The sequence below is a fragment of the Rosa rugosa genome, chromosome 4, assembly GCF_958449725.1.
Source record: "Rosa rugosa chromosome 4, drRosRugo1.1, whole genome shotgun sequence".
In the NCBI taxonomy this organism is placed as follows: domain Eukaryota; kingdom Viridiplantae; phylum Streptophyta; class Magnoliopsida; order Rosales; family Rosaceae; genus Rosa; species Rosa rugosa.
Genome location: NC_084823.1, coordinates 41,719,794 through 41,789,106, shown reverse-complemented (window position 1 = coordinate 41,789,106; position 69,313 = coordinate 41,719,794). Strand labels below are relative to the sequence as shown.

The window sequence follows — 69,313 nt, the reverse complement described above, 5'->3', positions numbered from 1 at the left end:
TCTATTTAACATGCAGAAAGCTATGTTATGGAGGCATCTTGGCAAGGGCGGGAAGGTAGCTTCCCGGTGGCGGATTTGCGACTTCCGGATACCGCCGCGTAGCCTGAACATAGGGCTACACGATGCATGTCTCGGTTGGGCCTTGCCATGTCTTGTGGATGTCCCAAAGTAGGTGTTACTTATGCTTGGTGATGTAGTAAATACTCCATATTATTGGAGGTATGTACAAGTCCCCGAAGTCCCCAAGTAAGAGGAGCTTCTTGGTTGGGGAGTTCAAATCATGAAGTCATCAAGCATAAGTAACCGGGCGGTACGGAGCCCCTACAAGTCCCCGAACTCCGTAAGCAAGAAGGGACTCGTTAACCTGCACAACAAAAACAAAAAGCAGGCATACGTAGAATGCTCGTTGCATGGAGCAACAAATGTGAATTGTATGGATATGCGTTGGCATATATAAACGTATGGGGTGCGTGATATATGTAGATGTATACACGCGAATGGCGCCGAGTACGATCGAGTATGACGGACAAAACTCGAGAGCGTGTATGGCCGTGTGAGCATATGGATTGCATATGATAAACGTAAGTTGTATGAGCGCTGCGAAGGTAAGCGTTTGGTTGTCGCTCGTCTTAATGGAACGCGAAAAGAATTCAATTTGTCGGGAGCGACAAATGGTAGAAGAATTCCATGTTCCATTAACGTGTGGTGTGTCGAGTAGAATGCCGGGAAGGCATGAGCGGGAAGCTCAAGGGGGATGAGCGGAAGCTCAATGGGATGCCGGGAAGGCATGAGCGGGAAGCTCGTGAGCGGAAGCTCAAGGGTTGCCGGGAAGGCTTGAGCGGGAAGCTCGTGAGCGGAAGCAAAAGGGTTGCCGGGAAGGCATGAGCGGGAAGCTCAAGGGGGATGAGCGGAAGCTCAATGGGATGCCGGGAAGGCATGAGCGGGAAGCTCGTGAGCGGAAGCTCAAGGGTTGGGCCCCTGCTAGGCCCGCTAGAGAGTCCCCGACTCCCCAGCCATGTTTGTTGAGGGGGAGCTGCACGGAGCAGAGGGTGTTGGGAAGCGATCCCAATCTTTGGTACCCAAGCGTCGGGGTTAACTGCCGGATCAATGGCTGCCGTAGGCTGTGTTAACTAGTCCCTTGCTGCCGGATCAATGGCTATTATGAGGCGTTGCCTGACCGCTTGGCGGTTTTGGTCGTAGACCGTGGACTCGTAAAGTTTGTATGTGCACGAAAAAATGACACACACATAGAGCAAGCATGTACGATGTAGTAAAGTGGCCAAGAACATGTCGTAGGCATGCTTAAGGGTCATGGAGATATGTATAGACATGGCAATAGCTCTTAGTGCAAGAGCGCAAGAGATAAGATGTAGTTACTTATCTTATGCCGATTTGGAGGCTAGCGGAGTTGGCCGAGCGTGACGCTCCATTGCATTGTGGCAGATAAAGTACTCCGATAATGTCCGTCAACTAGTAGTTGCGGTTGAATGATCCATAGAAATAATTGAATTTCCCTAGAACAAAATAGGTGATTAGTACATGAGTATGTAAAATCAACACTAGTATTTTGCATATGTACTTTAATAAGATATTAAGCAAAAGTATATATGCGAAGTAGTAGTTGACGGCAAAATGCCATATTTAATTATGTGCTCTAATATGCATTTCAATTTTGACCATGAAATTATGAATTTCAAGGTAACAATGGAAATAAGTTATCGTGTGTAGTAGGCGCTGGAGCCTATACATGTAGAGTTATGTATATCTAATGATCTTGCATAGATGAGCATGCTATATATGTATTGTAGTTCGCAATTTTGGACTGGCCAAATATGTAGGCATGTTCTGTTTAATCAAAGTGGATCACAACATATATATAACTATATAAATACATGGCCCATATTAGCACATGAGATAGCGGTGCCCATATTCTTGTAACTATATAAATACAAGAATAATCATAAGACATGGACTTATGACACATGGAAGCATATATGAACAGTGCACATTTGTGTAGGAGATAACTGACAAAGAGGTTTAAACATATAATTGTTCAATTGACCATTAGCCTAATAGGAAGTGTACGTGTCCATAAGTGATGGGAACTGCACAAGTGGCCCGTACAGAAAGATATATGAATATATGCATGATATATAAATATATGCATGTGTGAAGTGTACGTGCAGGCAGGTGTCTCCCAACTTATCCAAAAAGCAGAAGCACGTGGTGCTTGTGGGTGTGTGCAGCAGAAAACTTAACTTTTTATTTGCCATTTGCTCGCTGCCATGGGTGATCACTCTTTTATGGCTGCTTAGCGGAGAGCAAAGAAATTTCGTGGAGGAGTTTGAGGGAAGATGCTTTAGAAATCAGGTTCTCTGCATCAGTAACTTGAGTGCAGAAAGCATCGCTGGGTGGCCAACGAAAATTTGGGTGGTTGAGCAGATATTGGTCAGCTGGGGTTCAGCGGAGGAATTGGTGGTCAGCGGTGTCCCGGAGATCAACACTGAGTTCGGCGGAGAGGATGGCCAGCGGAGCGCTTAACTGAGCTGGGCGGAGCGTAGTTGCTGACTGGGCCTCCGGTTGACAGCGGCACAGAGGAGCTGGAGTTCGGCGGACCTGGAGCTCGGCGGAGGCTCCGAGTTCGGCGGTGCCTGGAGCTCGGCGGAGGCTCCGAGTTCGGCGGAGCCTGGAGTGCAGCGAAGGTTTTGAGTTCGGCGGAGAGGAGGTCCTGGCCGGCGGTTGCTGCCATGGGAGAATGCTAGAGTGATGTTACCCAGTGGCGGTGTTGTCTAGATGAGGTTGCCCAGCTGTCATTGTAGTTGGGCGGTGCTGCTGACGGAAGTCCGGCGGTGCCGTTGACGTTGCTGCATAGCAGTTGACGGTCGTTAACGACCTTGGCGGAACGATGCATGATTGAATGATGCTTGCTGGAGGATTCTTGGCAGAATGATGAGCCATGGGCAAAGCAAAGCTCTCATCTGAAGTTCACGGTGGAAGCCTTTAGCGAAGCATCATATATGGTAGAAGCAGTCAGCGGTGGTTGTCGGCGCTAGAGCATCAACGGAGACTTGCCATGGAAGGTACCCCGCGGTGAAGCCCCGTGGTGAAGTCCGGCGGAAGTGGCTTAGCGAGCTTGCAGCGGAGACACCTGGCGGAGGAAGAGTTCGGCGGAGGTTTTGCCGCTGACGGATATGGGCGGAGGGATGTGCCGCTGATGGATATGGGCGGAAGAATGGAGATTGGCGGGGGAGCTCTGGAGCTGCAGTGAGCGGAGGAGTTGGGCGGAGGTGGCTTTGCTGTTTGGAGCTGGTGGAGAGGAGAGGGAGAGCTGAGCGGAGGTGAAGCGCTGTAGGTCGTGGGTGTGAAGAACAGATCTCTGGGTGTCCAGAGTAAATAGCCGCCCAAGATTTTTTTTTTTTTTTTTTTTTTGTAGTTGGCGTTGACCAAGTGAATAGTTCAGCGTTGACCAAGCATTGACCGGCCCATATGTTGGTGTTTGGAGCAGTTTCTGCAAGTTTTGACCAATTCTTGGGCGTTGACCACCTGTTGACCGGTGTTGACCGGCCCTCAAAGTGCAAATTTCTGCACATTTCTGCTCTAGTTGTACCACTGGAGTGATGTTTGATCATGCTTTGGCAAAAGTTGCCGCCAAGAAACACAAATTCAAACATGAACTCACTGGGAACCAATGAGTTTGAACTTGCTCAAAGAAGGGAGGGAAGAGTTTCTTTGAGTTCCGCTAAGCAGACTTAGCTCACGGTAGGTGACGAAGCCATTGTGTTGGGTTCCCACAGACGGCGCCAATGTTAACGTTAGTGATCCGTGGGGATCCTAGTTAGCTATAAATAAAGAGAGAGAGAGAGACACAAGAAGTATAGTGGTTCGCCTCCGCATGAGCGGGAGACTACGTCCACTTGAAAGCTATACTAGTGTGTCGAGCCTTGCGGCCTAACAAGATTACAAGAGATGTAATGAATGTGTTGAGTTGTGGGAGGAGGCATTCCTTTTATAGATGAAGGAATGCCCTTCCTCTACTTATTCTTCGATGTGGGACAAGTTTCCACATATTTCTAGTCTATTTAACATGCAGAAAGCTATGTTATGGAGGCATCTTGGCAAGGGCGGGAAGGTAGCTTCCCGGTGGCGGATTTGCGACTTCCGGATACCGCCGCGTAGCCTGAACATAGGGCTACACGATGCATGTCTCGGTTGGGCCTTGTCATGTCTTGTGGATGTCCCAAAGTAGGTGTTACTTATGCTTGGTGATGTAGTAAATACTCCATATTATTGGAGGTATGTACAATCGCAGAGGGAGAGTCACCATTGGATTCCTGGGCTTGTGTGCCAGACACACCCTCTCCGGCAGCAGAAGATCCTTCCCCAGTTTGCCTTGAAAACCTACGACGAACCTGAAACGGATAAAGGTTATAAAGCCATACATAGCAAAATAAAAGATCAATGCTCACTTTAGAGGAGTATTACCAGTTGATCAGCGACTGGTTCGTTTTCTGCCCATGGATCAGTCCGGAGGTCAGCGCGACTGCGTTTGCGAGCTAGAGCAGCAGCAATCTGTCAGCATTTAAACAGAGTCAAATTAGAATTTGAGAAGGCTGCTAAAATATAGGTTCCAAGAATAGACTCCTTACAGTTTGAGGGTCATCATCATCAGAGGAAGAGTCCTCTACCTCAGGCCTGGTCAGTTTTGCTTTCTGTTTAGCGGCCGGACCAGTGGCCGGAGAGACACCCACGGCGCGATTGCTTGGAGGCGGTGCGCGTCCCTGCTGTAAACTTCAAGTTAAAGGAAAGAGTTGGGGGTGAAAATAGTCAAGAGAACAAAGAACATGCTAAGGTAATTACCTCTGGAGGATGCTCGCGAATTACAATTCCAGCTTGAACCAAGCGCGGGGCTCGCGCGGGTCGCGGAGCCGGTTCGGGTGGTGGAGATCTTTCTTCATCTTCATGAAAGCGAGCAAGCTCTTCGGTATCAGCGTCATAAGGATATCTCAGTTCTTCGAAGATGGCCGCGAAGAGTTCGTCATCCCTTTGCCTCCAGCAGTTAACAGAGACCTCCTTCCACCATTGATCATAATCTTCAGCGGTCCCATCCACGGGGACAATATGATTAGCCCAGTCAGGGAGATCGACCAGTATAAGCATGCTTTGTTCTGGCGGAGGTCTATTTAAGGGACCAATTCCGCGCCAAGAGGTATTGTAATTCCAGGCATCATAGAGGGGAAATGGCACCAATTGGATAAGACCAAACTGGCGAGCAAAGTGGTTGGGAGCATAAAGCTCATAACTAAGTTCGTCGGCAGCAAGCCTAATGTCTGAACAAGAGATCGCGCGGCGAAAAACCAAGCGCGTGCGATCACTATAATTAAGAGCCCCAGGAGGGAACCCATTTTCAAGAGGAGCGGGGAATCTCATATTAAGTATTAGATCGCAGTAGGGCATCTCGTGCAGGAGGTACAAATATGAGAAACACTCAGAATAGGGTGGGGATATGTACCTCGCGTCGCGACAAAACCATTGACCAAGAAGGGCATTAGCCGGTGGTAGCAGGGATATGTCGTCGCGGCGGAAGAATGGAAAGTAAGTTTGAATCCAGAAATCAAGGATCCAAAAAGGGCCAGAAATGCTAGTCTCAAAAGGATGCATTGTGGCTTGGTACAGAGTACGGTAGAGGGCACCTAATACTGGTTGTCCTAACCCTACGCGGCGGCCGTTGCCAGAAGAGTCCAGGCGCCAGTGGGCTTACAGGCAGAAGTACAAAATATGAATTTGCAGAGCCAATACTCCAGAAAAGCAATGCCACCAGTCGCATTGCGCTCTTTGCGGTAATAAGCCAGCCACCACGGATATGAGCCGCTATGAGCACTGCGACCAGTTTGGTCCATGGTTGATGTGAAGGTGTCAGAGTCGAATTGGCCATGCAGGTAGGGCTCGCCATCGATGGGCAATCCAGTAATGGTGAGGATATCCAACAATGTTATACTCATTTGGCCAAATCGAAAATCAAAAGTATTGGTAGAAGTATGCCAAAAGCAAAGGAAGGCAGCGAGTGGTGAGCGATTCCCACCGCGAGGAAGGCGAAAGCATAAATCAATAGTGTGGGCAATACCTGCCACGTTCCAGCGAGCCAGATCTCGTGCTCTTACTTCACTATACCAGGAAATCTCATCTGCGCTAATTTTGGACGGCCAATGCCCTATTTTTGCTCGATGATTCTGCGCTCCCCAACTATTGAAATCTGCAGGGGTCCTCCGGAAGACTTGAATGGGTCGACGGATGGGCAGGCTATAGAGGACGAGAGCGTCAGCAGGAATGGAATCTCGCGGTGCTGGACCCAGTCCGGCGTGATGGTTTGGAAGCCTGAGAAGCAGAGGTCTTTGGACGGAATTATGGATGCGACAGCGGGCACCGATGTTGGTTCCCCAGGTGCAAGCGATGTTATCAGTAAGCTCTTCTTCCTGATCGATGATCACCTTCTTTGGGGGAGCCATTTCTGGGTTTCTGTAAAGTGGGTATGGAGCGAGAGGTTTTCTGGGTTTAGGAGACTGGAAGGATTTCTGATGTGACAGGTCTGTTGTGGCTGCGGTGTTTAAATAAAAGATTTTGTGAGGGAAACGATGCGACGAAAGGACGTTTTGCCAAACGAATAGACGCAACCTTCATTAATTACATCGTTTCGATCACCAGACGTGTCGTTTTAGTCCCCTTCAATCAGTTACATTTTCGTGGGCCTGATATCGGGGCCTGGGGGGCAATGTTTGAGCCCAAAATTAATTTTGGCAAGATCCTTTAGTGGGTTTAGCGTAGCGAGCCGATATCTGCAGCCCAAAAATAAGTCTACTCGGGTTTGGGTTACAGCTTCGCCCATTCCGTGATCCATAAGGAAAACGAAACCTTATTGGAGTCGGGTAGCGGAGATTGAATAGGAAACTTCAATCAATATTCCTTCTATGACAAGGAGCAGTCGAAACCCTAGGTATATATACCAGGTTTCAAAGACGAATCGACGACTCTCAAATCAATCAATCCCAGCGATTACAAAGCCTCCCCGGAGCAAACTTTCAACCTCGTTGAAACCCGGTGACTGCGCGCCAGTCCCAGTCTCTCCAAGAGCCGACTGTCAGCATCACCAGATCAACCCGGCGACCGTACTTCCAGTCCTAGTCTCCCCAGGAGCCGACTGCGAGCGCAACCGCCACCGTTACTTCCAGCGAAGCAAGGGTAACGCCCTCGCAACCCAGCGAAGCTAAAGTCACGCTTTAGCGCAACCCGTGCTTTCTCCAAACTTCCCAGTGATTGCTCTGCTTAGTCTACAACACTAAGTATCGATTCGGTGACGCGAAGAGATCACACCCAAAGTCCTTATCCGTAAGGCAGAAAGTCCTTTCTCGGAAGGCTAGAGAAGAACCTTGTGGCGAGGTTGGTGCTCTCCTCGTCCACAAACGCTTGAAAAAGAAGTCAGGTCAAGGGACTCCCCCGACGACTGCACCCCACGGTGCTGGCACGCCTGCGCACACGCTCAAAAGAGACAGTTTGTACCAGACTGGTTTTTGTGTCAAACACCTCCTTTGGTACTACTCCAGAGGCGCTAGAGAGACATAGAGTGCACATTGGTGCTTAACTTCCTAAAACAAGGAAATTATTGTAATTAGAAAAACTAAAAACATAAGAATGGGTCTAGGGCAAAGCACCCCAGTCCAATTAACCGAGCCCAAAATGGCAGTCCCAAAAGAAAGACCCAACGCATGGCCAGCTGGAATGGCTGAGACAAGCCCAGCCGCCCTCTCCACCGTGAACAGTTTTCTGGGCAACTCTGCTAGATCCTGTCGCCACGATCCATGCCTCCAGTCAGTCGCGCCCTGCCACACAGTCTCCATGCCATAACAGGCGGCTTCGGCACCGAACCCAGTATCCCACTAAGCACGCCAAACTCCCACCACCCGCCAGATCTTCCACCCCTCGCCGTCGCGAGTTCAGGAAAACCCCAAGCCGATGAGCCCGTCTCTGCACAGAGCACCAAACACCTAGAGATCTCACCTAGAACTTGCCATCGATCCGAAACCTCGAGTCAAAACCTCTCTCTAGAACTCCCCAAGCACATAGCATTCAATCACCCGTCCGGTAGCAGCCCATTAGCAGCGAGGCGAACCAGTACCGACCTTGAGCGCCGCCGAATGAGAAGAAATTCTCAAACCCTAGACACAAAGTCGTCCAAAAAAAATTTAAAAAAAAAAATCAGTCAAGGATGAACCATAATTTTTCAGAGAATCAGCTACCTGATTTTCCTTGCAAGTAATATGTGATAAACGAACTCCATTTGAGATATATGAAAAAGAAAATTGTCATAGCTTTAAGCTGCCAAGGAATCATGTGGATAGTGAAAGAAAGTAAAAACAAGTGCTAGATCAACTTCTAACCAAATATGCTTCCAGTCTCCCAAACAAACTCTGACCCCACTTATAGTAGAAGTCTTTTTTTTTTTGGAGAATGTAGTAGAAGTCTTGGAAGCACAACCGAAAATGAAAAAGCGTCTGATCCCGACCCTTACGCAACCTGATTGAGAAAATTATCCAACATTTCAACTCTCTAAAACCACCGTCGGCATTCTCCTTCATGAGTCATCCGTTAGGAAAGGTGATTGCTATTGCGTGTCACTTAGGCCAGGAACAAAGAATAAGATTGGAAATGCATGCAATCCTGATGGCTGTGAAAGAAACTGACACAGTTCTTAATTTTTCCCGATTACAGCAGTAATTTGTGTTGGGTTTCCAGCCCATGAGTCTTTCCTAAGACAATTGTCTTAGAGTATGAGAATTGTTTACCCAGTAGGTTTTGGATTCCTACTGATAAATGGAGTTCCAATGAGGAATAAAAATCCTTATTGATGTAGGATTACTTGTAATCCTTGTTGATTAAAGAGAAGGAGAAGGCATAATTCCCTACCACCAATAGGAATAGGTTTCCTAATCGGTGAAGAAAGTTGATATCCTTATGGCTATATAAGGAGGGGTTCTGCTATTAGTTTTCACTACACCAAATATAGGCTTTAGAGACAGCCACAAAACGTCTCTAGAAATATATTAGTGACTAAAATACACTTAAATTTGTCTCTAATAGAAGGAGTGACAAATTAGACTTTCGTCCCTATAGGTTGCGTCTCTAAAACCTATTAGAGACACTTAGATAAAAAGTTCCGTCTCTATTACTTATTCACTGCCACATGGACAATAACTGCCAATGACAATTTAAGGTGTCTCTATTACTTTTAGAGACAGAAGAAATATTTTATTTAATATATTTTTTATTAGAATATTTGATATTATTAATAATAGAATCCATCTATTATTAACCACCAGTACACCAGTTCGATTGGCATTGGAAAGAAACAGTGAATCCATCTATAACTAACGACGTATATAAATTATATATATAAATTTTTTCTGGACAACAAAATATAATATAAATTTATTTCCTGTTCAACAAATCTTTACTGATGCAACTTAAAATCAAGTCTATAAAATACTTGTTACTAAAAAAGTCACAAATTCATCTAGTCAAATGCCTATCAATTAGCATCTAATGATCAATAAGGGAAATAATAAAAGTCTATTGCTCAGATCCACGAGAGCTTTGATTTGATGAAGCTCTAAGCTGGTTCAACAAATCAGTTTCTTGGACACTTGTATCTCCCATAAGCAATCCAGTTAGTCCAGTGGTAGGATAAGCATGTTGAGGCTGATAAGGCATTTGAGGATAGATCTGCGGTTGAGGCCAGTACATTTGACGAGGATAAGAAGGCATCTGGAAGGATGGTTGCTGCAAAGGCTGAGAAGATTGTTGTGAAGGTGGAGTAGATTGCTGGGATTGCATCATTTGCTTTAACATTGCCAATTCTTGTTGGGTTTGCAAGAGTCGTTCCTGAGTTTGAACTTGCTGCACCTGTGCTTGCTCTTGTTGTTGTTGGTACTTGGACTCTAACTCCATAAATTAATTGTGACTGCAAGTGAGCATAATGTCTTCCATGTGATCTGTGTGATGATGAGCTACCATCAATTTGAAGATAAGGCACCATATCAGGTATTACACCTAGTCCATAACCGCAAACTCTGTGACGTTTCTCAGGTCCCATCACTGCAACATATGCTCTTTCTCGCATCTCTGTAGTCTCATTACCTTCAACTGCTACAATTTCTGCCAACTTCTCTTGCATACCAGCCTATGAGAGAAAATACTTAACTTATTATGGGCTGGTTATATTTAGTGTGCAGCAGATTATGAAATATATAAACAAAGCTCACATGTGTCCGCTCAGCAACTTCATAAATCCAGGTTTTTTCTTTGTCATTCCGTGTATGCTTATCATAAAAAAAACTGAATAGGATCGGGCTCATGACCATGCTTCTTGAGCTAAACACGCAAAGCAGAAGGGAAATAATATCTAATCAAGTCTGATGCCATCATTTCAAACAATAAAGCAATATAATAGCATGTAAATAATATATTTCAGAAAATATTCAAACATATCATAACAAAAAATGCTCATTCCAAGGACACCACATCAATTTTGACCACAGTAACACACTAGAAAATGGGGTTCTAAACGTAAAAAAGTGCAAGAAAGACTAGCTTTAAAATACACAAGTCAATGTTCTCTATAAAGTTCTAAAGGCAGTTAATGTGATACAATCTATAAAAGTTGATCGTCAGGTCAAAGTTTATATTAATGTTTTAGCTATTGTTAAGATTTTATTGCTACTCTATCATATCTATTTCCTGTTTGGCAATGAACATTACATTTGATGCTTATAAATTTTGGAAGCTCATGGTAAAGTTGTAGAAAAGACAGAACCATTGGTTCTTTAATCCCTACAATGTCCTTCCACTTGATCCTAATAGTGCAAATTAAGCAATTATGAGATAAGCAAAGGTAAAGTATTAATAATTATATATATAAAATTACCTCCAGGTTCAGTTATGACAGAAGGTTATCTATGCTTCAATGTTACTCAAACTGTCTATTGTTCTCCAGATTCAAGCTGCAGTTTTTGCTCTTTGTAACAGCAGGGATCTTCCTTGGCCTGAGGAGAACAAAAAGATAAAAGAAGAGGATGTTGGTTGTAGTCAATGTTAGGTTTCAGGTGATGTAATTGGACAATAGAGTGAATTAATAGACATATATAATTAACTTTGAAAGTTCACTTGAGCAATATTTTCACTGTATTTATTAAACTATTCTTCTTGGATCAGAGTACAATGTATTTTTTTTTCCTCTTTATGTAGAAGGCATAGCACAAACATAGCCCCAAATATAGCATACTTAGAGTAATATAAGAACAATTTTGATAGCTACACTATGGGGTTTGTGATCAGAGTAATCCAGCCATGCATAAGCCATAAACGGAAAAATGAACTAACCGCGGTGAGCTTTCCAGCACCAAAGTTTTCTTAATGACGGCTCTCGGCAGCACAGAACAGTTGAAGGAAGAGTCGGTGAAGCGAACCGAGGGCTAATCAAAGTCGCTGGAAACAGCTCCAACTCTCTACTGTACACTCTACACATGATATTATCACTTGCAAATGGTAAGCCAATGACTCAAATGGAGCACCAAGTCAAAACTATTACAAAAGAATAAAGAATAAACGAACCAGAACCTTGAATTTGACATATATATACACTTATTATGTGTGTATAATATATGTATATATCAATCCAACAAGTAACATTCATCCATATATATATAAAAGAGGACAGAGTGTGTGTCTTCAGTAACCATCCCAAAACATAAGACTGAGAATTGAAGATTAAGTAAAACAAGCGGTCAATAGTAGACTAAGGGCAATTGACATCATCTTAGAGAACTAGAATCTTCATGTAATGCAAATTGCATTGTAAACTCTAGTTTGTTATCTGACCCTCGATGGCGTTGGTGGCTCTCGCTCAAGCAGTGACATTTGAAGCTGTTCTCATCGCGGCATTGCTTCTCGCACGTATAGCAGTCCCACCGGAGCTTCTGAAGTCCCATGTCTTTGGGCGTGAGGAAATCGTTCTTCCCCTTGGTGATGGTTCACGGAGATTGTGGTTGGATTTTGGTTTGGGAGAAATTGGGAATGGAAATCTTAACCCTAAGATTGGATTTTTAGGGGAAGGTGAAAGGCGCAATCTTTGCTAGAGAAAACGTTGGGAACAGAGCAGGGCATAAAATTTGGAGTCGGAAGAAGTTGCCGGGTATGAAAGATTGACCGGAAGATAAGTATCGGAGAGAGAGGAAGATTAAGTGCACTTATAAGGTAGAGACTAACTTGGTTCGGTGACAGCCACAAGGGTAATCTCCATGTAAACTCAATCAACCATAAAATATATATTTACATACAAGAAGACAAAGACAAAATGTATATATTAAACACACCACATACAAACAGCCAAAGCCCACAAACTGGACAAAGGCATGAAACCTTTGAAGTACGTCCTAAACCCTAAAAACACAATATTCCAAACATAATTCAAGCCTAAGAATCAAAATTCAAGCATAAAAGTCTAGGTCATTGTAAAATTTACGATTCAATGCAAAAGCAAAAACACGATAACCCAACCCAATCAAAATTCATTCAACAAAGCAATAAAAAAGCATAGATTCACTCATCGTAATAACAAGTCTAAGATGAAAATAGACATACACTGTATTCGTTTATAGTGGTTGAGTTCGTCTAAATTGCCTCCTTCAGCTCCAATCGCACGAATGATGCCAGAGGTGAAGAGTTTAGCAGTTTTTGGAGTTTATCAAATAGGACGTGAAGCAGAAAAGAAGTGATTGAGGAGGTGAAGAGAGAAAAAATAGGTGTATTATTTATTTTATTCTCTTTTATTTATTAAAAATATATAGTGAGAGACTTATCCGTCTCTATTAGTAAAAATTTGATAAACTAGCGCTAAATATATTTTAGGCTACAAAAATTTTAGATCCAAAATTTTTAATTTGGCGCCAAATCAATTAGAGAGGATCCATTCCGTCTCTATTACTATTAGAAACAAATTTCTATTTGTCTCTATTAATATTAGAGACACACAATAAAAATTTGTCTCTAATAAAAACAGTAGAGACAATTTTATTAATTTGTCTCTGGCATTCGTCTCTAAAGCCTATATTTGGTGTAGTGTTTGCATCACAGAGACAGAGAGCAAAGTGTATTCCATTCTCGGAGTTAGAGAGTGAGAGAGGGCAAAGAAGAGAGAGATAGGAAGAGAAGAGAGAGTCCTTGTTTTCTTATTCTTTCTGGTTGTACCCATTATAAATATAGTGGAAGATCATTTTTTCTACCCGGTGGACGTCGGCAAAAGTTTTGCTGAACCACCTTAAATCTGTGTTCTTGTGCTCGTACCTCTGTGGTTGTTTCTCTTGGTGTGCTGTGCCTATTTGTGTTTTTCGACTTCACATATTGACCGATTCTCAACAATTTGCAAGTCAAGCTTGGTGACGAAGAGTTCTATTTGTACTGAGAAGAGGACATCTTGGGCACTCTCCATGACTGAGTTATTAGGTATTATATTTTGAAGGAATATGCTGTTTAGCAGTAATGTTCAGAGACCAAGGATTTGTTGTCACCCACCCTTATATTTATTGAGTTCTCAAGTTTCGAATATAATCTTGTAAGTGCATGATAGGCAAGTTGTTTTGTAAGAACAACATAACTCATCGGATGTATGGCAAAAGTATACTATTTAAGAACAATACTTGAGCTTGAATTAGACATAGCAAACTCCGAGCAACGGAGGAAGCGGTTTACATTCATAGACAAAAAAAGTCTTATCTTTTGATCTTATTCACAATCTTTATATATAATGGATCTCTACTCCCAAAAGAAGATTACAATGCAACATAAATTATGATTAATTTGACTATGTTCTCAAGGATAAATACGAGTATCTCATCGAACCTTTGTGTGCCTAACAGAAGTTGATATCAGAGAGCATTAGTTCATGATATTTTCACCTAATGATTATCAACAACGCACCTTGTCGGCTACTCATAGAGTGCTGGATCTGACAACCTTGGAGTTGGGATGGCAACCAAAGGTATCTTCTTCTTCAATACAATACCAAACTTCTCCGAAAGATCCAACTTCTCTCCCTGTGGCAGTTTCCAATCAAAAGAATGCAGCAGTGTAGCAAGAGAATGCATCACCATCCTCTCAGCCATTGCTATCCCTGCACATATTCTTCTTCCAGACCCAAAAGGAAAATACTTGAAGTCACTCCCACTGTAATCCCATTTACTATCCAAGAATCTAGTTGGATCAAACTCCAATGGGTTTTCCCAACTAGAAGGGTCTCTATGTATAGCCCAAACATTAACAAAAATCCTAGACCCCTTTGGAATGGTATAGCCTCCCACAGTGCATGTCTCACTTGGGCAATGTGGGACTAATAGAGGCAGGACTGGGTGCAAGCGCAGTGTTTCTTTCATCACTGCATATAAGTACGGTAGCTTGTGAATGTGAGACTCTTCTACAATGCTGTTTTTGCCAACTACAGCTTCTAATTCTTGCTGGACTTTTTGCAACACTTCTGGTTTGTTCATAACTTCCGACATTGCAAATTCAATTGTGTTGGAGGATGTGTCCGTCCCGCCCACAACCATATCCTGTACACAACAAGATTGAAACAACAATGTTAAAGTGCTGATCGATTCATATGAAATCAGATGCCAAAATTAAGAAAAAGATGGATGCTTGAGGCCACTGAAACAAAGGGCAGCCATGGTTAGGTTAATTTGTTGTCAGGTACTTAGGTTATCAGTTACAAGCATGAGCATTAACAATTAGCTTTTTCAGCTCACTCCCAAAATGCAACCTACTATATGCAAATTTTAGAGAAAACGATCAGAAAAGTTGTATGTTCATGTATATTACGAACCATTCTTCCAAACCACAAATACATAATTACTTCTACTTATTCTTTTTTTATTAAGAAGCTTAAAGAGGAGTAACATCATATTGAAGATTAGACTGCAACCATGCCATGAAGAAACATCAGAACAATATGTGCCGCCATATTGCTCTCGAAATATAATTGCATACTTATTCTTGTACAATAGTTACTTATTCTAGTCCCATCACTTGTTTTCGATTCTTCACTTTCTTAATTTTTTGAGATATTATGAGGATAATTATAATCTAGGGTCGGAGAATTTACATGAATAGAAATTAAATTTATTAATTTTCTTAAACAAATAACATTTAGCTTTGTGTTTCGTGATAATTTGAAAATTGAATAAAAAAATCTAAATCATGTACCATGTGCTATCAAATCTCTAAAATAAAGATAATACATCTAATGCTATCAAATCTCCAACAAAAAAACCAAATTTTGGAGAATCTTGAACCACATGCTCCCTATCTTATGTCCCTCTCATGTCCAGAATATGTTGAAACTTGAAGCACGTACTTGAGTTAAGTACAAAACTACGTTATCACAATCCCCCACAAATAGAATAAACAAAAAGGCATAATCTTCAGGTGGAAGTTAAACACGACGTACCATAAGCAAGGCTTTGAGGTGAGTCATAGTAAACGGCGTCTTGGAATCTCCCTCCTCTTTTAACCGCAGTAAAAAAGTCAAAAAATCTTTACTCCCCTCCTCCTTCGCGCCTTCCTTCTCCATCCTCAGCCGTTGATCTATCACTCTCTCGAATATCGCGTCGAACCTCTTCCCTAAGCCCTCCATCTGCTTGAACACGCCTTGCAAGTCAAACCGGGCCAAACCCGGATAGAAGTCCGACACGTTCGGCTTCACCAGCAGCTCCGTCATCTCCCCCACCACTTGCCGGAACTCCGCCCCGAGCCCCGCGCCCTCGTCCTGCACCGTCCGGCCCCACAGCATGTTCGTGATCACGTTCATCACCGTCAGGAACATCTGCTCGCCCACGTCCACCGGCGACCCGGCCCGACCGTAGAAGAACCCGACCGTTCGCCGGACCTGCTTCCGCCGCAGCTCGTGGACCGAGTCGAGCGTGGTGTTGCTGAGCATCTTGAGCACGCAGACCTTCCGCAGCATCCGCCACTCCGGGCCGTACGGGGTCCACACGATGTCGGATCCTCCGTACGAGGCGGCCCGGCCGGCGGCGGGGACGTCGCGGTTGGCGAAGGTGACGTCATGGTCCTTGAGGACCTCGCGGGCGACGGAGGGGGAGGTGACGACGATGCAGAGCTTGGTGCCGAGGCGGAGCTTGTAGATTGGGCCGTAGGTGTGGGCCAGGCCCGCGAAGTAAGAGTGGAGCTCCGGGTCCAGAGAGAGAAGGTTCCCGACCAATGGGAGAGGGCGTGGACCCGGCGGCAGCGGCGAGTTAGAGTCTGAACTCTTGAAGTAGAGCCACGCGTACCAAAGGACAACGAGGGAGAGCGTGATCACCACGCTCCAAGGTCCGCTGCTTCCGGAATCGGATTCCGACCAGAATTCCATGACTAAAAAGTGAACTAGGGAGGGGGATGTCTGGAGTAGACAAATTAACGTGATGTGAGAGAGGGTGAGAGTGAGAGGGCCTCACATTATATTTATTAGAATTAACGTGAGAGTGGTCGATAGGTGGTTGATTCGTTGTGTGGCTATGGGATCTATCTAGTTGTGTTAAAGTTTGGCGCTTAGCTTCTTGCGGCGTTGGTTAGTTTGGCCGGCAGGGCAGAAGAAAACGATAGTGAATCGCATACTATTGTTTCTTATGGGATGAAATAGATACCGGACGTCGAGGTTGTTACTGGGAGCTAGTTAAGTTGAGGGTAAGACTGCTCACTCAGGAATCAGGATAGCATTGCAGATTTGCAGGCTTGTTTATGTACTCATTCTGTAGCATTTAGTGGCAACCAGTAATGCATAGGTCCTATTTTTTCTTACGAGCTTTCTTTGTAGGATAGGTAAATTGTGATTTTGTTGGTTATTTAAATCTCACTAATATCATGATGAGATAAGCGAGATGAGAAAAAAATTATTATTTCTATCAAAAACAATTAGGTTTGAAATTTAAGAAGCAAGGACAGCCGTTTGAATTTTTATTATTTTTAGCCAAAAGTTTAATATTGTGACACTAGCTTTTTCGTTACGATGCCGACGAGCATTTAAAATATTGGATCATACTTTTAACTTTCCAGTTTGGCCTTCTTTAATTATTCATCAGTTTACCAGAGAATATTTTGAAGCAAATAAGATTACACATGCTAAACCTTCACAACAGGTGGCTCAACTGTGTTGGCATTTTCCGCCTCAGGATTGGCTCAAGTTAAATGTTGATGGCAGTTTGCATAAAACTACTGGGATTATATGTGCTGGAGGAGCCCTTCAGAATGATAAGGGTGAATGGATGAATGGGTTTTCTGCTAAGTTGGGCAGTGGTCAAGTTGTTGAAGCTGAACTTTGGGGGCTTCTGAAAGGAATGGAAATGGCTTGGCAGAATGGTTGTCGACAGTTGAAAATAGAAATGGATTCACTTGTTGCGGTCAAGTTGGTTCTCTCTCCTATTGATCATCTCCACCCTCTTTATAGTATTGTGGCAAGTTGTCAAGAGTTTTTGAGTAGGGATTGGAATGTGTCCCTTACCCATGTTTACGGAGAGTGTAATTCAGTGGCTGATTTGTTAGTAAATATTGGGCATGGTTATGAGCCTGGCTGCGAATTCTTTAGCTCCCCTCCTGCTGCTGTCGTGCCTCTTTTGGAAGCTGATCTATTGGGCTTGTCTAAGCCAAGATTAATTGTGATTTAGGTTTTGTCATTAGCCTTCGGGCATCCTTGTAATCAAAAAAAAAATAAGCTCAAGTCAAAAGGCATCTTAGAGTGTCGCCGATCGAATCATTGCTTTAGGCCTTAGGTATTGATGGATGATGGAGTTTCAAATTAGGAATGGTTACTACTCTTTTCTCGCCTAGCTTTGTTTCATAGGGTCTGAAAGGTCAAGGTGGGCTTCTTGTTTAATTTGTAATCAGAAGGCCTTGTTAAGCTTGTTAAGCTGTCTGCGAGTCTCTATCATCCCTAACATACAGTAATTCTATATTGCATGCTCGCTTCACTTCTAGCATCGTCATTGAGTGTGACATAAACCTTTCACTAAGGCCACGTTCGGTGTGCTTTGTGCCTTCAACTGTATTAAATAAGTCGATAGGATTGGATTTGAATTGATTGTATCGGATTACAATCAATATTGTCAGTGTTTTTTTTTTAAAGGATCTCGTCAGTGTTTGGTGTAGAAGGATTTCTAAAAGAATAATTGGAAGTATAAAAATTTAAAAGAAAAATTAAAAATTCCATCGGCCCCGTTTGTTTGAAGCCGACAACGGAGCTTATGGCAAAAATGGCAAACAATCTAGATAATCTCATCATATCCTTCACGCTATACAATTCCATATCAGTCTCATTAGATCATTTACTGTTACAATTCCAGATGAATCAATAGAGATTAGCCAACTTTATACATCAAGTCAACCCCTAATTACAACTCTATACAATTTTACTTTCTTGTTTTACAATTCAGAGAGTACCTCTACATTCAAGGGTAAGCTATCCAATAATGAATCATCCAAAATTGGGGCAGGAGATTCCAACTCAGTAGGCCATTCAGAGCTGACATCTATTTCATCGAATACGATGGGTTTACATTTCCCATCTCTATTTTGAGAAATGGACTGCAACCAAAGATTGCAATGAACAAAAACCAAGTCATTGAATTTTTCCGGCTCTGTTCTGCTGTGCTTCTTGGCATGTATGCTCTCAAAGGTGCTCCAGTTCCAACAGCACCAGTGGGAACTGCAAGGCTGGCTTAATATCCTTAGTGCATATCTCTGGAGTGTCGGGACCTCGTAACCATATCCTGCCCACCAGTCGCCTACAAATGAAATGATATCATCTTAGACAAAAACACAAGGTTTTAATGCTCATACATACCAACATAATAAAACTGGAGATGCTGTCCTAAGGTAAATGATTATGAAAGAAAGACCATCAATCACTCTTCCGGGGCCAGCACATATGTTTGATATAAGTGGCCAGAACTGTTTTATTTTCTAACTTCTATATCTTGTTAACACTTGAATTTTCTTCTGGCCAAACACGTTATCTAGTGTTAAGTGATGAAACTGCATTATCTTGATAATTTTGTTAAATTGATGCATGCAACTGTAATCGTGTATTTCTTTTCCCTCCGTTTTTATAATAGCTACAACTTTACGTACCTGGGGCATTCAATGTCCTTCCCATGATTGCGAAATCAGTGCCAAGAGCGCCTTGTGCAGTAACATACACAGGATGCTCTTTAGTTATTTCCATTCTATCTTCATGAGTGGTAGCCATCTTTAACATAGTTTCTTGAAACCCATTTCTCATCCTTGAATCAATCTTGAAATTTGGATTATAGAAAAGAGAAGGATTAAGAGATGCTGCCGCTGCATGCAAGGACGATTGTAGCTGCATACTCCATCTCCGATCAATTATATCCCAAAGTGGCATATATTTCTCTTCAATACCCTTGTAATGTGTCTTTATTGCAATCTTTGCCCTCTCTATTCCTTCGTATATGTAGCCCATAGCTGGCATGTCCCCATCGACAATTCTAAGGATTTTAAGCAGTGGTTCAGCAATGGTCACAGCTTCTTGTGCATGCTTCCAAAACCTCTCTACATACAACAAGGACTTAACAGCTTGGGCTTCAGGGTGTCTACTTGACGCTGAAGATAACCATTCTGTATGAGAAAACATGTGCTTTAAATTGTCCTCCTGAATCACGATCGACCTCAAGTTGAGGAAATTTGTCACAAATCTAGTAATTTTTGGCCTGATCAACTCCCTTCCACCAGCAAATTTTCTCATCATATTCAAAGTCCATCCATGACTGCATATGAAGTTTGTGATGGTCCTTGCCTCTTCCAGAACCGTGCACACCCACTCTTGTTTACCAATATCCTCCAACATTTTATTAAAGCAATAAGAAGCACAAGGAGACCAAAACAAGGAATTGTACTTGGCCATAAGAAGACTTCCTGCATAAACATAACTGGAAGAAGTGTCCGTTATAACTTGGACAACATTTTCAACACCAACTTCCAAGACAACAGACTCGAGCAGCTCAAACAAGTACGGAGCATCATCTTCATGACCTGATAAATCAACAGACTTCAGAAACAGGGTCCCCTTGGGGTATGTAACTGAGAATATGACAAGTGACTTGTTCCTACCATCAGACCAGCTCTCACATAAGATAGTGCAACCTGTTTCTTTCCATTCATTTCTATATTTCTTGTAGCAATCATGTATATCACTTTTCACTTTTTCCAACAGAGTGGATCTCAGTACTTCATAGCTCGGGGCTTTGTAATTCCTCCCACAGTCTGCTACAGCATCCACCATTTCCCGATAATATACGGACCTAGCAGCGCTAAATGGAATAGAATTGTGGAAGAAAAACACAGCAACTCTTTTATCAGCAAGATCCTGCTTTTGCTTTTGAACATCGTCCACTGGTTGCTGTGAAGTTGGTGAAGGACATAGGAATAACAAAGATGGGCAGGTGCTTCCATTCTGTCCATTAGAGGCATAGTTAGGATGGAAGTCACCACTAGCAGAAGAGCTATTTTGTTGACCATTGGCTAGAGCTGCTTTATCCACTTTCAGTTTCTTGGGAGTTTTCTGTTTCTTGGGAGTTTCTAATATACTTAAAATGCGATCTCGCACATCAGTTGGGACTTCTGTGCAGGGGACTATATCTTTGTTTTTTATTTGAGCTAAATGAAACTTCATCCTGTATACCCCTCCACTAAACTCCCGTTGACAATAATTACACCTAACCTTCTGCTTTGTTGCATCGACAAGGACACAGTGCTCCCAACAGGCATCTCTTCCTCGAACCATAATCTTTGACCAGTTAAAAAAATCAATGATTATTATTTGCCATTTAAATCAAACAAATGGTACAAGAAAGTGTGGTAACTGTCAAAAAGCACTAGTTAGATGTAAGACTAGAAGACAACAATTGGTTTGAACTTGCATGGAAATCTAATAGAGTATTCGAGCTGTTGGCTAGTTATGCATTTCTGGCTCCAGTTATAATCTAATATGTAACGAGAGTCTTAGTTCCTGGTATCTAAACCTCCGATCTTCATTCCACACATCGTTTATGTTTGCTAGGTCAAGTGTGGGGGATGCACCTATCTGCCTCTCCACATTCCGCATAAGGCTCAACAAAGGGATTGGCTTGACAAAATAATGTTTGTTCTTTAGCAGCTGAAGTTTTAGGGTCATTCTACAACAATAGCATCCACTTCCGACACTTACTTAGCCTTCAAACTGCGTTTCACTTGTGAAAAAGTGCACCTAAACATGCTTAATCAATCAGACTACACATTTTAACCAAAGGTCTCACTAACTTTACAATTTCATACCTCCTTCCCACTATCAGAGTATTAACTAAATCAAAAAAGATATACCTTCATAGAAACAATACACTAATTGAAAATCGCGGAAAGAAAGTATATCTTTGCAACTTGATAAGCAACTAAGAGACGAATTCCCCATGGAAAACTCCCCATTTCTAAGCTGTACTCGGTCAAGCAACACAAAACAATGCCCGTTACACCTGCATGGTCTAATAAACCCTTCTTGTATCACTATGATTACTAATGTCTAACTACTTAAGATCTCTCCCAAAATATGACCCCTGTACTTCACTACAAGCATTACCAGATATCATAGGCAACATACAACCTCTAGTTTCCGACTTCAAATCCTATGGCACATACTTAACTTTGAAGGGTGTCCAATCACAAATGACCAATCCAAAGGTAAAAAGACAGAGCCTACAAGTGTTTTCACTCTTCCACTGCAAATGGGTTCTACTATTTTAGCTTTTTCTTCTCCATTTTAGTTATCTTCCTCTTTGTGTTAATTTCCCAGTAGCCCACAAAACTATCACCTCTAAATAACCAGCTCATGCATTTGTAGCAATGAAAAATTGCATCACTAAGTGAAAATTACAGAGCTTAAGAAACTACTGCTTAATTGGGTACTGAGTTGTGCTATTACTACGAATGTGGTCGAGGAGTTTGAGCTTAGAAAGAGAGAAAGAGAAAGGGTACCTGGTTTACTTGCTTTTTCGGGAGCTCGGAGACAAATCAAAGGCGTCAGAATCTGCAAAGTGGATCGGCGATTTTGGAGGGAAGGACGGAGGCAAGTGGCGAGGAAATGGAAAAGCACGGTGATATTTTTGTGCTCCTCGCTGGGGATAGTACCGAGGAAAAGGCAACATCCTTTGCACGTGATTTGCTCGTGACTTACTTAGATTACCCTAACCAATTTGAGGAAGACATATACGTGTCATGACTGTGGCATTGCTATCAACTATTTGATTTAGTGACACAAATTATTTTTTATTTGTAAGTAAAAGATTTAGAGAATTCACCATATGAATTAATAATAAAAATCATATCGATAGTTGCTATAGAATAATAAAAATCATATTGAGTCATCCTTGATCATTGTTTGCAAAATTCGAATTCTCATTGAAAAATTGACTTGGGTGTAACTGGAACTCATTTATATGTTTGAAAAGATGAGCAGTTTCTTTTCTCATAGTAAGGAAGAATCATCTGTATCTATAATGCCATACAAGAACCTAGTTGGTTCAGTACATTTTCTTTCTCATTTCCATCATCACTTCACCTACTTATTTAAAACAAATATTCACCCTTGTCATGATGATGGAGAGAGTGGAAGGAAGCACAACAAAGCTCAAGTGGCCAGCATCTAAGTGCGTTTTGGAAAAATCACGGAGTGAATCTGAATAATCGGTTTCAGCTTGTATTGCAAGTCCAAAGGATTGGTTTAAGGCAAAGGTTTCACACATCAATTGGACAATAGGACTGCATCTGTGGTTCCTCACATCACAAATGTGCCTCTTCCAACCCAGTTCACCAATGAAAATCAGTTGACGTTAGGATACAAAAGATTAGCAATAACGAGTCCGGCAGATTGCATCAGACAGTGAGTGCTAACAGGATAACTTCCAACTTTTGATAGTGTGAACAATTCCACTTGCACTCGTGAATTTAAAAAACAGTTCAGCCACGTAAAGTTCAAGACTTTGACAGTGCAATTCTAGCGACAGTATGAGAACACTGCAAGCAATCCAAAAATGGGGATACCAATTAATTGGTTTATTTTCCGCTACAAAAATCTTGGAAATCAGCTTGCACTCGCGTATATGACCAGAAAAATCCCTCTAAAGCATTTACTTGTTTCCCGAACTGACCTGCTGCCTAACTTTTCGAGCACAATCTGCATAACTGTTAACAAGACCAGCACACTTGAGAGGATCCTCCTTCCCATGCTCCTTGTAGCAATCCACGCAAGCATCTTTCTCAGCTAAGCAAGGCATAGGCTTCTGGTATGGGAGCTTGAACTCCTTGTCACGAAGCTCCTTTGCTCTTTGTGTCACCTCCTGTGCCAAGTTCTCCTCCTGCTTCTTCAAACGCTCCACGACTTTCTCACTCTGTTGGAGAACAGATCTGATTGCGTCCAAGTCTGCATTGGTAGACTGTGAAGGAGGGGGTACGGGCATGTATAGAGGAGGCTGGAGAGGCCATCCTTTAGCACCTGACCCTTTGAATGGTTCAGAATCAACAGAAACCGTCTTCTGGCTTATTTTCGGTTGGGGCTGCTGAGGCTCTCGGGGTACCTTAGGTTTAGTTCTTCTGGTTTTCTTCTTTGATTTCTCAGTGTCATCAGCAAGCTTATTAACCAAATTGGCGCTAATCTGAATACTAAAATCACCCATGGTAGAACCGCTCTAGGCTTTCTGATAAGATACCTGGAAAATTCATGGAGCAGGCTTAGAGCATAAAAAAAATAACAATAAATAAAAGTATCATTGGTTCAAAGTTTGGATACTAATGATCACTTTTTAGGAGAACAAGAAATGAAAAGCTGCAAGCCTGTCTTAAGAGAATAATCGTAAAGCAAAATATCCATGTTGCTACAAACTGCAAATTTGAGAGTTGATTTGCGCGAGAAATCGGAAAGGAAATCAACAATCAAAATTACAAACAACAAGCAATTACACTTCAGCCTGTGAAGATAGCAAGAAATTTGGTTGAATGAGGGGAATCAAGGAACCATAATAGGATAGGGTATTCGTTCTTGAACTTTACAAATCTGAAAACATTAAATCTAATATAGCAAATTACTGATAGACTGGTTATCGGATTTTACATATTTAGGTTGGGTCAGGCAGCTCACTGATCTCATTACTCCAAAACTTTCAATAGTCAATAGAGTCACAAATCATATAATCTTTTATGGCACTGTATCTATCTTTACTTCATGCATTCTAAAGGAAGTGGCAGCTGACAAAATAAGCACCCCCATCTCTTGGACAAACTCCAAAAGTCAAGTGTGTGCGCGCAAAAATTATGAAGGAACATCATTGTGAATGATTTTTACTTTTGAACTTGCATGTACAACTCTATCACTGTAATTTAACGAAGCACTCAACCTTCACGAAATATGCAGGATGAATTCTGATATTCAAATTCACCATAAACTAAAGCAGAAAGCATTCAACAGATTTCAATTGTTTATAGCTTCACTGGAATGGCAGATCTATTACAGTATAAACCATGGAGCTAAATATTAGGAGTTCCTCTAAAGTTTTGTAAAAATAACATCTTTCCAAGCTCTTGCAACCCTAAGTTGAAAGGTTCTACATCTATCCTGCTTGTTACACAGATTACATTGCTTGCTAAAGTTTGAAAAACTCTGTGTTCAAATGATCTGATAAGAGGTATTAAAGATATCAATGTCAAGTTAAAGTAACATTAAACTCATTGAGAGTGTAAATAAGCATAGTTCTGCAGTGAAAAAGAAAAGAGCATAAGAGTGCCAAACATTAGAAATAAAGACATATGAGAACTCAGACCAAAAAAGAAAGCAGAAAAAAAAAAGATATATAAAACAGAACTTAAATTATGGAATCAAGAAAGACGATAAATGTAAAAGACACTCATTTGAGCGGACAATTTCGTTTTTCCTTTCCAGAATTGAAAGAGAAAGGCATGTATATACATGTATAAAAGATGTAAGAGTTACAGTTTGATGAGTACCATCATGTAAGCATGGAGAATAATAATGCAGTTGAGATACAAAGGGGGAAAAAATCAACTTAGTATTGCAACTTTTGTGGACTACTACTAACCAATCCCTCTTCTCATGTATTTTCTCGAAAATAGAAAACATCTCTTTTGTGGTGTAAATTTGCACCGATAACTTGCAACCTTATGAAGAAAACCGTGGACCGAAATGACTTTTTCCAATCTAATGGATTGCGTAAGTATGTCAACTCTTGCTGCCAGCCTCCCTCAGCATTGCCTCAAACAAGGAAACTAATGTACTACATTCTCATGGTGCCAATAAGCCTATCAGGATTATGACCACAGTAGCACCTAAATTATCAACACGGTTTTCATGAATGCTAAAATCTAATTTCTTCTGGCAGCCGAAACCAACAAACCACAATTTTGGTGAACCAGGAAGAACCCTAAGAAGACATTATTTCCAAAACCCCAAACCAAACTAACTAAATTCACAGCTATAAACAAATCTCACAGCATCTAATTCATGATTATACGAATTGCAGTTAGTTATAGAGAGATACATATATATTTCATACAACCCTAATAGAACAATCCCATAGTGGAATTGAGACGAAACCCTAATCGATCGATCTGTAAGAAGAATCGCGAACCAGATGGCTAACCTGGCTCTCTGCGCCGGGAAGGAATAGAACGAAGGATGCTCTCTATAGGCTTTTTGGGCCGAACTCTGTTCTGCTCGGTATGGGCATCGGCGAAAGAGACTTGCAGAGAGAGAGAGAGAGAGAGAGAGAGTAAAAGAGTGTAGGTGGAGGTGTAAATAGAGGTTAAATTCGGGGAGGAACTGTAAATACCTTTAACTTTTGAGCGGGCAGCATGGCATAGATTTGGGCCTTCAATTTGCAGCCCAACAACTCCACTCTTGATTTGGTGTTTGATTCTGTTATTTGAGCCTTAGAAACACAAAACAAAAAAAAAAAAAAAAAAAAACTTCAGTCAATTAGTCCAATATTAACTTTATAATTAAGAGAAAAATGCAAAAATAAATGCAGTAACGACCATCGGCAACCCATTGCACCTCCATCACCGACGATTTACGCCCCCAATTGCCGTCCTGCCTTTCGCACATCCGGCCACAGTTCTGTCAGACGGAAGAGTGGTTGTACAGTGGGAGTCTTTGCAGCACTACTAATATAGAGAAAACATAATTCTCTATAGATTTGGAGTATTGCATAAGGTCTTTGTTTCTATTTGAAATATAAGATTTTTTTTTTTTTTATGTTATGAAGTATATATTTAAATATAGAAATTTTGTCTCTTACAAATTATATTTAGATTTATTTCGCAAGTAAGCACTCACATTAGTGAGCATCTCTAAAAGTAGCTAATACTAAAATATAACTAGTACTGCTCCAGCAAAATACCTAAATTCCAAGTTTTTTTTTTATACCTAAATTCCAAGTTTTTTTTTTTTTTTTTTTTGTTAAAAGATGATCAAAAGATTTCACTCCTACTCCTATGGTGACTCGTACCCAGGACCTGGATCCTAGGTAGTGGGTGCTCTAACCACTGAACTAACACCATTGGACCTGGATTCATGTGTTTACTATCATATATAGTTATTGGAATAGATGTAGGTCCTACCTCATTATCAGAAATCGATTCCTAAATAACCCTGTGGGAGTAGTCAACCATTTTCACATGCAATTATGACAAATAACCAGCTATGAATGAGGATATAAATGCGGTCTTGACTGCGGCTATGAATACGATAATCATTGCAGCTTTAAATACAGAGGCGATTACAGCAATAAGTGCACAATGATTACAATCATAAGTGTTGTAATGATGATAGCCATAAGTGCGGTATATGACGACCATAAGTGCGGCAACGATGACGACTTGCCGACCAAGTAAGCGTTCACCTATAAATAGAGGGCTCGACGGCCAGGTAATGCATCTCATTCTTATTCCTTCTACTACACTCGACTTAGACAGTTACAAACTTAAGCATAGGAGGCTTTTATGCAAATACCCCCATTTCCTCTTCTAGCCGACAGTCAAACTCCAAGTCAACTCTCAAATGAAGCTTCTCGATCATTAATGGTCAGTTCCCGCTCCGGTCCGCATTCATTGGTGAGCCAAAATTCTCTACAGAATGTTTTGTCACCAACAAACCTTTAATTTGATAACCAAGGGGGGGATGGATATGATTTAGGAATGATTCTCATACCGATTATTTCCTTCTCTCATTCCAGTTGTCTCTGATTAATTTATGATTTTTTTCATTTTAAGTAAGTAAACGTGTTATTTTGTAACAAAACATTCGTATTATGAAAAGGAAATACTACTTAATCAACAGCTAATAAATGAAAACCAGTATTAAACACTTGGATTGGTTTGGAAAACAATCGGGAGATAAAGGGAAACAATTAACTCACATTAGGTGAGTAATAAAATTAGAACCCAATTCAGGTATTTCCCATCAATTGTTAGACTCACAGTTTTGCATCTATATATCTATAGCATCATTACTCGAAATTACAATCCTTCTCTCTGCAAACTATCACTGAGAAAACAATTACTTACTGTTTTTACTTTGGATAAGAACATCTAACTCTATCACAACTGAAAAGAAATAGGTATAAACTCTTACACTTTGTTGTGAAGGATTTGCTATGGAAGTTGAAACCTACAGACTGTCACATTTTGTTGAACTCGATTGCTTTCAACTCTGGATGGTATACAAACATCAAAAGAGTTCACTACTAGCAAAATAACAACACACACGGATTTACTGTATTTAAAAGCCACAGATATCAGTGTGAAATAGAAATACTAACAGATAACCGTGTGCAATGAGCATAATTGGGCCCACAATAATTTATACAACAACAATATCAACGGAAATCCGTGTGAATAAACAACAGTAACAGATGTCTGTGTAAAAACTAAAACATTTTCACACAGTTATCTGTGTGATATCAAGAGAAATTTTAAATACACACCCCTAATCACTTAATACACATCCCTATTATTTTATATTTCAAATTAGATTTTATAGGTAGGTTAAATGACCAAAACAGACATCTATGCATTAGAAGAAGAAAAAAATAGTCATATTTTCCTTATATTATTCTATTTATGTATAAATAGTTAGATAAACACAACAAATTTCTATACATGGCCTCCCAATTTAATGAGAGTTTCTATTGGGACCTCCAAATCTGCTCACTTGACCTCACTCTATTATGAATTATTAAATTACATATATAACCTACTATAAAATGACTATTAAGGACAATAATTATACCAAAAAAATTGTTATATTTATTTTCTCTAGACTTTCCAATTCAATAATATTAGATTGCATTCTTTATTATTTTCTCTATCTATTTTCATTTTTCAATTTCACTACATACTCATTAAAGCATTCATATATATTTAATAAGAAATAAAACTATGATTAAGATAAAAATGTATGATATGCATATTGAACGCATATTGGTCAGGGAGAACAAAATAAATTGTATTATGACCTAAATCTAAATCTATCCATTATATTTGCAAAAAGAAGAAGAAGAAAAAACAGAGCTAGCAAATAAAATTAAATAAAAAAATATTTAAATAATTAATCATGAGGTATAGAAAATAGAGAAACATTCAGAAAAAATGATTAATTTTTTTTTTTTGCACAGCTAACAAAGAAAAAGTAAATAAAAAAATCACATAATAGTTCATGTTATTTTATTTTTATTAATTTTTAAAACTCAATACCTTGTGTTTGATTTTTTTTTTGTTGGATAAGAGATTTATGTTGTCTGATTAAGGAATGGAGATGTAATTAAGATTTATAGAGTAATTAAATCATTGAAATGACTAAGTTTTTTACTATAAAGATCTTAGTTTGTTTGTAAATTATATGAGTGAGGTTATTCGAGGAACTTTAGTGAGGTTTAATGAGTAAATTTAGTATTTGAAAATTTGATAGGAGGTGTAAAAAACATAGAGGTCAAGTGAGTAAATTTGGAGGTTCCAATAGAAAAACTCCAATTTAATACAAGAATAAAGTTAGAAACTATCTAATTTTATTTTTCCTTAAATAAATTGTAATTAAATGAGGTTAGAAACCATAATATTTAGAATTTCAAAATCAATGGCATTAAATATTTTTAAAACATATCGCTTTACTCCCATTTTTTAGTTAATTTCCTTTTTTTTTTCTAAGAGTTATGATTAATCAATTTATTTTCTAATATAAAACATCACAGGTGAAAAAAACTTGTAATTGTTAATTTATTTGGCCCCTCTAATGACAACTTTTTAGTTCCGCCACTATGGAGAAACTACTGGTATAGTTTTGGTTGAATGTTCAACTCATAATTTTATACTTGATTAACATGGTGTTTAGTGGATGAGAGTCAAATAACACAAAACCTATTTATATGCATCTATTTAAAAGGAATAATAATAAATCTTTATGGATTTCTCAATAACTAACACAAGTAATCAATATGGTCATTTACAAAACGTCAATATACTAGCATATACTAATCATATTAAATAGTAACCTTAATGTAGTCAAAAAGTAGGATATTTCATGATTTTTGAGATTAAGGGTATTTTAGGTACTTTGGGTTGTGTATTTAGTAAAATATTAGAACGAAAAATTAAATGGGTGGTGTATTAAGTATGGAGTGTGTATTAAGTAATTAGGGGTGTGTATTTAAAACTTCTCGAATATCAATTCACACTGATTTCTGTACGTATTATAAATTAATTTTGATTTCTGTACGTATTATAAATTAATTTAGGGCTAAATACTGATTACTACCCTATGGTTTAGGTCCAAAATCAATTCAGTCCCTGGACTTCTAATTTTATCAAAAACACCCCTACAGTTTCAATTTTGATCTAATAGGTCCAATCTGTTAGTCTTCCGATAATTGCGTCATTTAACTTGTTGACGTGGCTCATATATGACCTATGTTTTATGATGCGGTGTTAAGGCGGCATGCATAGTCAATTTAGGAGTGGGTCTCACTATTAGAAATCTATCAAATAAAAAGTTTTTCATCAAATAATCCAACTATAAGTTGAACTCATAGCAGAATATTAACGAATTGGACCTATTAGATCAAAATTGAAAGTACAGGGTGTTTTTGATGAAATTAGAAGTCCAGGGACTGAATTGATTTTGGACCTAAACCACAAGGTAGTAACCAGTATTTAGCCCATTAATTTATTTAGAAATTGTTAATTTTTTATGTTATGTGAATTATAGAGGGACGGATTTCCGTTACAATAAGTTTTTGGTACAGATTTCTATGTGAAATGAGTAACACACGAATATCTATGTGAAATTTTAACACGGAAATCCGTGTGAATAAATAACAGTAACAGATGTCTGTGTAAAAACCAAAACATTTTCACACTATTATCTGTGAAAATATCAATTCACATTGATTTCTGTACGTATTATAAATTGGTTTGTTTAGAAATCGTTAATTTTTTATGTTATGTGAATTATGGAGGGACGGATTTCCGTTACAATAAGTTTTTGGTACAGATCTGTGCGAAATGAATAACACATGAATATCTATGTGAAATGTTAACACGAATATCCGTGTGAAAAGAAAAATTAGCTACAGAAATCCGTGTGAAAAACTCTATTAGAGACAGAATTTTGTGTAAACAATCGAATGACAATTAATATGATAGTTATTAAATACCGAGGTAAATACACACGGATATCAGTTGCAAATGTGTATGTATTTCACACGGATTTCCGTGAGAATTCTACCAGATTTAGAATCCCGCTATCTTATTGCCACCTTTATGGCTTTTACCATTCATGTGGGAAATGGGAATAATACTTTTACCTCGTTTTCAAAGTGACTTAAAATATTGAGGATCAAGTTGATTGAAAACAAGGTCCGTTTCAATTCAAAAACCACAATAAGAATCATATGATTCAATCTTCCACTTTGCACGAATCATTCCTTATTTGAGACCAGACCAGAACACCCCATGACAGCACTTGATGAGGATTGATGAGATTTTTAGGTGTAGGGTCTCTCTCACCTTTTTTTTCTTTAAATACGTATATAAGTTCATTTTTTCTATATGTTATATAAATTATAAATTCAAATGTAAGATTATTCGAAAAAAATGTGTTTTGTCATTTACACGAGTTCAGAAGTCTATTGTATTATGGAGGACTCATACATAAATTATAGATTTCTTTTCTTTCTTTTTTTTTTTTTTTTTGGTCAATAATTGTATTAGAATATCCAAAGGATCAAGCAAAATACAAGAGGTACATAAGACCCAAGATAAAGAGGCACAAAAGGCCCCAGATAACAAAATACAAGAGGTACATGAGACCCCAGATAAAGAGGCACATAGGCCCAGATACAGAGGCACACAGGCCCAGCAAATGAGGCACACAGGCCCAGCAAACATTGAAATAAGAAAACCCTACAGAAATAGCTATCAAGCCCCAAGTGGAAGACATCTCCCTTCTGAGAACCCTACTGCCGCCGATTCCATGTCCTAGCTGGAAGAGAAATAGCCGCCATAGCACCATCTTGCCTCCTTCAACACCGGTTGGGACACACATAGGGCTCAAGAATGCCCATGAGACACCGAGTAACTTAGCAGTGTGTGTTTGCCGAAGCAATCGAGCCACACGCAAATGGGGAACGAATAAACCGCCAACGGGCGTTAGATCGTTTAGGGGTGGTGTAGAACGAAGCAAATCTGGAATCCATAGTGACCAATTCCATCCAAGAGGATATAGACTTATTAACAATAAAACAACGAGCACAAAGAAATTACTAAATACAGAACAACTACGAAGAACAAACCACCGACAAGGCCTAGAAACAGATGCGCGGCCTAACCACCACACTTCCGGAGGCGCTGTGGCACACCAAACCGGTTGGCAGCGCACGCCGCCGACACCACTCCGCTGCGCCATAGCCCCACATCGCCGTGCCGTAGCCTTGCACCGCCGCGCCGTAGCCCAGGGCAGCACCACCACCGCACCACATCGCCGACCACCCTGGAACCCGGAAGAAAGGAACAGAGCCTCACCCGGATCGACCCTGCCATGAGAGCTAGCTCCCATCCACCTCCCCGATCCCAGAACCAGTGGAGACGCCAGAACCCGCATCGAGCACAGATCCACCAACCCTGGGCCGCATCCCTGCCTAAAAGCCACGCCAATAGCCTGAGCCACCATCCCCTCCAGGACCGCCACTAGCCGGAGAAGAGGTGGGAAGGGAAAATAAGCTGCAAACAAAACAACAAAGGAACTGGGACTAGAAGCCCGACCAAGAGAGTGCTCCCCCGACTCTCAAGCCAGAGATCAGGATCCGGTTGGATCTAGATCTCGGCAAGAGAGAAGGGGGAGGATGGTTTCAGATCTACTTTCTCTCTCTAGTTTCTAGAGAGAAGGCAGAGCGAGTGTCTTTATTGTTGTGAATGTTGACACATCAATCTCCACTCTTTGATCTTTTCATTTGTTTTTAACTAAAAAGAGGGGTGCAACACGAGGACTTCCCAGGAGGTCACCCATCCTAGTACTGCTCTCGCCCAAGCAAGCTTAACTTCGGAGTTCTGATGGGATCCGGTGCATTATTGCTGGTATGATCGCACTTCTTTCATTCACATTGATAAAACTCTTAGTTTATATAGGAAGATAATCAAAATAATATGTTGAACTGTGAGATCCCATATCGCCTGGAGGAGAGGAGGTGATATGCCTTATATTTTTTAATTAGCTTGGTTTATGTGATGATTCATATAGTTTCACTGGCTTGTTTCCTAAGAAAATTATTCATATTGACATCATGATTATGCAAGTGATGGATATTATTCTTGTTAATCACCAAGTCGCTGAAATAATTAAAGGGATTAGATAGGTTGAATTTCAGGGCCAATCGTTAAGCAGGTACCTATATCTAAGTCATGATTATAAGATCAATCAATCTTAATTATGATGTTATATAATAAAGATGCATGTTCAGTCCAAATCATTCATCTCTTGTGGCAATTAATCATCGTTTTCATGATGTGTATCTTATTAATTTGGTAATTCAGTGACGACGTACTGGTAATTATATTTATTTTCTCGTACTAAGACTCATGGATCATCTAGATAGGACTCGATCAAATACGTACGTGCATTACAATAATAATATGATTATATGGTAATATAATGGGGCATTCGATCAATATTATAGCTAGCTAGGGCTAATTGTAACCAACAAAATTAGAGTTAATTGCTAAAGGGACTTTTAGCTAGAAGCCACAAATAACCAGTAAAGAACAAACTGGATAACTTAGTATTTAGTGTCTCCATGACCTAGCGAGCTAGGTAGCTACCTACCTGAGTATATCACTTTTCTCTCCTGGAAGATCAATAAAATGATGATAGGGTGACAAGTTTTGAAGGAGACTCCACTAATAGTGTGCATGCGCACCAAAGTATTGACATCTGGATCTTAACAATATTGTCAAGAATCTATAGCTAGCTAATTGAGTGGAAAGGTAGCACTACGAAGATTTCAGACTACGGCCGTCAAATCCCAATACCCAACTAATTTGTAGTCATATTGGGAACTGGCAACTGGCATGGTAAACATTAGCAATTTAACTTTTAGAATAAATATTAGCCCTAATTAAGAAGAAGAAAGAATACCCACCTCAATCCTAGCTTGCAAGGGTTTCACATTTCTCCGGGATGCATATCATCACTTCATTTCTTTTTGAAGAGATATCATCACTTCATTAATTGTTCGTGATGAATGTGTATAGTTTAGTTTAGATTTAAAAACTTGACTTGATGATGGCTGCAATTCAGAAACATTTTATTTTTTGAATTAAGTACGCCGATTAATTATCTACGTCAACTTAATTTTCTATTTTAATGTGATGATTCGGCTAAAAATTTTCCACATTCTAAAACCAGCACAACCACGTACGGTGGCAAAACCTCCACTAGCTAAGTAAAGCTACAACCATCATCACCGGTCCACTACCATATGCAAGGCAACCCCACCCACCATTGAAAGCTTGAAGCTCACAATGCAGTTTAAGATAACTTTTTTTTTTCTATATTTTTTAGATTACAATATGATAAATGTTGATGAGGGGGACCTATGTTATTATCCCATTTAAAAACAGAAGGGCCAACAATTTGATGATCCCTAATCTCTCAAGAAATGTAATCACAATAATTAAACCCTTGTCGTTTATTAATTTCACCAAAATAGATACATAGTTCATCTTTACTTTCTTTCGTATGAACAAAAAACCCAGTAGTACAATGTTCTGTGTCCTAACTTTTACGTAAGAGATGATAACAACATCGATTTTAATTATGGAGAACGAAATATAATTTTAAGAGACATCTTTTTCTTAGCAGTTTGGTATTACTTGCTGTTTCTTTGGGTTGGTGATCAGAAACCTCAACCTTCCAAGACTATTCTACATGCAAAGTAATTTACATAAAGTTCAACACCATGAAATGAACTTAACAAAAGTGAGGCAGCAGACATGGTACTTTGTAACATGTACACATTTGAAGCTTTGACACTTCCTCAATTTTTTCTTTTCTGGGTTACTACTAATCTTTCTTCACTATATGTAGTACTTCTGTTAGCTTCTGCACTCCCTAGTGATCGAGCGCGTAAAAATTGAATAGTGTAAACTAGGAGTGCAAATAACAGCTGCCTTAAATTTTCTCCATCCCTAATGTGTCGAGGGCATTTAATTCGGTTTCGATGAAGCAATCCATACCGAAATCATGAACGCCAAAGTCTTGGCAGTCCAAAAGCCATGAGCAATTCTCCTCCCAATTAGATTGCACTCCCATGTCATTTTCGATGTAATTTGCTCCATCTGGTAATTGATCACTGTTCCACAATGCATCGATTAGCGGAGTTTCATCCACCCAAAGACTGTTCATCAACGACTCGTCAACGTTGCAAATGCTATCAATTAAAGTCGATTGGTCGTCTCCAGAAGAATTTTCATTTGGTGATGAGCTTGATGATGAATTCTCAGCTGGTGATGAGTTTGAAGATGAATTTTCAGTTGTAGATTGAGGCAAGTTATTGTTAGCTTGATTAGTATGGGATGAAATAATAGTTTCCTTGTTGATCAAGTCATCTTGATCTTTGTGGAGGGGTTCATGCGTGACGGGATCAATTCCCATTCTAAGCAGCTTTTTCTTGATGTGGGTGTTCCAGTGATTCTTGATTTCATTATCAGTCCTCCCTGGCAATCTGGCTGCAATCTTGGACCACCTATACACAGATACCTAAAACAGTTAAACATGATCATGCTTAGACAAGCAATTTATAACTATATCTATAACTAAAATGTTCTTAAGCTACAAAACCTATTATTGCGCCATACAATCTGCTGAAACAACTAAGTTACCCAACGCTTTTATTTAGACCAAATCTGTGGAAGAAGCGATTTGTAAATATGATACACGTAACAAACCCTCGTTGGACTAAAATATAACCTTTCCCGAACCGAAGGAATACTTGTAGGTCATTTCTCACGTCAACCTTAATCAACTAAGTTGTCTTGTTGAATGCACTATCATTTCAAAATAGAGACTTTTTCATACCATCTTTTTCTAGTTCATGATTGAACACAAGAAAAGTAGAAACCACAATTGTACGTAACTTGCAAATTATAAATGAGCTATTTTAACACTTCAAACTATATGATGGAAGGTGAAAAGAGCTTGTTCACCACCAAACAATTCCAAATAACAAGAATCATTAAGATTTATATGGATGCTCTCCCAACACTATTGTTGTATTGCTGGATATATATGAATGCAGAGAAAAACGAAATGAATTAACATATAGAGGGTGGTGACCTATTTCCGAGACGAGCATGGAGATCAATGACCAACTGTTCTTCAGATTCTGTAAGGAGGCCTCTCTTCAAGTCGGGACGGAGATAGTTGGTCCAACGGAGTCTGCAACTCTTGCCACAGCGGCGAAGCCCAGCGAGCTTGGGGACAGCTCTCCAGCAACACTGGCCATTTGTGAGAATGAAGTTGATGAGCTTCTTATCCTCCTCGGCTGTCCATGGCCCTTTCTTAACCCCAAGTTTGTCACAGCAAGGTTGCCTTCCCATTATTCCACAGTATCTTGCTAATAACTAATAAAACACCACCAAATAAACTAATTATGCTCTCGATGATCAGCTAGCTAGTGGCTCACCAACACTACTTGTCCTAGAGACCCAAAAGCTCCATACCCACCTTTATATAAAGTCCTCACCTTTCCCAGCTCCATGTCATGTCCAAATCCATTATAATATAAAATGAGAGAGAGAGAGAGAGAGAGGTCCACCATTGGTTTGTGAAAAGGATGTGGGAACTACATTGTGTTCTGGTGTGTCTGGCTTCAAGAAAATGGGTGATAGTGAAAGATAGGTGACCTAAAGGAACAGCTAGCTAAGCTACATATATACATATGTGAAAGTTGTAAATTCATGAGAGTTAATAAGAAATTTAATTTGTTCCCATATTCCTACACAATTTGATTGCACTCTTACTCAACCATTCCATCACCCATTTCGTCATCACCACGTACGTTTACGTGTCCTTATCGTGGTGGAGTAAATCATCTGGTCTGTATTTGCTTTTAAGCTTAAATTTGTATATGCTTCACATTAACAACATAGTTTAAGTGTTTAATTTCTGATTTTGGTGGATTAAGGGAAACTAGGGCACTTAGATGTGTTTGATTATGAGGAGGAAAGCATGCTTAGCCACCTAATATGTATGAACTGTCATCCAATCGTCTTCTATCTTAAAGCTCGTTTCTTTCTGTATAGTGGCTTTAGTTTCAGAACCAATAATTAAGCACTTTTGTGTGTGCAGTACTCCATTCAACTGACCGATTAGAGCGAACCAGCACTTGGCAAATCGATCTCTAGCACTTCCCTAATGTTGGGGTTGGATTTCATTGAGTGGAGTCCTGTATGCATGTGATTCTCTGACCTTTAGTCTAGTACGTAGCCACAGTTTTTTCTTTCTCTTGAAAACCCAATAAGATTTTATGAATGCAAATAGCATTTTCTATACGTTTAGAGATAGTAGCGAAATGTGGAGCGTGATAAAAAGCTTGCGAAAATGATTACAAACGTATCTCGATCTTCTTTTAGCTTATAAAATACTTCAAAGATGGATCGTGACATTTCATTAAATACATAGTATTTTTTTATTTTTAAATTAAAAACTTAACTACTATTTATCAAAAACTTATATATCGGCCACCTAGAAACATTCCATACATGATAAGCTTACCCATTGTTACTTTGTTACACAACTGACTGTTACTAAATACATTGATCGATGTAAATAGCTATATTTCAATATAAGTTCATCTATGTGAGTAATGAGCAATATAATAGATAAATATGAAATCCTTTGTACCAACATATTTTATGTAGCTAGCCAAAAGAAGATATAATCGATAAATATCGTATAAACACATCATATTTATTATGTCTCATGCATCATTGCCATTTCTAAACAAGTTCAAAAATTCATTCTTCTTTTTTTCAAGCTATCTATAAATTAAGTCAATCATATCAATAATTCTCGAACAATTCTTAGGTTCACCCCTAGGGTGAACAAGCATATTCACCCTCATTATCGATTAACTCACTTTTACTTAATAAATTTATAATCCAACGGTGCATATCTTAAATTAGCATTTAAATATCATCTCTGTAAAAAATCAATCGAATCGGAAATCGTTTAATTATCTAATTGAATCAAATAAATGGACGGTTCTAACAACACTTACTACTATTATGATGAACCGTCCATGTATTTCATATAAATGAATAATTAAAAGGTCTTCAATTTGATTGATTTTTTACCGAACTAATCTTTGTATTACATTATACAACTTGAATGGTTTGATTAGAAAATTAAAAAGTTATTATGCGTTAATCATAAGAGAGGGTGAATATACTAATTCACCCCAAGGGGTGAACCTGAGAATTGTTCATAATTCTCCCAGTTATTTATTAGTTGTCTAGATTAAATGCATGCACTCGAACCATCACAATGCCAATTCTTAACCTCTAGCTAATTTCTTTGCTAAGCTCGGGCATGTAGACATGTGTCAACACATTTATAAGCCAGGCCATTCTCGTACACAACCGTGCATATCTTAGCAAAATAGATCACAAGAAATGGTTAAGTATTTTTGACACGGACCACGTTGTGTATATATGTTATACTAACACGTATATACACGCACGCACATAACCATCCATTAGGTGTTATCTGTGTGCCACGCGTGGCATGCTTCATTTTATTAATTTACATTGCTCCATTCCCAAGTCTATGTCTATGTTAATTCATTGGTTAAACATATAACTTGCATTATGATTTTATGACCTTGGAAGAATATATACTACTACCCGACATTTGGTACCAACTTCATTGATTCATAAGCTTTGAACTTGCATTATGTGGTACTGATTTACATACGTGTGGTATACCAAGGAGAGGTCTGTTGACCTTTGATTCATAAGCCTTTTGACCTCATGATGTAAGGGTTTTCTCCAAAATGGTCAATCTTAGTTTATGTTTTAGTATGTAACATATAGCTAGCTAGGTTGAGGGTAGTTAATTATCCAATTTGTTGGTCTTGACTTGTAGCTCTTGGCTTAGGTGCGTTTAGTTCAAAGTGGACCCTTCCTCCCTCTCATCACTTAGCTACTCACTCCATCCATCTATGTGTTCACAAAAATAAGAACTACTTATGTGTTTGATCTGTATTGCATTTATTTGTTGAACGCATTGACAATCACATATGATACAAAGATAGGATACTCGCAAAGCTATAGATCACGAACCTCGATCACTTCTATACGTACATAGATCATAAATGGCATGTCGTTACTATCAAATCTAATAACATGACATGAAAGCAATCATCTTTATTCTACATTTTTTCTATCCATTGAACCGCTCAAGTAGGTTATTGCTCCATTGATGTTTTCCTCAAGCGCAATGTGGATCCGAAGAAATCATATAGTCGGTACGAACATGTTACAAAAGAATCTATCTTTGGATTGAACCTTAAGGAGTTCAGGTCAACATGCTAAATCCCTAAACCAAATATTTTAAATATTTCTCTGCCTTATCCAGTTTGGGACTGCCGGCCAAGTTTTAGAAACAGACAATTAAACAAGCAGTGTCGATCTGTATAACTTGCAAGGCACTTTAGGTGATGTTTATAATATTGCAAAATATCTGCATATTTTCTTTCATGCAAATAAATACTTATTAATGGAAGCCAGAGTATGGCTTCTGCTTAGGGAAAGGAACTCATGCAGCTAGCTCACCTATAAAAACTTTACACGACGTGTTCTTAAGCTATCCAAACAAATGTACGTGTAAAATGCAAGTGTTTATTTAAGGTATAGACAGGTGAAGTAGAATTGATTGTATATGAATTTATAGAATTAGGTATAATTTAGACAGGTAGGTACTAGTGTAAGTAGGGAGCGAAATGGGGTGGGATTGCTTTTAAGTGGGAATGTGGCTCTGGCCGGTATACACACACACACACACACCATTTCTGGTACTGCAGCAGTTGAGAGTTCACCATCGCTTCGATCAACGACTGTAATCCACACATGTTCTCATATCATACAGTTCCTTCCATATTGGATATCTCTTAATACGCACTTACTATTCTAGCTGTTTCGTTTTATTCGAGTAGACGATGTGAATCAAACTACGTGAGATTTCGGAATCAAATTTGGAATGAGAAATTGAAATGAAAGCAATAGTGCAGCTAGCAGTAACGTACAGCAAAGTTGAAATGTCATTAACTGATCTGAGGGATCTAAGCTAGCTATCTTAGTTATGTATAAGATCCGTGTGCCTCTGCGGACCATATATATATTCAGCAGTTCATGTCTGATAAAAGTGCGTGTGTGTGAATCAGTGAAATGTTCATGACTTTTTATATGGCAGATACGTTCATTTATGTGATATATATACTAGCTACTGCTAACATGGCAAGGACAAATAATATACCATGTAGGGTTCAATATATAGCTATGACGTTTTAATTCATCCAGCAAAATACCCTTACTTCGTAGCTCAATTTTTTTTTTTTCTGAAATATGGTTTGGAATCCTATGAGTTGAGAGACTCAAGTCTCACGCCATATTATTAGTGTTAGGAACATCATATTATTGAGTATGGCATATAGCTAAAATCCAGAATAAGTATAACGGTCTAAAATTTTTAGAATTAAAGGTTTCTTGAAATTATATTATTTTTTAAATTATATATAAATATATAAAGGAATTGCAACAATCACTTTGAACCTTAATTTGAAAATCATATGTATTTTGACCTGAACATTTTCGAGATGATACCAATTGTTATTAGTGTTGAGAAAAGCATACATTGAGCATGATATATATGGCCAAAACCAGGAAAAGAAGTACTACGGTCCATAACTTTTAAAATCAAAGGTTTCATAAGAGAATTGCATCAATCACTTCGAAACTTAATTTGAAAATCATATGTATTTCAACTTGACGTTTTCTAGATGATACCAATTGTCACTCCAAAGACTCCAGTCATTTTGTTATTTTTTCAAAAAGATCAAAAAAATATATATATCCTAAATAGAGATATTGACCCTAATAACTAACGAAGTGTTTTTCCTTATGCGGATCTTATTTCAATAGGATGTTGATGAGTCGATCAGCATCCACCTCTTGCTTTTACTACTAAATTGGGAAGTACTCCACATATTCCTTGATGTAAAAGAAATATTGGAATTGTTTCTCTCTTTGGTCTATAATCTGACAAGCCAACATTTTTTTCGTGTTTTAGAGTTATAACGATAAATTGAATCGAAATTTACCGGTTTATTCCCCACATGTTCATCAAATTTCATTCACCAAATGAATCTGTTTTCATTATTGTCTTTAAACGAGAGGTGAACTACAAATTATTTGGGGGTCAAAGGTCGTGTGGTGAATCAAGCATTCTTCTACATATAATGTCGCAGCGACCATCCCCCAATTCCACTAATACTTCCACGAGCATCCAAAAGCATAATTATGGCTTGAACATATCCTAAAGCGACCTCTGAGCTACTGAATTGAAAGCCATATATCCTAACCACTCAAACTAACATTTTCTACGAAGTTTGAATTGTTTACCACCATGGGTTTTGCAACTTATTGGAAAGCACCTAATTACAGATATAGCAAGTAATGCATTCGTCATTAGGTTGTAAATATGAATTTTAAGTAACAATTTTGGACCACTACCAGGAATTCCGCAATATGATTACTCTGAAGAACCCTAAACAAGAGCTAAGCTTGTCGAGGACAGACCACCACGGCCGGGATCCAAAACGCATCTTAGGTTTCACTCTGAGATGTGCATTTGCGTATCTTGACGCAGTACACAAGCTTTGAGAGGAACAACTCATCTGACTGAAACAGAATCGAATGCATCTGAGGGTAATAAGACTTTGGAAGTTGAAAACTGCAAGCAACCAACTTCCATGGTGGTCTGAAACTCTAAATAACAAGACATTCCCGAATGAGGACATTGGTTGGTAGAAATGCTGGTCTTGCTTCCCCCAAGTATTCTTGAGAATGTACATACAACCATTCATGTGAGCTACATAGCTCACCAACGAGCTGTTCATTCATGGAGAAGACCAAGTTTTCTCCGTCCTGGTCATTCTTTCTAAGCAAAGATGAAAGGTCGTTGGTGTTTGGTGGCAAATTTTATACAAGCACTGGTCAAACAACCCATAACTTCTTGGGTTTTAGCAAACAGGTTTCTCATTCAAGGCAGTGCTTGACGGACACCTCAAGCAACATAGTGAGTGAGCCGCACAGACATTTTGCTTGCTTGTCAAGGCAAGAAATATTCAGGTACCGTAACAGACCTCTCTTTTGACCATATCAAGAATCCAGGACAAAATATCACTCGGCATCAGGTTGAACCCAGAATTTCAGAACCGATCAGTCATAGCATGCATAATAATCCTCTCAAATGTATGAGATGAAGATTTCCGTAAAAAAACTCTAACAAAAGAAAGAAAATCTAAAAACCTTTAACCCTCCAGTAAATTGATAAAATTTCACAAGGATAGTCAGACATGGTCCACCAACTATGACAGTTGCAGTAAAATTAAGGAGTAAATGAGTTGCACAATTTCATCAAGCTACTGCACATGAAACTATCTTGTATAGCACTATGTCAAAACACCACCTCATTCATCTCCCAAAAACATCACAACAACTCGGAAACTTTCACTTCGGTCCACCAAATTTGCCCATCATCTTGGCAATTATAGGCGCCACCTTAGGATTTGCTTGATGCTTTGCTAGATTAGCAGGGTTCTTCATCACTGCAAAACATATCAGCCAATCAACCAATTACACTCGGGTGCATATAGCGAAATCAGTAGCAGGCTAAACAGGAAAAATTAAGGTAAATTGAATTGGGTGAAAGAACACAAGCATCAAACCACTTGACAAATAACTATGTACTAGTATACGCCAATGTTACAAGAAGGGCGCATCAAATGGATAAGAGAAGACATTAATCAGTGCATCAAGAACTAACAATGTAAATAAATGCCAGATAGAGACGTCCCTATATCTGGCATTCACTTTGTGCGAACATCAAGAGCTAGTTTCACCTGTAGCAGTCTTTCTAATTATGTGGTTTACAAATCTGACTCTGCATTCCAGCATGCAACCTTCATAATCAAATGCCTATACAGAAAATCCGGATGTTCTATTTCTGTCTCATTTCATATAAGTTGGCAAGATATTTAGGGGACTAACTAATGAAACAACAAGGTTGCCACACCACAACAGATGAAACTGTTAGAAAATCCATCCCCACCTATGAGAAAGACATGAATGAATGCTCAAGGATCCAACAGAGGATAGCTGATATCAACTTAGCTGAGAAGACTCACTCTGAAGAACTACATATCTCTCGGACCCTTAAAGTATCCATATTTGGACCTTTAACACTAGTGTCTTTTTTTATTCTTAAGCTAGACATAACTGATATGCCAATACACCACAACACTTAAGCAATTTTGACAACAAATTCAAGAACAAAAGACAGTTGGTAATTGTAAACCAACTCAATTCCAATTGGTTTCCTACTTTTACCCAATCTTCCTTCTCTCAAGCAGCCCACTCTTCCTTTCATTACATTTCCACCATTCAGTCCTCATTATTATGAGAATTTTATGTATATTATAAAATTAACATGTAGCTAAAACAGTCTGAGATGCTAGTCAAAATTGTTATAGAAAGTAAGAGTAACCTTAGCATTTACATTGCTCCTAAAATTTTGAAAAGCGCCTTTTAAACTCCACCTCTTTCAGCTACTCACCATAAGCTCAAAGGTGGAGTTTAGCTCAATATGGATGATGTCACTAATGCAGTTCCCTTATTTATAAATATCATCTAGGAAGATTGGCAGCTTTGCTCTCCGTGTCATAAGACACGGGTCGCAATAGGCCTATACTGGTCCTCAACAGCTGTGGTGGTGTTCCACATCACCAACATAGAAGTCTATCAGTATTAGACTCGACCCATGACACCATGACCAGGAGAGTAAACTCAAATGATAGGATGAGCTTATATGCTATCAGCATGATACAAACCACAAATCTAAGTTCCAAAACTGAATTATAAGATCTATTTTTTAAGTGCAACATATATCTCATATCAATCTGAGAGGTAAAAGAGGGAGACAAGGCCAATTTGAGAAATATAAGTATGAGAACAGAAGGTACCATCTTGAAGAGCAGCCATAACTTCTGGATCACTAAATGCAGCCATCAGTTCTGGGTCCTACACAAGTTTCCAACAGAGACAGTTTGGTGTGTAAATTGCATTTCTGACTTAAGAGCACAATGCTCCAATAAATATAAAAGAAAGAATATGCAGTCTGTAGACAATGCACACTTATACTACTATTCTATACTTTAGCTTACTATTATTCTGTACATATATAAAGTAAGAACAACTATTATTTTCATTTGATTTTCACAGCTTGATGTGTAACCGCAGTCAAAAAAGCGTAATCACTAAAATAATTAAATTTTATCAAGACCAGACATACATTTAATATTTTGCTGAAGTCAACATTTCCGGGAACCCCTCCTCCAGAGCCTCCAGGCGCACCTCCTGCGCCTGGAAAGCCTCCAGGCATTCCTCCTGCGCCTGGAAAGCCACCTGGCATTCCTCCTGCGCCTGGAAAGCCACCTGGCATTCCTCCTGCTCCTGGAAAGCCACCTGGCATCCCACCTGCCCCAGGAAAGCCACCTGGCATCCCTCCTGCCCCTGGAAAACCTCCAGGCATTCCACCAGGAAAGCCTCCAGGTCTTCTACTAGAAGACGACTGCTCTTGCTTCTTAGCCTTCTCATACGCAGCCTTGGAGAAAACACACCAAAATATCAGAATCAGACGGAAACTTGATGCCACAAAAGTTTCTTCTACTTTATATATATAACTAACCTGCGCCTCAGCTTTGCGACGTTGTCTCTCACGCTCAATCTTTCTGTCCTCTCTTTCCTTACGAAGCCTATCATACTTACGACGGTGTTCCTGGATCTTGTGTACATTAGGTTCAACCTGCACAGTCCATGAGTTCCAATTAGACAGCAAACCAAATCCTAAAATAGTAAACAAGTATAGCCCAAGAATTGCAATAAGCCAACAAATGAGAATATCATAGTCCTCTAACATGTGATAGTTTTCTTTTTCCTTCTTGTCTATGAGCAAGTGCCAACACCTTCAGAAAATAGAGTATCTGACTTTCAAGAATTGACCCACAATAATTAATTTTCTAGAATGTGTTGCATTTTAAAATACCGCATAGTTTGATCAGTGATACAGTGCTCTTCATCAATCCCAAAACCTAGTTGGCCGCCCAATAAGCAAACCAATTCTCGGTTTCATTAAGGCCTTGTTTGGTTCACGGGATTGAAGCCTCCGGAAAGTAAACTCAATCATTTTTTGTGTTTGGGATAAAAAGAAAAGGAAACACTTTCTTGGAGGAAGGGAAAATATGGGGGAAGTGGTTCCTTCCATAGCCCCAAGGGAATCATTTCCCCCTTCTTTCCTTGCATTTATTACTCATTTTTCATTATTTTATTGCATTAATTATAAACTTTTTAACAACTATCCTGATAACTTTCCTTATGTTATCAAACACTGGAAAGGAAAGGTTGTGGAAAATTTAATTTCCCATCCATGGGTAAGACAAAGGAATTACTTTCTTTTCCGTGAACGAAACGAGGCCTAAGTGATAGCAAAAAAAAACTTACTGTCTATGAAGCACATAAGAAACATTTCAAAGATATTAAATGCTCCTCCACTGAAACCAGTATAGTTGGCAACTAATTTGGTATTTACAGTAAGAATGTACAATACATGTGCGATGAGAAAAACCGGATAAGTAGGGAAAGTATGAGAAGCAACAAATTCATTCATGCACGAGACAAGATTAATAAATATGAAAATAGGACAAGCAAAAAGCTGCTATAAACTAGTGGCAGAAAATGAGAGAGAAACCTTCTTAAGTACGGCACTTATTTCCTCATCAAAATCTAGCTTTGATGCCAAGTGGAGATCCTTCGCAGCCTCTTCCCAATTACCAAGCATTGAATGAGCTATGCCACGAGACTTGTAGCCTTTCGCAGAGTCGGGATTAATCTGACAGTGAGTACATAATAATAAATTACACCTTTCAAGTAGCTAAAACTCAAAATACATGCTTGTAGAATTATAAACAAAGTCGCAAAAGCAAAGCTGTCATATGAATAAAGAAAAGAGATCTTATTTTTATCTTGTTGTGACATACAAAGCAGTACACGCAGATGCTGATGAACATGTTATTTGAACTTAAAAACTTTGTCAAGTGGGCAAGCAAAATATACAGAGAGCGCCCGCGCACATATAACGAAATGTCAATTATAGATAGGAAACAAATTTTATTGGACAAAAGCAGAAAAGGTATAAAAAAAAAACCTCCAAAGCAGCGTTGGCATCACGAATGGCAGCATTAGGTTTTTTCATTTTGATGTACACACTGGCTGTTAAAGCAAAACATAAAACAAAATCTCAGCCAAATGCTAAGAAATCAGCTAATTAATTCAATCAAAGAGAAATAACAATGAAAGTAAGAGAGCCAAGAACTCAAACCTCTGGTGCCGTACATAATTGCCGAAGTAGGATTGAGCAAAATTGCCTCAGTGAGATGCTCAATGGCTTCCTCCAAGTTACCTGTATCACATAAAATCCATCAAAACCCTTACCAATGCCCACAATTCACATACAAAATATACTGCTTGCAACTCATTATACCTTCTGAAATGGCCTCCATAGCTTTGCCCTTGGCCGCCTGCGAGGCATCACGGTTGTCTTCAGTGACCTCAACAGATGCTTCTCCCATCTGCAAAGCAAGTAAATCCATCACTACACATAATACTTATAACTAAACAGACTATACCGAAGTCAATCGAAAACTAACCTTCTGAGGAGGTTCATTGTCAGGCTCCACAATGTCGCCTTCGAGCTCGAGATCAGATTCGACTATCTCTTCTTCCTCTTCTTCCTGAACATGAACCTGCTCCGGCTCAGCCTCCTCCGACATGTCGTCGTCGCTCTCCTCCACTACATAGCTCCTCTACGCTCGCAAAACCCCTCAGTCAAACACATGTACATCATATCGCAACAGAAATCACAGAGCGAAATAGAAAGAAAGACTGTTACCGGTTTCGAATCCTCATTCTTGCCAGCAGATGAAGGCACAGTAGCACCGAGACTAAAACGAATCGTTTAATTCATCAATACCAGACCGAAATGAAGTAAATTTCATTACAGAATTCAAAAAAAAAAAAAAAAAAAAAAAGAGCAGAAATGGATTTACCTCTCGAGGTAATCGCGGAAGAAGGAGAGCGAAGGATCGGCGAGAATGGAGGGATCGGACTTGCACTGCTCGACGAAATGCTTCAATTGCTTCAGCTTCGCTTCCTCCATTGTTGAAGTATCAGAGTGAGAAGGAATAGGGTTTTAGAGAGGCTGAGGAGAGAAGGAGGGAGTGGTTTGGTTTTTTTTTTTTTTTTTTTTGGCAAGCAATGGGATTTAGAGGGGACTTTGTAGTGACTCGGGGGTGACTAGGCTGTTCTAGTAGCTTCTATTTGGATAGGACCGAGTCCTATTACCCGTTTTAAGGACGCCGGTCCATCTCATCGCCAGTGAAACCATGGGCGGGTTATCCTTAAGTTTTGAATCGTATTGGGCTTTGTTTATGGGCCTCATCTGACCTTCATAAGCTTTCTCCATTTTCAGATTTTTATCGAAACAAAATATTTATAGAGGAGACAAGATGGAAGTTCCGATGGAAATTTTCTTGTATGTATGAATTGATGAGATTGGAGAGTTGATATAATGATCGGGAATTCAGAAGGGTTCATTTGCTTGTTTGGAGAATTTCATCGATATTTGAAATCATAGACTCAAACAGTTTCTTAATGTTAAAGGAAACTCAGGAATACGTCAAGTGATGACGTTTTCTGCGGGTATTTAAATGCGTGGATGCCTATTGATAACCCGTTACGTGTATTAAGGGGAAGATTTGTTAATATCGAGTAATTTCATTCACGTGCTAGTACCCTAGCAGTGTCTAAACATAAGAAAATTCCCTAAAATGAAACTTCACATATAGGCACACACAAGAATTACACTAAAATAGCGTTATCAATATACACATTATAATGAGGAGATACTATCCAAAACCATCCAACCGCCATTGTGTGGCAATTGCCTCCCAGTAATTTTGTTAAAATAAATTTTGATGGATTTGTAAACAGAAACTCTTCTGCTAGGGGTTTTATCATTCGAGACCTCAATGGTAACCCTCTTGTTGCAGCTAGTAAAAGATTGGGGAATACAATTGTACCAGTGGCAGAAGCAATAGCTCTTCGTGATGGCCTTATCAGTGCTCAGCAAAAACGCTATCTCAATGTCCAAGTATAAGGAGACTCTAAGCTAGTCATGGACTCTAAGCAAACTTTGTAGAAGATGCTATTGCAAATCTAGGTCACAACTCTTGTAATGCTATTCCTGGACCAATACGGTCCTTAGTGCAACTTCTAGAGCTCTGCTATTCGATGTTGTAAACTCTGGTTGTCCAAGAGGCTTCCATCTATAATTAATAGTCTTTTCGTATTAAAAAAAAATATACATTATAACATATCAGCAACTCGATATGTATTTTTCCTATGTTAAAAGACAAATTTCAGTTTACCACCCTGTAATTTGCACTCAACATCATATTAGTCTCTCCCATTTCAATTTCATCAGCAACACCCATGTGCTCTCAATTTGAATCAACCTTGTCCAAAATTTGCCGAGACGTCCAAATTACACGTTAAGTGATGACCTGGCAGCTACCAACTGATTGAGTGGGCCCACATGAAGAACAAAATTCCTATTATGACCCTAATGAGTTCCAATCAGACGCCTCCCCCTAGAAAACTTCGATTAACCTAATTTTGTTCTAAACCCAATCTCACTTAAACTCTCTCTGAAATCCGAATAAAGCAATAATCTATCCGAGGAGATGAGGATGGCAATGACGATAGCTGTTTGGCTCCAGTTTTGCTGCAGCTGGTCAACAGTCTCTTTTCTGCGCGGGCGTGCCAGCACCGTTCGGGTGCGGTCGTCGGGGGTGTCCATTGACCTGACTTCTTTCAAGCAATTGTGGACGAGGAGAGCACCAACCTCGTCGTGGGATTCTTTGTGCCTCGTGGCGAGGACTTTGCTGAAGTTTCTTCTTGTTAACACAATCGATACTCAATATTGCAGATCGAGCAGAGCGACATCACCGGGAAATGTTGAGATCTTGCTAAAGCGTGACTTTAGCTTGGCTGGGTTGCTAGGGCGTTACCCTTGCTTGGCTGGTTCTGTAACCGTTGTGGTCGCGGCACTACCGTCGGCTCCCGAGGAGACTAGGACCGAAGCACGTTGACAGAGGGTTTGGTGGCACTGAAAGTCGGCTTCTGAGAAGACTAGGACTAGGAGTGTGATCACCGCTAAGAGAAAGAGAAGGAGAGGGAGAGGAGTTGCTCTTAGAGAGGTTTGCTCTAGAGAGAACTTAGATCATCTTAGAGATGTTGTTGTTGAATGTGAATGTGTTGTGAATGTGTTGTTTTAGAATGAGAGGAGAAGGTGTTTATATAGGGAAGAAAAAGAAGAGTGAAATGATGAGTGGAAGAAAAATAATGAAAGTAGATCTAAGTTCACTTGTAAAATATGGAAAAGATAGAGAAAAGATGAAATGAAAGCAAAGCATGAAGGTGCAGCAACATGGAAGTGGTGATGATCTATTAAAGAGATTGTAGAAGAAAAATATATCCAAGGAAAAAGAGAAAAGCATCTAGCTTTCTTCATGTGGGTAGGAAACATGAACATGTGAATATTGAGCTGGTTTTAGGTCAGTTTCTGCCCCTTTATTCCTTCAATTATTTCTCCAACAAGACTTCATTATATGCCTTCAACTTCTTCATATGAAATGTTCCACTATGAGTGTAGATCATCCTGACAAATTTTCAGATTTTTATTCCATGTGGTTGGGCCGAAAATTCTGCTGGACCTCTTACAGGTCCAGTTTTCCAGTTTTGCTTCTGTAGAAAATTGGGCTGATTGTTTGAAGGCCTTCCACTCAAAAAAAGCTCTGGCACTCTTCATAAGAAATGATCCTTGGACTGTCTAGAATGGATCTGGAAAGTTTCAGCACATTTCGAGTTCATTTGGTCAGTCTGCCGCCCCTCCTTCCTTGTTTAGCTCGGTTTCTCCTAGCCGAAGTAGGAAAATGTGCTAAAGTTGACTTTTCATGTTTCCATGCTTCCATAGTATGCTTTATTTAGCCTCTAAATATATATTTCGAACTTGTCGACAATATATAGCTTGAGCCACTGACATTGGCTCAATTTCTCCAAGACACGCCTTGTCAGGCCAAAATGCTTATTTTGGGTCCAAACATTGCCCCCCAGACCTTGAAGTCAAAGGTCTTCGTCTTGACTGAAGAGATCTTGAATCAGCACTCCTCTTATAATGTCGTTGCTCCAAAGCCACTTGTATTGGCTTGACTAAAATTACTTGAACAGTAGCCTCTCTCCCTCTTAATTATACATAGTGAGCATACATATATTAATCGCCAGTCTTCCTTCGCGAACCATCCTTTGCGAGGCCATGTAATTAAAACCACTTCGCTGCCAACAATTCGCAACCCAGCTTTCGCCACAATTATTGGCAAAAATATTGAGTTGACCTCCTCCACTGCTAATACCATACTAGGCATATTAAATGCCTCTTGTATATGTGCCCAGACCAATACCAATGACCTCTTAAGTATATTAGCAAGTTCCAGCCACTATTAGGCAAGAACACAATTTTTTGCATCCTCCGCGACGCACAAATTTGAAACTCTTTTTGTATTTTTGTATATATTTTTTTTTTTTAATTTTAATAAGACATTGTGAATCAAGGTTTAGACATGCGGCCCAAGTATAGTCGTCTAGACACAAATTTTCTTTCAAATCCTTTGGGCAACCTTACTGAAATGGCCAGGTGGGGGAGGGCGAACAAGAGAGGCAGAATCCATTTTGGCATGAGCTACTCCCACATAGTGGTTTAGGCCAATTTGCACGCACTTCTGGATTCAAGAACCTGTCATGAACGTTGTCCCCTTTCTAGACACCATTTCACATAGGCTATACTTACTAAGATGTGAAAGGTCATAAGTGTGAAGACAGTTCAACAAGTGTTAATAAAAGCCGCCCTTAACCTTAAGGGACCTGAACTAGGCACCAATAAGGAGTTTAGGCCAATATTAACAAAAGAGACTTCACCTATTCCGTTATGATTCACAAATGACGAAAATAAAAATGAAAACTGAAAATTGACAGGAAATTTAAAAACAAAGAAAGAAGTTAGCAGCACTATATTTGGCTAACCTCCAGAAGGCCACGGGGGAGGCCATCTATGCTTCACTCCAAGCTCCGATGTATCAAAATTTGTAGGGTAAAAATCCCTCCTATCAGAGCTTGTAGAAAAAGAACAAAGATACTTCTCGTTGAAGAATTTGGAGGAATTTGGCTCGTGAGAGGGGTATTCTTGCCCCCCAAGTATCTTTGTTGGTTGACGAGACATGATCTCCAATTGTAATTTGGAAGATGACGGTGTCCCAAGATCGGCTTTGTCGCCAACTTCTCTTGATCAAAGGGATGATCATGGGTCATATCTTGCCCCCCATGCATCTGATCAGTAGCCACATATTTGGCTTGATCAGTGGAGAAATCAGCTATATGTTCAGAGACAATTTCATTGTCAGAAAAACATTCTTGTGGACCGTCTTCTCCATGCACAACCTCTGTGTAAGGCTGTGACTCACCAGTGAGACCCTTAGATTGATTGCCACCTATAGGCAAGTTAGTCTCAGAAACGACCTCTTAGCGAGCAGGTTTTTGACGTCCCAATTCGCCTTGCTGCGAATTAGCCAAGCTGGAACCTTCCTCGCGTAAGGTTGTGAACTCAGATGTGATGTTCGCGGCATGTTGAGTGGTCTGTTTGTCGCTGCTCAAGAAAGGCTTATAGAATTGTTCTCTAGCTTCTCGAGCATTCTGCTCAATTTCTTGGTCCTAATCGCGAAACCTCTGCTTTGTTTTTGCGATCAAACTGGCCATGTCCCTGGCTCGCTTTTCTTTATGCCTCTCGACGTTGGCCATGATGATCGTCAGCTGTTCCTCAATGCTTGCCCCCTCTGGGATGGGAATAGGCATAAACTCATCATTAATGGCAGTATCGCCAGTGGTGGCAACATTGACCATCTATTTACTTTAGGAATTTCTTTTGGTAAAGATTTTCCTCTGGCATCCCAATGATGGTGAACACAAAAAGACTCTGGTGTAGTCCCACTGGGCGTGCCAAAATGTTTGGTTTTGAAGCCCGGTGGTTGAATGTGCTTCAAGAGAAAAACTTTTGATGTTGTCCCACTGGGCGTGCCAAAATGTTTGTTTTGAAGCCCGGTGGTTGAATGTGTTTCAGGAGAAAAACTTCTACAGTAGGTCCCACTGGGCGTGCCAAAATGTTTGTTTTGAAGCCCGGTGGTTGAATGTGCTTCAAGAGAAAAGACTCTGATGTTGTCCCACTGGGCGTGCCAAAATGTTTGGTTTTGAAGCCCGATGGTTGAATGTGCTTTAAGAGAAAAGACTCTGATGTTGTCCCACCGGGCGTGCCAAAATGTTTGTTTTGAAGGCCGGTGGTTGAATGTCTTCAAGAAAAGAAAAAAAATTCTAACCTGGTCCCACTAGGCGTGCCAAAATGTTTGTTTTGAAGCCCGGTGGTTGAATGTCTTCAAGAGAAAAGAAATTCTAACCTTGTCCCACTGGGCGTGCCAAAATGTTTGGCTCCACCCGATGTTTGGTGGCACTGAAAGTCGGCTTCTGAGAAGACTAGGACTAGGAGTGTGATCACCGCTAAGAGAAAGAGAAGGAGAGGAGTTGCTCTTAGAGAGGTTGCTCTAGAGAGAACTTAGATCATCTTAGAGATGTTTTGATGTTGTTTTGTGAATGTGTTGTTTTAGAATGAGAGGAGAAGGTGTTTATATAGGGAAGAAAAAGAAGAGTGAAATGATGAGTGGAAGAAAAATAATGAAAGTAGATCTAAGTTCACTTGTAAAATATGGAAAAGATAGAGAAAAGATGAAATGAAAGCAAAGCATGAAGGTGCAGCAACATGGAAGTGGTGATGATCTATTAAAGAGATTGTAGAAGAAAAATATATCCAAGGAAAAAGAGAAAAGCATCTAGCTTTCTTCATGTGGGTAGGAAACATGAACATGTGAATATTGAGCTGGTTTTAGGTCAGTTTCTGCCCCTTTATTCCTTCAATTATTTCTCCAACAAGACTTCATTATATGCCTTCAACTTCTTCATATGAAATGTTCCACTATGAGTGTAGATCATCCTGACAAATTTTCAGATTTTTATTCCATGTGGTTGGGCCGAAAATTCTGCTGGACCTCTTACAGGTCCAGTTTTCCAGTTTTGCTTCTGTAGAAAATTGGGCTGATTGTTTGAAGGCCTTCCACTCAAAAAATGCTCTGGCACTCTTCATAAGAAATGATCCTTGGGCTGTCTAGAATGGATCTGGAAAGTTTCAGCACATTTCGAGTTCATTTGGTCAGTCTGCCGCCCCTCCTTCCTTGTTTAGCTCGGTTTCTCCTAGCCGAAGTAGGAAAATGTGCTAAAGTTGACTTTTCATGTTTCCATGCTTCCATAGTATGCTTTATTTAGCCTCTAAATATATATTTCGAACTTGTCGACAGTATATAGCTTGAGCCACTGACATTGGCTCAATTTCTCCAACACATGCCTTGTCAGGCCAAAATGTTCATTTTGGGTCCAAACAATAGCGACTTTGGTCCGGTGCTTGAGAAGCCAATCGCTTCCATATTCCAGCGGGAGGAGTGGCAGCGAAGGAGGAGTTGTCGGGACTGGGCTTGAGGGGAGGTAAATGTTAGCATTGAAGCCACCCTCAAGTGCAAGAGGTATAAGTTATAGAATAGGGGATTAAGTAAGGATGTCGAACCAACGAGGATTGGTAAATCCTTTCCTAGCTAGGGAAAACCTAAGGAAAAACTAGAAGAATATGCAAATGTACAATCACAAACAAAGGCTCACAAGTGAACCAAAGTTCATGGTGAGTATGTGCAAGATGGTGTGTAGAGATTTGATTTTGATTTTGAGATTGGTTTCTATTCAAATTGAAACAATGCAAGCAAGTAATATAAACTAAGCTAAACTAAACAAGTTGTTATCAAATGGATGGGAGTTAGGGCATCGGGTTTCACATTTTGCCTCCCTTGCAAGCATTAAAGCAATTGAATATGAATGATGCAAAGCTAATTGTCCAACTACCCTCTTAGCATCCGGATAGGACTACTAAGGCTTAAACCCCTTTCATTTTATTAACTCTAACTGGATAAGTCTAGAGCTAACTACCTAGAGACAAATTCAATTACCGGATAGGTCTCAATCCTTTGCCCCTAAATGCATAAAGCTTAGAGTTTAGGTAACCAAGCAAGCAAACCAATCCTATCTCTAGGTGATTTTAGCTCACTACCCTCACATGCACACATGGTGTGCTTTCATGCTCCCTTTTTGCCTAAAGGTAATCAATCTCTAGGAAAAACTTCATGTCATGGCAAACACATAACTCAAATTGATTAGGTCTAAGTAATGCATTCAACTATTGACTTAGCATGTGAGAATGACAACATGAATTTGCATCAATTTATAAACAAAAGCATCAATACAAGCAAGTTTGGCTAGGGCTTTCAACCCTAGCCTCAACTAGTTCACTACTCACACATAGTTAGATACACAAGCTTCAACATTCTATTAAACATCAAATACATAAAGAGATAGAGAGTAAAGGGTGACTATTGATGATGCCGGAAGATGTGGTGGAGATGGGTCTCCAAGAACATGATGTGGTGGTAGTCACCTCCTTCTCCTTGCTCCAAGCTCTTGATATTGGTAAGAATAGTGAAATTTGGGATCTCTAAGGTGAGTTGTGGTGTTGAGTGGTGGAGGAAATGGAGGTTGTAGTGGTGGAAATGGAGGTTGTAGTGGTGGAGATTGTGGTTTTAGTGGTGGAAATGGTGGTTTCTTCCCTAGAGAGAAAATGGATCTTGGATAGGATGAAGATGATTGAATGGAGTCAAGAATGCTGAAGAATTGCTCTTTGGTCTCTCTTTGATCAGCTATGTGTGTCCTCTTTGGTCCCAAAGTGTGCAAAAGATGCTCTTACACCATTGTCCCCCAAATGGTCCCAAATTGGTAAGGTGACAAAAGGACAAGGTGAAGGGAGATATTTGAATTTCAAGTGATGGGAGATTCTCACCACCATGGTCCTCCTTTGCTGGAGAAAAGACCCTCCATGAGTGGCGGCTCGCCGGAAAAGTCGCCGGAAAAGTTTGCCGGAAAAATCACCGGAAAAGTCGATTTGCAATTTTCTTCCAATCTTCGTGTCTTCTTCCCCTAGCTTCAAATCTCCGCATTTCAAGCCTCAAATAGTCATTTTATTCTTAATGCAAGGTTTCCTACAAATAAAAGGAAATGGATTAAAAAAGGCAAAATAGCATGGAAGACAAATCAATTTTCATAATTATGGGGCACAATTGCATAAGTAATTTGTGACTCAACAGTAAAAGGAGGAGTCGCCAAGTCCTCGCCTTCTTCTCTACTCAAACTCTTCATGTTCTCACATATGATGGATTCCCTTGCCCCACCAAAGTTGCATGAATGAGCTCTGCGCAGAGCTCCTCTTTTTGGTTTATGAGTTCGATGCTTTCTTTGTGTAGAGAGCATAATGAAGGAATGTTTAGTTTTTTATTTGATTTGGGCTGGGCAGCCCTTGTTGCCCCTCTTTTGCCTTTGGGCTTTAATGATTTCTCTTTATGACAAAAAAAAAAAAACAAACTCTTTACCGATTCAAATCACTCCTTCTGCTTTTAGTTTCCATCAAATAAAAAATCAGAACCGTTTGAGCTCCTAAAATCCCAATTTTTTTTTTTTTGCCGTTACGATTTTGGGAGAAAAATTATGTGAAATGTTGAATTTAGCCCTCTAAGTGGGCCCACGGCAGCAGTTTGTCAGTTCTAGCTCAGCACTTAACGTCTAATTTGGATGCCTGGGAAGATTTTGGGCACGGTTGAGGGAAATTGAGAGCACGGGGGTGTTGCTGAGGAAATTGAAAGAGGATGGACTAACATCATGTCGAGGTCAAACATCAAGGTAGTAAACTGAAATTTTTCCCATGTTAAAACTCAAATACTTTGTATGTGGTCGAGCTGATCATCGTCGTCCAAATTGTTTAAGAGAGTGGTGCATGAACTAATAATTATGACCTGAGAAGGACAGCCACGAGACACTTGAAGACGACGATATCAAAGTGTTTAGTGTAACTTTAAACTAGATAGAAAAAGCTTGTGCAGTTGTGCTTAATAAGAAGAACGGATTTCATCATAAGCAAAGCCACTTCCTTTTAGAATCTATACTTTCCTAACCACCGAAGTAATGCCATTTCTGTGTAGGTAAGGGCCGGTGAGAGCAGCAATAAAGAGAAATTAATGCCTGTTAGAGATCGGAAAGGAAGACTAAGCTCCGAGATGAAGTATATAGGCAAACTTTTTGGTTACAAGTATATCGGCAAACTTTAACTTCAAATAAAACCAACTTGGATAATTTAGATGGATTCTAAACACTTTTCAGACGAACAAGGCATCAAATGTGATCCATTTTTGTTAAATACAGTTTCGCGGTTGGAGTCAGGTACAAATAAGAGTAGAGAATCCATTTCCCCTTTACAAATCACATTGAGTCTCACCCATTTGCAGCAAAGATTGATTCATTACTAATACTATAGAAAACCATCACGATATAAGCACGAATTTGGTCAATGGTGCTACCAAAAGCACACGATCATAAGCAATGATCCAAGCTAAAAATGCTACTCAAATAAATTAATCTCGACCAACAAGAAGCAAATACAATGATCTCCAATTTCTGCTCTGGACCCTAATACCAAAACGATCTTTGCCTTATTTACTCAATAGACTATAATTATCGGCTGCGAAAAGACTAATAATACATGACGGAAGCCCAGAATAAGAGCAGAGCAGGGAGTCCGGTCCACGCAATCCTGCCCGAACCACTGCTACCATCACCTCCCGGTACAGCTGCAAGATGAATCACAAAAGTATATGAACACAAAGGAGACTGCCACTTCAATTCAATAGTGATATCTGTAAATTATTGTTGACTCATTCTTTGACAGTTTAAGTATTGTAACTCGGTGATTGATGTTGCAGCTTTAATTAGTCAATTAACCCAAGAAACCCTGAATGTACTACGCACAATGGTATATTGTATAATACATAAATCCAATAATCAAATCCTGTGACTTTGGTCCTTGGAGAAGAAGAAGAAGCTTCAGCATTTGGACAAAGTAAGGATGAAAAAGCATGACATATCTTAATGAGCACTAAATTTAACATCTATTTTCTAACAAACTCTACATTTTCAGAAACCAAATAATTATGAAGACGACCCATGAAATCTGCCAAAAGATTAGAAAATTTTCCATGCTTTCACATCTTTAATGCGGTGGTCAAAATTGGAAGCATGCTCCTTGCCAAAAAAAAAAAATTGGAAGCAAGCTGAAGTCCCAAACAAGCCCAGGCATGTCTGTCCTCTTCTTTGTTTTGGCCAAAACACTCTGTCCTTTACCTACTTTTATACACTAATCGAATTTTGGGGACTATTAACTATTTAAAATTAATGCAACGAATTCTAAAATAGGGAAAAGTGACGACAATGATGACGATCCAAGTCAAAAACCATGAAAATTCTCTTATTGGTGACCTAATTGCGAATGAAGCGTAAGCCTAAACTATTGCTCACAGTTAATAATTACCCGAAAAAATATATATATGATGTTAGGACTTCAAATATATATATATTTTTTTTTTGTGAATTCCAAATGATTATTTTATAAAAGGGCTAATTACTGTTTAGTACCCTGTGCTTTTGGTCCAACATCAATTCAGTCCCCCGACTTCCAATTTAATCAAAAACACCCCCACACTATTATTTCTCCATCCAATAGGTCCATTCGCCAAAAATCAGTCAATTTCAGCTGTTTTGGTGCTGACATGGCGATCCAACTCAGCCCAGGTGGGGCCCACATCAAGGCGAATTGACCAAACTGACCCTGGCTCTAATCTAACACATAGACGATCTCCCCAAATCCCATTACGGCTCCTGCCTCCCTCATTAAGCGATCTGAAACCCTAAAGAAAGCCCCAAATCGCATCCCTTTGGAGAAACCCAAAATTTGGAGAACACCCAAGCAATAGATGGTTGGTGAAGAAGGAGAAGGCTATATATTGAAAGCGAAGCCCTAAAATCTAGAAGGAGACGGTCGATTGATAGCTGGAGAAGGTTTCGACATGGCCGATGGTGCGCTTGATGTTTGGATACCCAGAAAAACGGAGGATGGAGATGACATCCCTCATTACGGTGAGTGTGGGTTTAGTGTTTTGCATTACGGTGGTGAGGGATTAAATAATTTCTGGTTTAAGTTTTGAAATTTAGTGTTTCAATGTTTCGAAATTGGGGAAAAATGGTTTCTGGGTTTTGTTTGAATTCTTCCAACTTGGGAATAAGCTTTACGGTTTTAGAGTTTGGAATTTTTTAAAGGATTTGAAACTTTCAGAAATGGAAAAAAGGGGTTTGAGGTTAGGGTATGAGATATTTGAAATTTGAAACCTGGGTTTACAATTTCTGTTTCTGATATGGGTTTTAGAAGTTTAATCCCAGCATGCTTTACTGATATGGGAAAAAAGGGTTTGAGGTTAGGGTTTCAATCTGATCTGATATGGGTTTTAGAAGTTTTGAAATCTTCTAACTTACAGGTTGCAGAAACGTGCTTTAATCCCGACACAACAAAGTACAATATAAAACAACAAAGTTACCCTTTCCAGAAACATGGCTTTTCTATTCTGACTCCTGTTTTTGTCGCATATAGATTTAGCTTCTACTTTTTGTTTCATACTTATTGAATCACAATAATTGTGAACAATAGCCTGCAATTGTATACCACTAATACTTTTTAAAGTACGAATTGTTGTCTGTTTGTGAAGGATTGACCCTTAAAGTAGGAGATTAAAGTAAGGTGGTGCATGTGAAAGTTGTTGGGGATAATGAATGAGGGTTTTAATATTGTTGTAGTTATGGTTTTGATATAGTTGTTGTTGGATGTGGTCCTTCTTTGTCTTGTTTGCCCACTTAGCAGTGTTTTTATAAGTGTCCTATTGTTGGGTAATAACTGACAGGCTATTTTGTTTTTTTTTTTCCATGCAGATGGCCCCGATTACTTCACAATGAAGATATATCATGGGGGTAACATACTTGGAAACAAGTACGTTGGTGGGAAGATATCCTTCTATGATTATGCTGACAAGGATAGGATGTCGTTGACTGAGTTAGATAACATGGTCCAAGGGTTGAACCCAGATTATGCAGGTACTAGGATTGATTATTGGTGGAGTATAGGAACAAAAGATGATGCTTTGACAAAAATAGATTCGGATGCGGATGTGTGCACTATGCTATGTTGTGTACCCGAAGTGAGATTGGTTGTTGTGTACCTGGATCATATTCATGAAGGTGATGAGAGCTCGGGTGAAGATGAAATCTATATATATCCAGCTGGTTTTGATATGTTTAGTCAGTCCGGATCTACTGGAGTTGTGATTGAAGAGCTCCCTGATGAGCCGAGAAAGAAGGCTACATGTGTGATTGAGGAGATTATTGAGGAACCAAAGCTGGCTATAGTCATCAGAGAACCTGAAGTCTCCATCCCAACTCAAGGCAGCAAAGTGGCTGAAACAGATCCAAAAGATAAGGGTAAAGGAAAGATGTACCCCGAGGTAGGTCCTGTAGCAAACAGTGTTGATGGTGTTTGGATCAGCCGAGTCCGATGAAGAGAGATTGCGGCCTGCTTTGGATTCTGATGGTGAAGAGGAAGTACCATTCCCTGAGTTTAATCCAGAAACAGATATGAAGGACCCGGTCTTCAAGAAAGGGATGATATTTGGCAGCGCTGCGATTTTGAGAGAGGCTATAAGGGAGAGGGCTATTAGAGATGGTTGGGAGGTATATTTTATCAAAAATGACCGGAAAAGGGTGAGGGCTATATGCAAGTCCCAAGACTGTCCATTCGAGCTCTATGCATCTAGGATGCAACATGAGGAATCTCTTATGATCAAGACTTATGAGCCGGAACACAAGTGCATGAGAGTCTTTGATAATAGCATGCTCAGTGCTAAGTATTTAACTAAGCGTTTCATGGAAAGGATCAAGCTGAACAGTGGCTGGAAGCCAGGTATCCATTCCAATCTCTTGGGAAATTTGTTTGGTTACTGTTTGTTGTGTAGTTTTCTAATTTTTTTGACAAGTTTGGTTGCTGCAAGTTCGAAATTATAGTGCCTTCCAATTCCTTGTTTCCATTTTTTTTTTGGTTTTTACAAATTTTGGTTGGTTGCAGCAAGTTGCAGGTGTTATATGATTTTGGCCATTCATAGGTTCTTATGTGAAAAGCTTGTTTCAAATGTACAGTTTTAGAGTGATTAAAACCTTCATGTTTGTATCAACTGTACAGTTTTAGAGTGATTAAGCCTTCATGTTTGTATTTTTGCTTGTTTTAGAGTAATTAACCAGCTACTGCTTCAATTTTAAATGGTCCAGTTTTGTTTTGTTCAGTTTTGGAAATGGTTTCTTGCTTGTTTTGCTTGCTTCAATGGTTACCGATGTTTGTGATTAAGCCTTCATGTTTGTATTTTTGCTTGTTTTAGAGTAATTAACCAGCTACTGCTTCAGTTTTAAATGGTCCAGTTTTGTTTTGTTCAGTTTTGGAAATGGTTTCTTGCTTGTTTTGCTTGCTTCAATGGTTACCGATCCTTGTTTTGCTTTTTTTTTTTTTTTCGGTTACAGAATCCTTGGCTCAAACTATGTCTTCAGAAGTTAGAGTAAGGGTCTCCAATCAGATGGCTTATCGAGTAAAGAAAGCAGCCCTTTTGGTGTTGGAGGGAACCATCATGGAGCAATATGCCAGACTTCGAGATTATGCGAATGAGCTGAAAAGGGTGGACCCTTCTACAACCGTTGACATAAAATGTGATTTTAGCAAGGGAGAGAGCCTTCCAATCTTCAAGAGGATGTATATCTGTCTTGGAGCTCTAAAAAATGGATTTAAAGCGGGATGTAGGTCTGTGATTGGGCTAGACGGTTGCCATTTGAGGTCTGCATATGGGGGTCAGCTCTTGACAGCTGTTGGCATTGATGCCAACAACACTTCATGGGTGATTGCCTACGCAATGGTGGAGATGGAAAGCAAAGACTCGTGGAGATGGTTCCTAGAGCTTCTGTGCAAAGACCTGAGTATACTTGAGGATGGAGCAGGTTGGACTTTCATCAGCGATAAGCAAAAGGGTTTAATCCCTGCCTTTGAAGAAGTAGTTCCATTGGCCAAGATTAGATTTTGTGCGCGCCATATGTGGACAAATTTTACGAAGCTGTTTCCGGGAAAGGTACTAAAGGATCAAATGTGGAAATGTGCAAAGTCAACTACACTTCCTTACTTTGCAAAGGAAATGGAGGAGATGAAGGCTTTGGATAATGAAGCGTACAAATGGATGGCACGTAAGTTTTCGAGTTTACAAAGTTGCTGATTTTTTTGTTTTTGTTTTTTTTTTTGGCTAAGTTGACCCATATCAAGATTAATGGCTGCTGCTGCTTGTTTTGTAGATAAGGATAGGCCTCCACAGCATTGGTGTAGAGCACACTTCGAGACTTGGTCGAAGTGTGACATTATGATCAACAACTTATGTGAAAGCTTCAACTCGTTCATTTTTGATGCTAGAGCAAAACCACCAGTGAGTATGTTCGAGGAAATGAGAGTGAAGCTAATGAAGAGAAACCAAATCAGAAAGGATAAGATGCAAGCAATGGTGGGAAATCTGTGCCCCAAGCCTAGAAAAGTACTAGAAAAGAACAAAATGAAGGCTGCTTCAGATTGCATTTCTATCGGGAATGGTGGTGACCAAGTGGAGGTGGAGACTTTTGAAGGAACAAAGAATGTGGTCAACCTTACGGCAAGGACCTGCACATGCCGAATGTGGGACTTAAGTGGTGTTCCATGCAAGCACGCGGTCTCAGCAATATACCACAACAGGGCAGATCCGGAAAACTTTGTTGCAGATTGCTACTTAAAAAAGACGTACCTTAACATTTACAGCAATTTGATCAAGCCGGTTAACGGAATGGAGATGTGGACTAGGAGTGAAGAACCACCAATTCTGCCTCCACAGTATTCTAGACAGCCCGGAAGGCCACGAACAAAGAGGATTAGAGATTTATCGGAGAAGTTGGCTGCACAGGGAACAAAGCTTGGAAGAGTTCAGCGGTCGTTGAAGTGTAGCAATTGTCAAAGAATTGGCCACAACGTGAAGACATGTCACCGACATCTTCCACCAAAAGATAAGCGAGCTGCAAATGTGAACAAGAAAAGGAAACTCAACAATGGAGAAGGAAGTTCATCTCAAAAAGCCCAGGTAATTTTTGATTTTTTTTTTCTGCATATGTTTAGTGTACTTTGTTCAAATTATTTTGTTTATGGGGCAGCTTGTTTATGTTTCTGTGCAGCTTGTTTATGTTTCTGTTTTAAGGTTGATCCCATAATTTTTTTGCAGCCTAAACCTGGAAGAAAGCCACCATTGAGTAAGAATGACTTGAGGAAAAACCATCTAAAAGTGGTAGAATATCAAAGGGTATGAAACATGGATTTTGGCCCCGATTAACTTTGTATGGATTTGTTGATGAATAGGTCTGTGATTCGGCTAGTGATGCTTTGCTTTTGATATGTATGTGTTGAAAATTATATTCTTGTTTCTGATTTTTTTGTGAGTGTAGAAGAAGATGGCTGCATTGAAGGCATCTAGAAAAGCTGCGGCTGCTGCCCCTGCTAACTCTACCAAAGCTGCTGCTGACTCTACCAAAGCTGCTGCTGCCGCCACAAAATCCAAGTCCACCAAAGCTGCTGCTGCTGCTGCTGCCACATCTACCTCAACAACCACGAGGCCTCCGACATCAAGTAAAGCATCAAAAGGCCAAACTCCAACACCTTCTAGATCATCTCAAAGGATTAGGCAGAATTCCAAGCAAGGGGGAAAGTAGGAGGAAGTTTGGGGAATGATAAGCAAGCCCTAACATTTTTTGTGCAACCTTGGTGTATGCTACCTAGGTTGCTAGCTCTAATTTTTTGGGAGGATGATTAGAGCTATTTGAAATGCAAACATTAATTTGAGATGTTTTAAACATTTGGGCTGCTTATTTTGTTGGATTTAGAGAAAGTTTGATGTTGTTATAAGATCAAATGTAGAATTGGTGCTTCAAGTCAATAGCATGTTGGTTAAAAATGTAGATTTGTTCCTTTGAAGTACATGTTGTTACTTTGAACATTTACAGGTCAAATGTTATTACTTTGATAAGCCATTCTGCAAATACATTATTTTGGGCGGGAGGATTCAACTTTACAAGTATTTAGGTCTTCTTTGGCGGAAAATTGGGCTGTATTTAGGTCTTCTTTGGCGGGAAAATGGGCTGCTTAATAGAACTTGGAGCTGTGATAGAGCCAGGGTCAGTTTGGTCAATTCGCCTTGATGTGGGCCCCACCTGGGCTGAGTTAGATCGCCATGTCAGCACCAAAACAGCTGAAATTGACTGATTTTTGGCGAATGGACCTATTGGATGGAGAAATAATAGTGTGGGGGTGTTTTTGATTAAATTGGAAGTCGGGGGACTGAATTGATGTTGGACCAAAAGCACAGGGTACTAAACAGTAATTAGCCCTTTATAAAATGTACGTTTCTTGTTAGACAGCTCGATTATCAATTTGATAAAAATTAGTTAGAGTATGTCATGAAATATTTTTGAATTGTGCATTTCACAAACTGCAGACAGCTCGACTTTCATTGTCAGAATTTCAAACTTGATAAAAGATAGTCTATCATGTTACAAGATTAAAGTATTTATTAAGACACCGCTTACTTCATGTTAAAGAAGACTAATTTGAGAAGAGGCCATTTAAAGTATTTTGTGTCGGAATATAAATGTAACATTAAAAGGATTTTAATATGAGAAAAAGTTTGGTACCTGAAGGTGGAGAACCAGTTGGTGCTGGACTCAGGATAGCTGCAAAAAGCCAAAAGCCAAAAACCAACAGTAAAACATTAGTTCACACTAGTTCATATATACATAACCAAGATCTGAAAAGGGTGTGCATAGAAATCCAAAATCAACCTCAAAAAGTGTGCATTAATTCATCATCCAACCATACCTTTGCACTGATCAACACCGACAGCGTCGGCGCCGCAAGCGTTGGCAATTCTGAGAGCCGAGGTGGTGTTAGCGCCCAGGGACTGGAGAAGTCCGGGGGTAAAATAGAGATTGCACAGGCAGCGGAGCTGGGTAGCCACGGTCTGTTTGATGGCGGTGCAGCAGGTGGTGGATGGTTGGTCCGTGTTGTTGAGGTACCCTGCACATGGCACCAGGTCATTAGCGCAGGTCGACTCCTGTGCCTTGGTTGGCGAGCCCAACAAGGCCACCAGAACCACCATGGCCGTCAGTGTGGATATGTTGCAGGAACCCATCAGTGAGAACCTCCTGCTTTGCTCTCTCTATTATTGGGAGAGGATTTATTTGGTCTGCTCTGGCTTTCTGTCTGGTTGCCTTGTGAGCCTTCTTTCCCGTTTGTGTACTGTATATATACACCTGTGATTACTTGTGAGGACAAAGGAGATTGACCACGTGGGTAGCGTTGATCCACGCTCTCCGTATAAGTTTTGTTCTAATTATTTCCCAATTATTTTCTATATAGTTTTCCTTTTTTTTTTCTTTTTTTTTTTTCTACATCATTTCAACAGTTGAATGATCCCGAAATTGTGCGTCAGCTAAAATATAAATATTATACACACACATATATATTTTCAAGAACTTGAGTGTTATCTAAAATATGAAGAGCAGACCCAATATGGCGTTAATAATGAACATTACTTGGGGCATTAGATTATACATATTCAGCGTGATTGATGGCACGGTTATGATCGCTTCATTTAGCTGACATATGAGCAGTCTTGTGATGTTGAATGCTTCTTAGGTTCACATGCAAATTTGGCATCATGTAGAAGTTCTGTGGAAATTTGGACAAATAAACACAGAAAAGTTTTGTGTAAAATTCACGTAGACATGCAGGTAAATGCAACAATCGGAAAATAGAGAGGACATGCGTAAAATTTGGACCATTTTTTTTTTACATATTTTCCCCGAAATTGAGGTCTTGCATCGAAACAGAAAATAATATTCTAACTGCTACAATTTGGTAATAGGGGAAGTCTAATTTTGCCAGCATTTTTGAAGGAAAGTATTAGAATAAGGGAGCTGGCTAGGGAGGGGCAAAGAGAATGCAATGAGACAGGCAACACTTTCTTCCCAAAATAGTAGATTGAGGGGAAGAATGTGTGTGTGAAATTATTCTACAATACGCCAGTACATGATAAACATCACGTTTTATGGAATCATTTATGTTTTAATAATTGATTCAATGATATTATTTATACGTATGTAGATGTATGTATAATTATTGTCTACATGTACTTTTTCAAATTTACTTAAATCATTAGGTGATTGAATAAATGATTATCTATCATGTTGAATCACACCTAAAGTAAATAATTTTGAAACGCCAAATAGAATTAGCTACCAACTCTCATTGCTCTCAAAATGTACAACATAATAAAATTTATTGGACTTCAATTAGAGGGATAAACATTGGATTGACAATATTGTCATTGATTTATGCATATGATGTGTTTGACATATACACAAATGGTATAGATTTGTACTCTCAACGTATTATTTGGTGTTTCAAAATTCATATATACTTCAGAATTTGCAACTCATTATTTTAAGAGAAGATGACAAGTATACTTAATTAAACAAATTATGTTATAACAACTAATGACACCATCACACGTGTCCAGTGGCGGAACTATATTAGAGGGGGTTCAGACTCCTCCTCCCCCAACATTTGTCCACATCTCAACTAAATCAGCTGTATCTTGTACAACTACTTAGAAGTTGGCCTTCATTTAATCATTGGACCCACATGCTTCATTTAATTCCACCCTGCACACGTCTTAGAGTAGTTGGAGAGTTGGAGACCAAGATGATTACCTTAATTTGAGGCCGTGACCACTTACCCAATTTCAGCTTAAAAAATGCTCATATACTCCACTAAAAGTTTTTTAACCCCATTTACTCAATCTAACATCTATTGACAGTTTTGCCCTTCGTGTGATTAAGAAACTATATAGATGCCACTATTTCCTCTCTCTCCTCACTCTCCACGCTGCCGGCACCCTCTCTATCCTTCATCTCTCCCTGATCTCCCTCTCTCCCCCCGATCTCCACCTCCAGTTTCTCTATCTCTCCCTCTCTCTCTCTCTCTCCAGATCAGCTCCGCCACTGACGCTGTCAGCCCAGCAGTTGGACAAAACCATGTCCACATCAGCCGCGGCTGACGCCCTCTAGAGCATGCTCCACCGTCTTCCACCCACTCTCTCCCTCCCAACTCGCCTCGCACAGTCAGCCACGTGTCCTCCGGTTCCGGTGGTCTCTTTGTCCCAAGCTCGATCCAACCCTTCTCCTCGAAACTCGGGTTCTTCCAGCTCACCGACCACTCCATCCCTCCCCAACTCGCTGACTCGGCCGAGTCGGAAGCGTTGTCGCTCTTTGACCTACCCAGGGAGAAGAAATAAGCGAGTTTCCTGAGGAACTAGCCTGTTGGGTTTGAGGAAGGAGATGAAGTTGACAATGATGACGTGGACGGACTCGGCAAGTCGTTTTGTCTAAACGAGTCGTGTTATACTGAGTCTGCTGGGTTGTCCTTGGCTTCTCTAAGCGAGTTCAGTCGTGCTTTGGAGAAAGTAGGGTTGGAGGTGATTGATATGCTTTGTAGGTCAGTCGGGTTTGAAAGTCCTCTAGGGAAGGATGATTGGCAATAATAAGATTATTGGGACTCAATAATGAGATTACTGGGGGGCAATAAAATGTTTATTGGGGCAATAATAAGATTATTTATTTAGATAAACCTCTGAAAGCTTTCAAAATTAAAAACATCTTCATTTTTCACTAATTATTGATCCTCAATAAACTTGTTATTGGGGGGCAATAATATGTTTATCGGAGGGCAATAATATGGTTACTGGGTATTATTAGGGGGCAATAAATTCAGATGTCGGAATCCGAATTCGGGATTCCGGTGACCGGTCGCCGGAGTCCCCGGCCGGCCACTGGTCACCGGAGTCCGGCAAGGTCTCCTATGACTTCTCTTACTAAGTGACAAAGAAGGAGAGGGCAAAATTGTCCCAAAAATAAATAAAAAAGAATAAAAAAAATATTTAATTGGGTATTAGGGAAATAATCTCTTAGAGTGTTTGGGTAAGTGGACAATCTTTTAGAGTGTTTGGGTAAGTGGGCAATTTTTAAGCTAAAATTGGGTAAATGATCATTTCCCCAATAAAATATGGTTTTTTTTCTTTTTCCTTCAAATTAACGACGGCGAACACTAATGAACAGAAAACGGTTTATATTAGGCCTCGTCAACTGGCCCGGCCGGAGAAAACGGTTTATAACTTTATATCTTCCATTTGTTTATTCTCCATTGACTTTTAGAGTGTTAAACAGCGACAAGCGTGGCCCGTGACCCACCATTGTACCGATATTGTCCTAACTTAACCACCCGATAGGTGTTGGGTTTTAATCACAAAATACCTCGGTACAATTAGGTAAGAGCCACTCACTTATAAGTTATATTATATTTTGTCACTTTTCCAATGTGAGATCTTTCCTCTCCAACACACCCCCTCACGTGCAACCTAGCTCTAGGTATGCATGTGGAATTAATTGACAAACCCAATTCCACATTGGAAATCGGGTCACAAGTCCCACATTAGAGACTTGACCAATCACATAACAATCCAAGGCCCACATCGGACACTTGGCAATAATCCGATCGGAAACTTCCGATGGTCAATTTAATGAACCCAAACTAGGTCCATGATTGGAGAGGAGATTGGTGAATCAATTAATGAATGAACCCATAGCCGGGTCCATGATGGCGACGTATTGAAGAGCGACCCGCTCTGATACCATGTCAAACAGCGACAAGCGTGGCCCGTGGCCCACCATTGTACCGATACTGTCCAAACTTAACCACCCGATAGGTGTTGAGTTTTAATCACAAAATGCCTCGGTACAATTAGGTAAGAGCCACTCACTTATAAGTTATATTATATTTTGTCACTTTTCCAATGTGGAATCTTTCCTCTCCAACATAGAGTGCCCTGACATTTATGATCTAGTTTTTTTTTTTTTTTTTTTTATGACAGAAAAGAAAACGAACAACAACTAAAAAACAAACCCTCTACAAACATCCCCTCCCAGCTGATCCAACTAGAACGCTGGAGACACCGAAATGGGTAAACAAAATAATCAGACATAAGGATTATTAGAAGTATGAGCTGCCAAAGCTAACCGATCTGCTACAAAATTTATGATCTAGTTGTATTGACGCATGAACGTTAATAAATAGTATAATACATATACAACTCCAAGGCCGGCCCTGAGGGTTGCCTAGTGAGGCAGCTGCCTCAGGCCATCGGTCGTCGGAGGCCTCGGATTGATATAATTGTCTCAGTTATTAATATATATCTAGGTTAGTTGCAGATATAACACGTTTGTACCAAAGTGGCACAGCGGAAAAGCAGCCTTGACTTATAAATGCCCAGAGCCTTCATGGGTTCGAATCCCTGGTCTGCTTAGTTTTCTTTATTTTATCCTTTTACTTCTTCTATTCTTTTTTTCTGTTTTTTTTTTTTCCCTCTCCTCTCTTCTACTTTCTTTAGTTCTTTATTTCTAGATACCAGGTCTTACACACACACACACACACACACACACACACACACACACATTTATATATAAGAATAATAAAGCATTAAAAAAATGCCCAAAAAGCACGATAAACTCAAATTGAGACCTTAAATAAAAAATTTTAAAAAAATTGTTTGATTGCTAAAATGTGAAACTCAAGTGAGGCCACAATTTTTTTTATTTTTTTTATTTTTTTTTTTGCCTCAGGCCTCTACAATCTCAGGACCGGCCCTGACAACTCGTATAATATTTGATCTAATGTTTTCAAACAATTCAATCCGATCCTAGCTGAGTTTTAGACAGATCAAGCATATAAAATACTTTGGGTGTTAGCTCAGTGGTTAGAGCACCCACTACCTATGTACGAAGTCATGGGTTCGAGTCACCATGGGGGCAGGAGTGAAACTCTTTGATCATCTTTTTT

The 69,313-nt window shown here is 39.7% G+C and overlaps 8 protein-coding genes and 1 non-coding gene across 12 annotated transcripts; 1 reads left to right on the top strand and 8 right to left on the bottom strand.

The window, feature by feature from the left end:
- Positions 1-9,433: 9,433 nt before the first annotated feature.
- Positions 9,434-12,352, bottom strand: LOC133744086 (uncharacterized). Of its 2 annotated transcripts, XR_009863362.1 has the most exons (5): positions 11,926-12,352; positions 11,428-11,564; positions 10,973-11,090; positions 10,311-10,419; positions 9,434-10,228 (listed from the first exon to the last, which is right to left on the bottom strand). XR_009863362.1 is itself a non-coding variant. In XM_062172218.1 (4 exons), the coding sequence occupies exons 3-4, from the start codon at positions 10,407-10,409 to the stop codon at positions 9,677-9,679; spliced, it is 651 nt and encodes a 216-aa protein (XP_062028202.1). In that variant the 5' UTR covers positions 10,410-10,419; positions 10,973-11,090; positions 11,428-12,350; the 3' UTR covers positions 9,434-9,676. The 2 variants fall into 2 exon arrangements, 1 of the variants encoding a protein (XP_062028202.1); XM_062172218.1 differs by having other exon boundaries at positions 11,428-12,350.
- Positions 12,353-13,801: 1,449 nt separating this feature from the next.
- LOC133706959 (flavonoid 3'-monooxygenase CYP75B137-like) lies at positions 13,802-16,899 on the bottom strand. The gene is made up of 2 exons (XM_062132505.1): positions 15,548-16,899; positions 13,802-14,651 (listed from the first exon to the last, which is right to left on the bottom strand). The coding sequence occupies exons 1-2, from the start codon at positions 16,466-16,468 to the stop codon at positions 14,031-14,033; spliced, it is 1,542 nt and encodes a 513-aa protein (XP_061988489.1). The 5' UTR covers positions 16,469-16,899; the 3' UTR covers positions 13,802-14,030.
- A 1,444-nt stretch (positions 16,900-18,343) lies between these two features.
- LOC133706929 (uncharacterized) lies at positions 18,344-22,275 on the bottom strand. Of its 2 annotated transcripts, XM_062132480.1 has the most exons (4): positions 22,117-22,275; positions 20,221-20,896; positions 19,222-20,142; positions 18,344-18,875 (listed from the first exon to the last, which is right to left on the bottom strand). In XM_062132480.1, exons 2-4 carry the CDS (start codon positions 20,891-20,893, stop codon positions 18,514-18,516), a joined length of 1,956 nt encoding a protein of 651 aa, XP_061988464.1. In that variant the 5' UTR covers positions 20,894-20,896; positions 22,117-22,275; the 3' UTR covers positions 18,344-18,513. The 2 variants fall into 2 exon arrangements, with proteins under 2 accessions (XP_061988464.1, XP_061988463.1); XM_062132479.1 differs by having other exon boundaries at positions 19,222-20,896.
- Positions 22,276-22,860: 585 nt separating this feature from the next.
- LOC133746411 (uncharacterized) lies at positions 22,861-25,940 on the bottom strand. The gene is made up of 2 exons (XM_062174598.1): positions 25,791-25,940; positions 22,861-23,846 (listed from the first exon to the last, which is right to left on the bottom strand). The coding sequence occupies exon 2, from the start codon at positions 23,811-23,813 to the stop codon at positions 23,268-23,270; it is 546 nt and encodes a 181-aa protein (XP_062030582.1). The 5' UTR covers positions 23,814-23,846; positions 25,791-25,940; the 3' UTR covers positions 22,861-23,267.
- A 6,730-nt stretch (positions 25,941-32,670) lies between these two features.
- On the bottom strand, positions 32,671-32,789 carry LOC133707601 (5S ribosomal RNA). The gene has a single exon (XR_009845214.1). It is a non-coding gene; the product is annotated as a 5S ribosomal RNA (ribosomal RNA).
- A 1,716-nt stretch (positions 32,790-34,505) lies between these two features.
- On the bottom strand, positions 34,506-36,453 carry LOC133706444 (MYB-like transcription factor ODO1). Its single transcript, XM_062131976.1, has 2 exons — positions 36,032-36,453; positions 34,506-35,441 (listed from the first exon to the last, which is right to left on the bottom strand). The coding sequence occupies exons 1-2, from the start codon at positions 36,292-36,294 to the stop codon at positions 34,868-34,870; spliced, it is 837 nt and encodes a 278-aa protein (XP_061987960.1). The 5' UTR covers positions 36,295-36,453; the 3' UTR covers positions 34,506-34,867.
- Positions 36,454-42,276: 5,823 nt separating this feature from the next.
- Positions 42,277-47,348, bottom strand: LOC133744112 (FAM10 family protein At4g22670). Its single transcript, XM_062172245.1, has 11 exons — positions 47,139-47,348; positions 46,982-47,033; positions 46,740-46,895; positions 46,574-46,661; positions 46,412-46,492; positions 46,238-46,302; positions 45,782-45,922; positions 44,723-44,839; positions 44,327-44,638; positions 43,998-44,055; positions 42,277-42,584 (listed from the first exon to the last, which is right to left on the bottom strand). The coding sequence occupies exons 1-11, from the start codon at positions 47,246-47,248 to the stop codon at positions 42,487-42,489; spliced, it is 1,278 nt and encodes a 425-aa protein (XP_062028229.1). The 5' UTR covers positions 47,249-47,348; the 3' UTR covers positions 42,277-42,486.
- Positions 47,349-56,770: 9,422 nt separating this feature from the next.
- LOC133743710 (non-specific lipid transfer protein GPI-anchored 7) lies at positions 56,771-64,649 on the bottom strand. 2 transcript variants are annotated; one of them, XM_062171742.1, is made up of 3 exons: positions 64,238-64,649; positions 64,054-64,092; positions 56,771-57,017 (listed from the first exon to the last, which is right to left on the bottom strand). In XM_062171742.1, exons 1-3 carry the CDS (start codon positions 64,548-64,550, stop codon positions 56,920-56,922), a joined length of 450 nt encoding a protein of 149 aa, XP_062027726.1. In that variant the 5' UTR covers positions 64,551-64,649; the 3' UTR covers positions 56,771-56,919. The 2 variants fall into 2 exon arrangements, with proteins under 2 accessions (XP_062027726.1, XP_062027727.1); XM_062171743.1 differs by lacking the exon at positions 56,771-57,017 and adding an exon at positions 62,342-62,388.
- LOC133743709 (uncharacterized) lies at positions 60,759-64,045 on the top strand. Its single transcript, XM_062171741.1, has 4 exons — positions 60,759-61,542; positions 61,648-62,453; positions 62,592-62,669; positions 62,812-64,045. The coding sequence occupies exons 1-4, from the start codon at positions 60,759-60,761 to the stop codon at positions 63,073-63,075; spliced, it is 1,932 nt and encodes a 643-aa protein (XP_062027725.1). The 3' UTR covers positions 63,076-64,045.
- Positions 64,650-69,313: the final 4,664 nt, after the last annotated feature.

Coding starts and splice junctions, on each gene's coding strand:
- LOC133706929 (XM_062132479.1), bottom strand. CDS start 20,893: ATGGTTCGAGGAAGAGATGCCTGTTGGGAGCACTGTGTCCTTGTCGAT. Junction 18,876..19,221: donor AAGGACATTGAATGCCCCAG/GTACGTAAAGTT, acceptor TTTCATTTGTAG/GCGACTGGTGGGCAGGATAT.
- LOC133706444 (XM_062131976.1), bottom strand. CDS start 36,294: ATGGGAAGGCAACCTTGCTGTGACAAACTTGGGGTTAAGAAAGGGCCA. Junction 35,442..36,031: donor CATGCTCGTCTCGGAAATAG/GTCACCACCCTC, acceptor ATCTGTGTATAG/GTGGTCCAAGATTGCAGCCA.
- LOC133743709 (XM_062171741.1), top strand. CDS start 60,759: ATGGTTTCTTGCTTGTTTTGCTTGCTTCAATGGTTACCGATCCTTGTT. Junction 61,543..61,647: donor AGCGTACAAATGGATGGCAC/GTAAGTTTTCGA, acceptor CTTGTTTTGTAG/ATAAGGATAGGCCTCCACAG. Junction 62,670..62,811: donor AAGTGGTAGAATATCAAAGG/GTATGAAACATG, acceptor TTGTGAGTGTAG/AAGAAGATGGCTGCATTGAA.
- LOC133743710 (XM_062171742.1), bottom strand. CDS start 64,550: ATGGGTTCCTGCAACATATCCACACTGACGGCCATGGTGGTTCTGGTG. Junction 64,093..64,237: donor CGGTGTTGATCAGTGCAAAG/GTATGGTTGGAT, acceptor GGCTTTTTGCAG/CTATCCTGAGTCCAGCACCA. Junction 57,018..64,053: donor AACTGGTTCTCCACCTTCAG/GTACCAAACTTT, acceptor TTCATCTTGCAG/CTGTACCGGGAGGTGATGGT.
- LOC133744086 (XM_062172218.1), bottom strand. CDS start 10,409: ATGGTCATGAGCCCGATCCTATTCAGTTTTTTTTATGATAAGCATACA. Junction 10,229..10,310: donor AAGTTGCTGAGCGGACACAT/GTGAGCTTTGTT, acceptor TTTCTCTCATAG/GCTGGTATGCAAGAGAAGTT.
- LOC133744112 (XM_062172245.1), bottom strand. CDS start 47,248: ATGGAGGAAGCGAAGCTGAAGCAATTGAAGCATTTCGTCGAGCAGTGC. Junction 46,662..46,739: donor ACAATGAACCTCCTCAGAAG/GTTAGTTTTCGA, acceptor CTTGCTTTGCAG/ATGGGAGAAGCATCTGTTGA. Junction 44,056..44,326: donor ACTTCAGCAAAATATTAAAT/GTATGTCTGGTC, acceptor AAACTTGTGTAG/GACCCAGAACTGATGGCTGC.
- LOC133746411 (XM_062174598.1), bottom strand. CDS start 23,813: ATGGGTGATTTTAGTATTCAGATTAGCGCCAATTTGGTTAATAAGCTT.
- LOC133706959 (XM_062132505.1), bottom strand. CDS start 16,468: ATGGAATTCTGGTCGGAATCCGATTCCGGAAGCAGCGGACCTTGGAGC. Junction 14,652..15,547: donor ACCTCAAAGCCTTGCTTATG/GTACGTCGTGTT, acceptor TGTTGTGTACAG/GATATGGTTGTGGGCGGGAC.